Here is a 72,089-nt window from a genome sequence, read left to right on the forward strand (position 1 = left end):
CATTAAAAAATTTCAAAAATTCTAAAAAATTTTTGCAAACGTCCCAATGTTGCGGAAGTAAAGTAATTTCGGGAATATTTTGCGAAATAAACATACATAATAAATCATTGTAATCAAAAGTTTGATGAAGCAACTCGTAGGTAGAATTCCAACGAGTCGAAATATCTTTTGTAAACCTTTTTGCCCTTCTCCCATGTTGTTTACAAAATTTTTCCCATGCTTTCGTAAAATAGACACGACTCCATAAAAATTTAATTGCACCTTTTATTGGGCGCGAGAGAAGTTTCAAGAGTTCGTAAATCATCTTGTACACATAAATTTAAAATATGGCAAGCATATCTAATGTGAAAAAATTGTCCGCCAAAAGAGGGTTTACAAATATTTTCTAAATCGGGAAGGAAAGCAGTATTTGGGGCGGCATTATCAAAACCAATTGAAAATACTTTATTTATCAAATTATATTCTTCTAAAACTTGCCTAACTATTCTATAAATATTATGAGCCGAATGCTTTTCATCAAAACTCAAAATACAATAAGTCTTTTTTGAATGGTCCAGTTGTCACCTATCCAATGACATGTGACACCCATATAAGAATGAATTTGCCAAGGATCACTCTAAATATCGCTACCTAAATGCACACGTTCATTGAATTCCGCAAAATATTTTGCCAAAGATTTTTTTGTTTTTTTATAAAGATGCAAAAGTTCGCGTTTAAGAGTAGTTTTCGAAATAGTTGGTGCTTGCGGAAGTAACGCAGTATTTATCAAATATTTCAAATTAAAATTTTCACCAATAGTAAACGGAGCATGATCAAGGGCAACATATTCAGCTAATGTTTGTTTATAAAGTGCATCGGTGTAACGGAATAAAGGCTGAGTACTAAGATTGGCATATTCGGAAATTTGTTGTTGCCTAGTGTCGATCCCCACTTGTGTTGAATGTTTTTTTGTCGGATGTCAACGTAATGTTCCGTAGCCGTTTCCTTTGGTAAATTTGTATGTTCGCGAACAATATCTACAATTTATATTATACTTACCTTCGTTTTCATCATATGCCTTGTTGATGTGCAGCCACGAGTCGGATGTACTCTCTCGGTTCTTCCGTTCCGGCTCATTTGCCGTCGACGTTTTTTCAACACCGGTAGAAGGATAAAGACTTTCTTGTGTTGAGACGTGCTCGACGTTCGAAATGGGAACAACGTTGATATTATCGTCGTCGTCTTTCAAATATGTATACTCACGAGAATCATATCTAGAAATAGGATACTCGGAATCTCCCATCGCCATCTTGGCATTCCCGGTATTTCTGCTTTCACTTGCCATTTTTGAGCAAATTAATCGGAAATCTGATTGAGAGAATTGAGGCGGGATTGAGAGAATTGAGCAGATTGAGAGAATTTGAGAGAATTGAGAGAATTTGAGAGAATCGTTGAGAGGATTTGTGAGAAAAATGAAAGGGGATGATAGATATTTATAGAAAAGGGGAGGGTTATTTAAATTTTTAAAAAAATTTGGGGCAGTAAAATTTGCAATGGCCCGAAACGGCCCTTGAGGGCTGGTTCCGGTTCCGGGTCGGAACCGTGGGCCTAGTCAATGGGCCGGTTCCGGGCCGGTCGACGGGTCAATTCCCAGTCGGTTCCAAATGGCCACGTCTAGGCTGGATGGTTAAAAAAAAAAAAAAAACAACTCGTATTGACCTTCTCCCCAATTTTTCGTGTTACAGTACTAGCTCAATGTCTCGGTTGGAGGCCTAATAGCATGGGAGGTTAACGGACTTGGTTGGCTGTAGACAAGCAAGTGATCCTCTACGTTTCCCTTTCATTCTCGAAATCTCAAGAGTATAATCTCAAGCGATGACATACTCTCTATCCATCCTGCAGAACTAAGTGCAATAGCATTTATCTGAACCTCAGGCAGTAATTACTAGGACTCCGGAAGCTACTTCCGGTTCGTTTGATCGCGTCGAAGACCCATTTGTCCTTGGTTTTCAGAACTACACAAACCGTGCAACCACATTTTACTACCAAACCGAGATGCCCTAAGCTCAATATAATTTAATCACACAAGCATATTTGAGCAATCTGGCATTGTCCCTTAGATTTTATTTGATTCATAACAGTATGTTTTTCACAAACTAAAACATCATGTGATTGACGTCAACCCACCTTATGAGAATTCCAACATGCTCTCACTTGGACAACAATTAGCGCATGTTGAGACTGCGCATGATAACCATTCAGTTTCGAAAAATTGATTGTGATTAAAATAACTTTTTCTAATTCTGTTCATGGATGAGTTTTAGAGAATCATAATGCGTTTGATAACTGCCAAAAATTTACGTTCCTGGAATAGAAACGCGTTTGATAACTACACAAAATTTCTGTTTTGAAAAATTGTTTCTTTTCTTAATTTTTTTTCATTTAATTCAAATAACTATGTAGTTACTTTGTAAAATTTCATCCTAAATTGAAGACAATTTCCAATGCATACTAAAATAATTTAAAATACATTATTTTTTTTAACATGTCATAAATGAAACATAAATTTTAATACATAATGTTTAAAGTTCGATTGAAGCGTGGGACAGCTTCCATATTAGAACTCACTTTTTGTTTATATATTGTGTTGTCCAAAATACATACAAACAAAGCGATCGAATAACCAAATTATCCATCGATAATTAAAAAAAAAATCATCCTCCTTGATACAAAGTACAAGTCCTTCATTATCATTTTACTGCTTTTGTCCTAAATCCAAGTAGGTGTTTGGCTCCAGCTCCACGTGCAGATGATCACATTTTGTGACGCATCACTACAAGTATATATGTTATCATTCGCATGTTGGATGCCCTCATCTTCTGCGATATTTTTTGCAGAAGAGTGAAATCTAGGAAATTTAGGCTAAATTTATGAAAATGAGGTGAAAATAGCCTAATCTAAGCTTCTTCTATTGTTAGGGATTTTCTTAATTTTTTGTGATTTTTTAAAAATTTTCCAATTTTTTAGAATTTTTTTATTTTTTATTTTATTTTTATTAGGTTGAGGAAAAAATGATGAGAGAACTGAAAGGGAAAAGTGAGAAATGTGAGACTTCATTCTATTTTGTGATTCTCAAAAGTTATTCTCTTTTCTAGAATCAAATTTTTTTTTTTGTTTTGGATTTTGCTCTAAAATTGATTTTGACTCTCTCAAACCGATTCTGTTCCTCCGAAACCGACTCTGGGAATAGAATCAGAATTAGAATAATTTACGTTACCAAACAAGGTTTTCATCTTTGTTTTTGTTTTAGGGAATTGAATCAGATAACCATAATGGTTCTCATGCAGGCCCTAAAAAGGTTTAGTTTCTGCCAAACGACTCCTAGGCTATAAAAACAGTGTGCATCTGGCCACCTAAAGACAACATCTCGAATGTTAAAGATATCTAGAATCTTGTACATATCTCTAACATCAGAAAAACAACCTCGACCATGACTATAAATGCTAAGCAATATTGCCCTCTTCGGCCAATGTAGCAGTATAAATGAAAGTAGCGTTACTTCATATGATCTTGATTAATGCTCGTTTCCAGTGTAGCCCCCCTTGGATTTATCTGCCATATTTCAGAGAAGTTAAGAAAACCCAGCTAGCATTTATGCCCCATCTGCCTCTTTTAGCATTAAGCTTTCGATGATTCCATATTGGAGTCATCCTCAAGTCTTTCCTTCGGACAAAACCCTCGTTTCCCAAGATAGAACCCAATCTTGAGTCTTTGCTAAAACACTCATACCATGATGTTTAAGTATTCTCGAACTGGGGGACTTCGAGGATAATCTTATGTAACACGAGCAATTTCACTTATCTCAACATGCGAAGCACTTTGGTGCTCAAACACACATTGATTCACGTAAAATCTCCCACCAGGATTGTTCGAAAAAAACGAGACCACGAACAGGACTTCTCATCCCTACATAAATCTTTGACTTTGTATGATTTTCAAGACTCGTCCACAAACATGTTTTCCTTCAAACTTCTTGCAAGTTTGAATCTAAGTGTCTTATAGGAGCACACTTGACACTGGCTCAAAACCTCCATAAGAATGGGGTACTATTTTAAAACGACGCACCATGTTTTATAGAGCACGTACGTGACATTATTGCACTTGGCATTAAATATTATCCTCTTAAGCTACGTTTAGTCATTTGGATTTTTAGTTATGATAGGATTGAATAGGATAGCATAAGAAATCCATGAATATTTTCATATCTTATTTGGTAAACTACAGATTTAAGGTCGGATAATTTTATTTCATATCATATTTATGATTCGGTAGAAACTGGATATCATTATAAAGGACATAAAAAACAAGGAATATGAGTTTGTCAATTCAATTTAATAGCATATGATTCTCGAAAGAATTACATTGTCGTATGGAAGCAAAGCAAAGAGTACATATGAGTTTGTCAATTCAATTTAAAAAGCTCCGAAACGCTAGAGCTAAAACACAGTGCATGGAGCATACGCATATCCATTCACACATACCTGCAATAGATTTGCACCCATAGCCATTGCACCACATGTTACATCAGCCCCTCAAGACTTGCAGAGCCTTCGGAAAGGTAGATTTCCAACAATGGTAAGAGGTGCAAGGTACAGCTTATTTCTCAAATCAATGAGTTTTTTTTTTTTTTTTCACGTGGGTTCAGTTTGCGATTACTATCATCCTCTGTCGTCATATTATCAGTCGAGTCTTTTTGTTCGGATAGTGTGTGCCTTTCTGTAGAGTCCCTCTGCAGGATATCAGTTCCTGTTGCAACAAAGTCCATAAGTTCCAGAGTCACGGAAGAACAGAAGGCCCAATAAAAATTCATCGTGACGCAGAAAAAACTACCATTGTCGCCATTGCCATGGAGCTCTTCTCTTTAAGAACACTTTTCTGCTTTTTGAGGGGTCGGAGTTCATCAGCAACGGTAACATTGACGGCGAAAACACTATTTCCTTTCGGATCTTCCCGTGGATGGTCCAAAGTTAGGCAGGCTTTAGATTTAGGGATTTGCAATTTGTTCTTCCACAGTTGTTTCTGTACATCTTCCCCAAGTCTTACACTTGATGGTTGTCACCACTGGAGAGGCAGCCCGCCGCTGCAAGAGAGGCAATTGGGCACGGTGGAGAGGCGGCCGGGTGTGGAAGAGAGGCGTGGTTGTGAGAAAAACTATGTTCTCTGTTGGGATTTGCGTAACATGCATAGGCATATAAAACATATAAAGTATGTAGCGGAAATAAATAAAAAACCTATACACGTATCTCCGGAGGCGTAGTTCGTGCGTTTCAATCGAAAAACATGTGCAACGAAGGGGTTTAACGGATTACCTCTTGAAGCGTGCTTGAAACGAAACAGGTTTAAATGTTCTTCGATCCGAGCCCCACAAGTGTCGGGCCTCTAGTTCAGACACACCACCACTCGCAACGATGAACGGAAGAACGAACGCGAGAATCACCACTTGAATTGTGCTAGCAATATTGTGGAATCAATTCTCCGCAACTCTAAAAATTTCTGGTCTTTCGTATGAAAAGTGAGAGAGTATTTTTAATCTCTCTCTTTCCTCTTCACACGCACATGCGAGAATACTCCTTTTCTCAAAACAGCCCACTAGAATGGCACACACACTAAGAGCGTAAAAACTGTTTTTACGCTCGCGCACGAAGAAAAAAACGGAAACGGCACACACGATCTGATCGTGTGTGCAACGTGCACCACGTCCCACGGTCAACAACTATTTGTTGACCGTGTGAGACGTGCACATGGCCAGCAAATGTGCTGGCCGTGTGTTACGTGCACAAAAGTTTTATTAGTTTATTTATTATTATTAAAAACAATATATATGAAATATCATACATATATATATAAAGACAAAAACAATATATATATATAAATATATATATACCAGCATGTGTGCAATTTCGGGCACATCAATATGTGTCGATTTAGGACGTGCGTGTGCATCATATGCACATAACCCATGACCAAAAATAAAAAATTAAATTAAATCATATTTAATCTAATTTCAGTCCGACTAATTCAATAGTCGTGATTGCAAACATATTTGCAATATCATCTTTCCGTTCAATGTCATCATGAATTGGTTATGGTGTGTGACATTCCTAGGTTCATCACTGAGCTAGTAGTAAGACATGCACTAACACATTAGAACATCCAAGAGAATTGATTGTCCCGATCAATTTCCAGGTCCTACAAGCCATGAGTGACATCTAGCAATATGTCATGGCTACCTAGACAGTGTGAATGCTTTAAGAACATAATGAACCTGTCGCCTTTGACTACAGTGTAATTCAATCCCTCTGTCTTACTATATCCCGATCGAACAAAGACCATGGAATATTTGTCAAGTCACCGATTCGATCATATGCACAAATCTAATCGACATGCATTCAAACGAGACATGAACATTTCGTTCTCGGTTATAATCCCGGCCGAGGATTTCAATGCATTGTCATAATTAAATTGCATAGGATATCATACCTTGCATGTGACAAGGAGGCAGATTCCATTTTGCGCACACGTGTGACTTCGTATGTGCATGAACTGCGACCATCAAGAACAGAGACGGATCGATGAACCATCAATATGCGTCCTCGTGAACCATAGTCATCCAACACACAAGTCAACACTATGCCTCAGGTCTAAGGATTATTTACACAAGACCAAAGCATGAACAATTAGACATTGACCACGCTAAAAGCTTCCATGTCGCTAATTGTTCAATGTGTGTCACGTTCGGTGAACTTGTCTGATACAAGCACCTGTGTTCTAACTCGGGCATCGCAATACCCAATGACTTGTGACTCGTCATTCCCTTAAGCATCCAATGCTCAATGGTGAAGTTAAGAACGCACCGGTCTCAACAGGATCATTGATATCCATTCAATGATCCATCAACCGGGAACAGTTTAAAGATTCGGTTTAGCTGTGAATTTGTCACACATATTCTCAACGTCTCAAGAATAGGTCCAGCCACAACTGATCTTGTGGAATTTATTCATATAAGTAAATAATTGGACAAATGAATAAATACGTCTTTGCCATTAATTAAATAATAAATTGAAAATACAACCGAAATCCCTAACATGTAACTATTACATAGTCGCTTTAGGGCATATCTCTAACATTCTCCTCGTGTGTTGCTCTCTTGAGCATGTTATTTTTGCTCTTATAGATAAGAGAAATCATATATGGCTCTATCCCACCCCTCTCCTATGATTATTTTATTCTGATTATATCCTCCTTATATCAAATTTGTCATATTTTGGACATCTGTCAAACATAGAATAGGATAAAACATAGAATAGGGTAAAACATATCATATCTTGACTTTTGTCTGGACAACCAAATGCAGCCTTACTTTCTGACTTGCTATATTTTTAGCAATGTGTATAGTTTCCTAACCAACCTCATTGAGCGAAATTGGCCAAATCAGATAAAACACACATTCCCATATCTAAGGATAGATTAAGTATCTTGCTCCATTTCAAATTTTGCCATCAAAAGAGAAGAAGACAATTGATCCAAAAAGGCCTAAATCTATTTTTTGGCGACCAATTTAATCTATACTTTTCAATTTTGCCAGTTTGGTTTTAAAACTTTGATGATTTAACAATGTAGTCCTTCCGGCTAATCTTGGGGGGAAATCGTTAACCTAGAGGCCTGTGCCAATGCTGATGTGGACTTTTTTTTTTTTTTTTACATTTTATAATAAAAATGTGGGACTTTTTCTTTTTTTTCCTTTATTTTTTTCTTTCTTGGCCAACAAAGTTGCGGGGCATGGCGATCGTCGATAGTGGCCAAATGTGGGGTCGCGGCCCTTGTCTAGATCTTTGCAAGGGCTAACGCTCTTGCTCATGGCCGTCGCCGGGGCCCCGGCAACCCTATCTGATGCAATTGAAAAAATGAAAAGGAAAAGGAAAAAATATTAAAGAATAAAAAAATTGCAAAAATCTTTCATGTTAGAGCCGATCGTGTCATATAGGATGGCCGACATTGACTGTACCGTCACGTCAATGATTTTCATTCAAAATTGATTGGAAATAATACATTTGGAAATAGTCAAAAGAGTTAGAACTCAATTAGAAAAATTAAAATGTTTAGCACTGAATTGGTTATCATACAATAAGTCTAAGACCAATTAAATAACTATCCCATGATTAAGATAGCCTAAAAGTCACATTGACTGCGTTCCTTAATAAGAGAGAATCCTATTACATCATTACATACTACCAGTTAGAAGTAAATTTATCTTTCCATAAGGCTGACATAAATTGACACTAGTATTTGAAGTCCTGGCACCCCTTCGATTAGAATAGGCCCCTAAGAGTGCGTTCATTTTGTGAAAAATAAAGGATTTAGAAAACTTTGTTCAAAAAGTTATCGCTTGCTCACTCAAAATAATTAATCAATGATCGTTTTTTCAAAAATATTTTTCAAATTCTTTATTTTCTGCGATACGGACACCCCTTAAGTTAATGTATTTCACGGCTTTTTATCCCATCGTTTATGGTAAAAGGTCAAGTGTCATTGTGAATGAGGCACTTTAGCAGCCGAATTCTCACATAAATGGTTATGCAGTTAAGGTCATCAGCCCCCTTGTTTAGAATTTCCAAGAAACGAAATAGATTAAATTTGCTGACATGGAAGACACACACTTTCCCAAGGTGGTGGTGGCGATTCCGGACCTTGGATGATGTGGTGGTCGGGCTTGCCTTGTGAGACTTGCCCGACACGAGCGACCACATGGTTATCACGAGAAAGCAAATCGCCAACATTGCCGCAACCCAAGGCCGTCTTCTCGCCTCATGAGGCAAGACTCACGAGACGGTTACCGTCCGTGGTGGCCGCTATCCCTCCTCCTCCTCGAAAAGAGAATTCCAATCTCAAAGCTAGAGAAAGCCTCATGCATGTCGTCGCCCCATGAGTTATCGATTTTGTCTTAGTGATATGGTTGTCACCTCATGTGTCATCACCATTGCTTCTTGAGCTATCGGTTTCCATCTCCACTCTTACCTCTATCACGAATCCAAGATTAGACATGTAGAGGTAACCAATGGCGGTCCTCCTAAGGTGACCACCGAGAGGTGGTCATATGCCTCAGACGACGGCACCTGCCGCCAAGATGGTAACCATCTTCGAGGCTTCGAGTGGCGACCCACCGTTGGTTGCCATGATCCTCCCTGTCTCTCTCAATTGCTCTTTTTTTTAACGATTTACTTAGCCTTTGGTTTTTTAATCTACGTGCTTGTTTATTTCGTTGAGACGTCGATCTATAAGATGTTTGGATCAATGATTCCGAGGTCAAATTTATAATTAGAAATTGTGGAAGGAATGCCAAAACAAACTTTTTCATTTATTACATGCGAGAAGAAATTTCGATTCTTCAATGGCAAGAAGGGGTTCACAAGCGCCTCTTTTTGCTCCTCCCGTTTATACAAACCGCTATTTCGGTTGATGTGTCACCAAGTAAGAAATCGAGCGAATTACATGGAATCCAACTTTCAATTCGGCATTCAGGCATCCAGCTCTGCAACTCTGAGGAGTCATTTGAATGGAAGGACGATCTAAGTTGACTTCTTTCGAAAATATATGGGCCATTTTGAACTTAAAAATAAAAAGGAGGAGTAAAGAGTCAATTTTGAATTATGAGAAAAAGTATGGGCCCTACATCATCTCATCCCGTTTCCCGAAAATATATGGGCCATTCGAAATGCCCCAACTGAAAAAAAGCCTCCACGTCCGACAAATTTTGGGGAGGAATCGTCGATAGATTCTCAAGTACAGGCGGCGTGACTCAAATTGTAAGAAGGACAAAAACCATGACGGGTCTTTTGGTAATTCTACCAAACCCGAAGCCGAAGAACGAACTGCCCCGTGCACGGGGCTGGAAGCTTGAGCTGCTTCGTTGCTTTTGATTGGGCCACGTCAAACTGTCGAGTGTCGACGGAGCAGAAGAGCTGATTAACACAAATCATTGGGGGTTCCAGCGAAGAAGACAGTCCAACTTCGTCCAAATCCCTCATCCTCGTCCTCGTTTTAAGACCTAATTCCTCAATTTCAGGTGGAGAGCGAGAGCGAGAAAGAGAGAGAGAGAGATGGAGGTGGAATTGGAGCCGAGAGTGAAGCCGCTGGGGTACAAAGTGAAGGCAACTTCGAGGGAATCGCCGTCGCAGAAGGCGGTCCACATACTCGACCCGGACCTCCGCACTCACTGGTCCACCGGCACCAACACTAAGGAGTGGATCTTACTCGAACTCGATGTACTCTCTCTCTCTCTCTCTCTCTCTCTCTCTACTAGGCATGCATTTTACACCTTCATGCTTTTCTGCTGAGAATGTGCGCCGTGCTCGTGTTGTTGCCGGTGGCGGACCCGGAATTTGAACTTGGGAGGGGGAAAGCTAAGACCTTTGACAAAAAAATCTACTTTGCGGACGAGATGCGCGAATTTTACATGAACAATTTAGTGGATATAGCAAATGGTAGTGAGATAATGCCCAGCAGCTGGTAGCAAATTGGGGCGAGATACACAAATTTGGTGAATTTCGCATTGCTGATCTTTCGGGCTGTTACTTTGGATCCTCCTCTATTTAGTTTCCTGGCTATTCTCTGGTTTTGGAAATGAGGTATAGGAACAAATGGCGGAGCTGGCGAATTCTCAAAGCTAACTCTTTAGATACCCCGGTGTTTATCAAACGCTGGTAGTATTGCACTCGTTAGGAGTACTCTTTCAAGTCTTTTATTGATCGTACGTCACTCGGTTATTCCTCGCTTTGGATCAAGAAGATTGGAAAGCATTCTGTTAAGGTTTTAGGGGGAGAATTCGAACATAACCTGGTGAAGTGCCTGACAGATGTGCAATAAGGGAAGACTCTTACAATTTTTCAGAGAGCTCTCTTTTGCAGATGGCAGAGACGCCTCATGTTAGAGGGGGGGCAGTTTTTTATGGACTATAATAGCTGCCCATTGTGGTACTTCCCATAATGATTATATCTACTAAGCAGTAGCACTGGAACTAGCCTTTGGAATTGGATAGGCAGGAACTTGGACTATTTTGTTCTGACAGCATGGGGAATCAACCTACTGTTGGAAGGATAAATGGTATGTATAGTTCTTAAACTCTGCAAAAGATTGGGCATTGGAACACTTATTTGACTTCTTTGATTAAGTGCATAGTTCTCAGTTGTGCTCTGAGCTTAGAGATAGGGCAATGTTGCGACACAACACAAATGGTATGATTTCAGTGAAACCTGGTCATAGGAGGTCTCGTTCTATTAGCACTGACAGATGCTGTATTTGATTCTCTTGGAAAATCTACTGAAATCTAAGGTGCTTGCTCGAGTTGGTTTTTTTAAGGGGGGAATGTGCTTGGAAGGAGATTCTAACTTCTTTAATTTAACAAAAGTGGGGTTTGGTGCCTGCTAGAAGGTCTTGTCTCTGCAGAGGGAATGCTGAGACTGTGAATCATCTTCTTTTTGGGCATTTGCACGCTATGGACCACTCATCCCTGGCACTCATGCGGTTCGTTTGGGTGGTGGCTGGTTCTGTGTTAGGAAAATACTTCGAGCTTCTTCTGTTTTACTGGCTTCCAAAGAAGGAAAAAATACTTTGGTTACAATTATGTCTTCCATATTTGGTTCATTTGGGGTAGAAGGGGTTTGAGAATGAAAAGCCCCCAAAGGGTTGTGAAGGATAGATGGTTCTCCACACTTTTTGTTGGTCTTGCATCGGCAAGTCATTTGATACAGTTTTTCTAGAGTAGTTAGATCTTTTATGCTTTTTACTTGTGTATATATATGGGTTGGCCGCTGCCCCCTACCCTTACCAAACTGTTGACTTATTTATTAGAAGAAGAAAAACAAGAATGGGCCTTTCCATTTTAGTTCCTACACCTTGCAAATAAAAGACAGGCTTCCAGTGCCTCCTTCAAGAGACCAACTAATCTCTTCCTCCCTTCAACTGGTTCTTACAATGCAACTGAATTCATTTTCTGTTTCTCACATTTTCGTATCATGTGAGAGTCCAGCAAGAAATGAGAACAGAAAAAGGTTTCCATAAGTTAGAACAAATCCTGGAAACGGTGACATTGTATCAATATAAAAGGTTCACTTTCTTTTTTGAATGAGGAAATGTACATGATATAGATAATTATCAGAATCTGGCAAGGAGTGGTCTTTCTCTCTCTCTCTCTCTCTCTCTCTCTCTCTCTCCAGTTATACTCATTTTGATCTTTGATGTTCACTTTCAGGAACCTTGTCTTTTGTCACATGTAAGGATCTATAATAAGTCTGTTCTCGAATGGGAGATTGCAGCTGGCTTAAGATACAAGGTTACATGCTTTGACTTACATTAGTGTTGAACTTCTTTTAAGTCATTGATGCTGTTTCTGAAAAGCTAATTAACTGACTTTTGAGGTGTCTTTGAATTATTTTGGTATTTACATGGTTTCTTTAGTTCTCCCCTCTTTGATTAGTTCAATAGGGTTCTTTGTTCTAGTTATCTTAATTTATAATGAGTCATCTGATCTGCACAATGCACATGATATATTGTTAGACATATTCTTGTATAATTTGGTTATGATATTAGGCCCTTTAAGTTGGATGGTTCTATATTTAATTTCTAGAGAACACTTAGTCACATCTAATTTCTACCTTTTCCTGATTAAAACTTGAAAAACTATCCTCTAATCTAGTAGTTGTGTCTGTTAAGGTGGATTTATTGGTCCGAGTATATCTACATCTTCTCATGTATGATTTGTGGATATACCAAACATTGGCATTTGATTATACTGTTTATATATATAAATTTTTGATGGTTTCTAGCTATTTAATAGCTCAAAGAAACGTTGTAATTCTTGATAGCCATTTAAGAAACGAAGGCCACACATACATGTCATACATTTATAGTGTAGAAAGTATGGCACAACAGATGGTGCCAAATTTCGGGGGGACATCGTGCCATAAATACATAATATTTAATTATAGAAAAAAAAATACTCCCGAGTCCTAAACATCAATGGCTAGCTCATAACGTGGAAAAATATTAACCGGAACATCTTAAGCATGACCATCCCTAGATTGCTTTTTTATTGGGACTTCCTTTTTGGTAATGACATTCATTGTGAACATCTTACTTGGAGGTGTAGCTTCTTGATGATTTTTGAAAGCCATTTTGAAATAAACAATTTCACCTTTTGCTGTTTGAAATAAGTACATCTTTTAATTTGGAGTTGTGTAGCATCCCATTTTGAAAATGCTTTCAGCTCTCATTCTTGAGTTGTTGAGAGAGATGGATATCCCATGAGACTCTGCGGTAATTGGTTTGGTAACAATCTTCTGCAGATGCCTTCACATTTCTAGGAATACTGAAAAACATTAATATAGCAAATTTTGAAGTTTCATGGAAACATGTCTAGCTGTTTCATACTCTAGTGGTGAAGTTTGGTCATGAAGGGGTTTCCACTCCTCTTCACCTCCAAACTGCTGTGTTATGTTGTTCTGGTTGTGTTAAAATGCGACATGCTGTGCAGCCACCACAAGCTGATCCTTCTTGAACTTCCATGATAGATTGTTTACCTATTAAAGCTCATTGAGGAGGAACAGAGGCTCAATTACCAGCCCCCTAAGAAAAGGTGGCTTAGCCGCTTTTCGATTCACCAAATGAGATCTAGGAGTTTTGCATTGTAACCCTCAAAAGTTTACTTTGAATAGCTACCAATATTTCAACTAATGCCCAAATTATTAGAAATATGGTTCCTAAATGAAGGAGGAGATTAAAAAGTATGCTTTTAATCAAGGCCAAGCATGCTCCTTTTGAAAGGAAGCAATGTATGTTTTTTCTTGGAATTCTGATGGGATATGTTATTCTTCTTTTTCTTGGTCATTATGAATCATGTGAGTATACTCAAACGTAGTACATATTGAATATTCTGGGACTATTACTTAGGCATCAATTTTGCTAATCAGAGTCGTCGGTTCAAGGCATCACGAATTGGAATTCTAGTTTACGCTGGGTGAAGTAATTATCAATTAGAAGTCTAGTTTGGACAAGTGTGCATGGGTAGAGGCTTGTAAACTTAATTCCAAATCAAACAGAAATGTGCAAAAGAAGAACCAAAGTCAGTGAGTAATTAATGTCCTTTGGAGGTTGGTAGAAACAATCACGTATTAGTTGCATGAAAGAAATAGTTGTGTATGTACTATGGGGCTATTGGAGTTTATTAGAGGTGGCAAAATAGGTCAAGAACCCATATATTAACCCACTTTTAAGTGAATGGATCATAAATGGGTCACTTAACAACTCAGTGGGTCATAAATGGGTCACTTAACAACTCGGTGGGTCTTAAATGAGTTTTAAATGGGCCCTAAATGGGTTACCTTACTATCTTAAATGAGTCCTAATAAGATTTTCTAATTTTTTTTTTGTTTTCTGATTTTTCTATTTTCTTTTTGCTTTTTGCTTTTTTCTTTTATTATAAAAATTCGCTGCCGCCGCCTTCCTCTTGCCGCCACCTTTCGCTCGCCACCGTCCTCCAGCTGCCACCGCCCGGTTGTTGCCGCCTTTGGCTCGCCACCTTCCACCCGCCGCGACTGCCAGTCATGGCGAGATTTAACTCGAAGAAGAAATGTCTGAACGCTCCTCTTATAGTGCTGTTCTGAGGCACTTTCGATGAAAGACATGGAGACAATCTCGCGCGATCATGAAGAAGGGCTTGGGCATATTCATGCCATTCAACAGCTCAAAGGCAGTCCACTTCATCTCTTCATCGATTTTTTTCATCCCTGATTCAGCACTCTACTTCCTTGCTGCGAGAACATTCTTTTTCCTTTACTACTGAAAACGGTACAGTGATATTATTTGATGAGAAGAACGACATATATATATATATATATATCAACTAGGGTAAACTCCCAAAACCCACAAACCCACAAAGACCATTCTGTCCTTTACTCTTTAACACTCCCCCTCAAGCTGGAGCATGGATATCAAGTATGCCCAGCTTGTTACGGGTATATTCAACCCTACTACTCCCTAGAGATTTGGTGAAAATATCAGCCAGTTGTTCACCAGTCCTAATGTAATTAGTAGAGATAACTCTAGCTTGAAGTTTCTCATGAACAAGGTGACAATCAACTTCAATATGCTTGGTACGCTCATGGAATACTGGATTGGAGGCAATATGGACAGCCGCTTGATTATCGCACCACAACTCCATTGGTGCAAGATTTTTGAATCCGAGTTCAACTAATAGCCGACGCATCCGCATTAACTCACAATTAGCTTGAGCCATAGCTTTGTATTCTAATTCCGCACTTGATCTAGCAACAACACTTTGCTTCTTCTTGTCCCAAGATACTAGGTTTCCTCCCACAAAGGTGCAATAACCCGATGTAGATCTTCTATCTATAGGAGATCCCGCCCAATCAACATCTAAGAATGCTTCCACCCTTACGTGACCACGATCCCTATAAATGAGACCACGACCTGGGGTTTTCTTCAAATATCTCGTAATTCTGATTACGGCATCCCAATGTGAGCTACGGGGGGAAGGCATAAACCGACTCACAACACTCATCGGAAAGGAAATATCGGGTCGAGTGATAGTTAGATAATTTAGGTTTCCAACAAGCCTTCGATACCTTTCTAGATCATCTAACAGTTCACCATCCTCTACCATCAATTTCAAGTCCACTTTCATTGGTATATCTAGTGGTTTAGCTCCTAACATATTTGTCTCAGTAAGCACATCTAGAACATACTTCTGTTTTGAGATATGAATACCTTTTTTCGCCCATGCCACTTCGATACCCAAGAAATATCTAAGTGATCCCAAATCCCTTGTATGAAACTGTTGTTGCAGATACGGTTTTAACTCTTTAATTCCTATAGAATCATCTCCAGTTATGACAATATCATCCACATAAACTATAAGAAATATCCGACCGCCTTCGGAAACTCGCTAAAACATCGAATGATCTCCAGTACATCTACACGGTCCAAACCGGAGTACCGCCTCGTAAAACTTCCCGAACTATGCTCCGGGAGATTGTTTCAAGCCATATAAATATCTTTTTAAGCGACAAACATGGCCGGACTCCCCCTGAGCAACAAACCCATGTGGTTGCTTTATATACGGCTCGTCTTGTAAATCTCCATGAAGAAAGACATTCTTAATATCAAGCTGAAACAAAGGCCAACTAGCAGTAGCGATCGAAGAAAGTAAGAGTGGAACAAAGGTCATCTTAGCCACCGGGGAAAAAGGTATCACCATAATCGACTCCACAAACCTATGCATACCCTTTAGCAACCAATCTGGCCTTGAGACGAGCAAGAGACCCATCGGGATTAACCTTGACGGTAAATACCCACTTACATCCAATGGCCGTCTTCCTTGTAGGTAAAGGGACAAGATTCCATGTTTGGTTTTGGTCCAGTCCCAATAATTCCTCTTCCATAGCTTTCCTCCAGCTTGGACTAGATAATGCTTCAACAACAATTTTAGGAATAGGATGTGTATCAATGGTTATTAGACTAGCCCGACATGAGGCGGATAAACCAAAATAGGATACAAACAGTGCAATAGGGTGTTTCATACAACTACAAACTCCTTTGCTATGCGCAATAGGAATATCAAGATCAGTATGTGGTTGACTTACCTCGGGTTTGGAAGACAAAGAAGACGAGATAGGCTGAGATACATCTACGTGGGGCGCCACATGCCGATGAGGACATCTACCGTAAACATACTGTATAGGTGGAGGAGGAGTTGGAGGTTCCGAAGTGGGTGTTGATTCCTAACATATGTCAAATGAATCATCATCCACTAAAGGAGGCTCCATTGGATTATCAGAATAGACAGTAGACTAAAAAATGAGACATTTGCTGTGTAAAATACTTATGCAAAGAGGGACAAGAGCACCGATAACCTTCTGTGTACAAGAGTACCCCACAAATATATGAGGTTCCGAAGTGGGTGAGGAATTGCACCGATCATCGTCTAGAAAGTTTTGGACGATGATCGCGAATATAATGTACACAACCAAATATACGAGGTGGCAAATGAAATAAGGGGTTAGAAGGAAAAAGAAGAGAGTGAGGAATTGCACCCTTAAGAATAGAGGGCGACATGCGATTGATAAGATAACATGCTGTTGTAACAGCGTCACCCCAAAAGGATTTATCTATCTTCATTTCAAACATCAAAGAACGAGTAACTTCTAACAAGTGACGATTCTTTCTTTTAGCGACACCATTTTGTTGTGGTGTATCCGAACAAGAGGATTGATGGAGAATGCCCCGTTGAGACATGAATTCGGAGAAAGTCTTAGAAAAGTACTCTTTGGCATTATCACTCCGAAGAATACAAACAGAGGTAGAAAATTGAGTATGTACTTCGTGAACAAATGCACAAAAAATAGAGAATAACTCGGAACGACTTTTCATTAGATATAGCCAAGTGGCTCTTAAATAGTCATCTACAAAGGTAACGAAGTACTTAAAACCCAACTTTGAAGTAATAGGACATGGACCCCAAACATCAAAATGAACTAACACAAATGGCCGAGATGCCTATTTATTGACTCTTGAACTATAACTAATACGATGCAATTTCCCAAACCGACACGACTCACACTCAATACGAGATAAAGGAAACGGGAATCTAACTTCTTCAAATTTCCTAAAGAGGGATGTCCCAAGCGACAATGAATTTGATGTGGAGAAACCGCCGAACAAGTAACACTGGTAGCATTATCAAACATATAGTCCCCTCGACATATGTCCTTTACCCATCGTCTTCTGTCTTCAAATCCTTAAAAACATAGGAATCGGGATAGAATGTTACGGAATAGTTATATTCTTTGGTAAGATGACCGACGGACATAAGGTTTAAATGGAAAATTTGGGAGGTACATGACGGAAGATAAAGATACGGAGGATGTCAGGGGAACTGTGCCTATCCCTTTTATTGTGGATAGAGAGCCATTGGCTAATGTAACATTGGGCATAGACTCATGAAAGGTATAAAATATACCCGAAGTTCCAATCATATGATTCGTAGCACCTGAATCAATGATTCGGGAGTGAGGGGTAGATGAGTGACACGCTGTTGCATTACCCGTCCGAGCAAAAATAGCTGTGGAGGAGGAAACGGGCCGAGAAATCTGGAACCGATTGTACCTAGCAAGTTCCTCTTCTGACATTCTAATCAATGTTCCTCCCTTAGAGGACTCGGAAGGAATAACGGACTCGGATGCATTAGCTACATTTGTTTGCACCAAATGAGGGGGTCTTCCATGAAGTTTATAGCAAAAACGCTAAATATGTCCGGGTATATCACAATAATGACATGTTCGTGCAAGTCTAGTATTATCGCTTGTGTCACCAGAGGTGCTACTATATGATTGTGATTGGCCTCTACCGAACCCACGACCACTACCACCACTACTAAAGTCACGACCACTCCGACCACCACAACGTCCTCAATCGCCACCTCGGTTCCCTTGGACTGCCAAGGCAGAGCTATCACCCGTGGGGAATATATCTTTAGATGATTCACGTAAAACCCTTAAGACCCGAGAAAAGGTCTCCATCGGTGAGGCCACGGTGTTTCCTTCGAGAATTTGTGAACGAATTGCCTCAAACTCTGGTTCTAGTGCTCCCAAAAAACCCATAACAGCTAATTGTTCTCATTGTTCCTACATCTTCTTACCATCAAAGGTAATTGGCAAAGATGATTAAGTTTCTCATACATTTGTTTAAAATCAGCAAAGAATTGAGTAAGAGGCCGACCTTTTCTATCGGTTCTAAAGAAATCCTGGGAAACTTCATAGATCCTTATTAGATTATTTTCTCCGTAATAGGGAACATTCAAGTAATTCCATAACTCCTTAACCGTAGTGACATGTGTAACCAAGGCAGCCACATGAGATTCCATAGAATTCCACATTTGTCCAAGAATTCTAGCATCCATTGTATCTCATTTAGTATCAGCAGTAGTTCGTTCACCTATCATATGGTGATTTTGCTCTCTCCCAGTCAATACTACCATCACAATTCTCTTCCATTGCTGGAAGTTGGCGACCCTAGCTAATTTCTCCTCCGTCAAACGACTAGAGGATGCAGATACGACTTCAGTTAATACTCCTTTGTTTTTATTTGCCATAGTCGGACACTTCCACTAAACGAGGAACAAAACTCCACAAACTATCACAGCACCACTGATCACCAACTAAATCAGCCCCTTCACCTCACACAAATCAGAAACCAACAGCTTTGGAATCAAACCATACACCTCAAATAAATCTATGCAAATCCGACCCAATCAACACCTACAGCCACACACAACATTTAACCCAATCAGCTAGTCAAACCAACAACAATACTCTGCAACCACGATCAGCCAATCGGTACACCCAATCAATACGCATGACATTACACCCAATCAGCCAACTCAACATACATGATAGTACTCCATAACACGATCAGCAGCCAAACTCACCAAAAGAAAATTTCACAATCCTCTGTACATCAGATTCACAGAAACCTTACATCAGCAGTCGTGCCTTTGTGTGCACTTCAATCAGCAAAATCCGGCGCCACGGTCCAAAATCAGGTGCTACAGAGTAGTGCGAAGGGGTCACACTTCAATCAGCGACCCCCTAGGGTTGTGCGATCACCAAAGAAGAGTCGCAAGAAGAGTCACACTTCAAACAGCAACCCCAGGAAGACTCGCGCCTCGACCAGCAATGTCAGTACACGCCGGAAATGGATCGCTGAGCCAGGATCACTTTAGGGCGACACCGGAAATAGGGTTGTTGGGCGTCTAGCGATGTCGGAAGTAGGGTCGCCGGGCCTTGGTGACTACAGAAAGTGTCGGGTCTGGTGTTTGAGGATCCTTAGCAGATGATCGTCGATGATGAAAGTTAATTTTAGGGTTTAGATCTTAATTTCTGTGCTCCGATACCATGAAAACGATACTCAATGATATTATTTGATGGGAAGAACGACATATATATATCTATACAAACTAGGGTAAACTCCCAAAACCCACAAACCCACAAAGACCATTTTGCCCTTTACTCTTTAACAACTACTTTCTGTTCCATTGAACATATTTTGGTCAGAAAGACGACAATTAGCATTTTCACTTTGGGCAGGAAAAAATGAAATAAATCTACTCCATCCACATGCATCCTGGTTTTCTAGAAAAAAATGAAATAAATCTGGCGAGTGAGCTGGAGGCGGCGGTGGCGGCGATGACGGGTGGTCAAGTGAGCGGGCGGTAGTGGAAGCGACGATGGGTGGGTGGGCCTCGGAGAGCGGCGGTGGCGATGGGCGGGCAGCGGCAAGCGGCGCCGGTTGCTTGTCCTCGTCCGTTGGTAGGGGGATTTAATATTGAAGTGTTTTACAAATATGGGTTGGATTGGGTATGGGTTGGGTCGGGGTCGGGTCGGGTCAAGAAATATGTATTGCACGTAAGTGGGTTATAAATGAGTTAATGGGTCAATTTGGGTTGGACCATTTATGACTTGACCCAACTCACCCATTTGACACCTCTAGCATTTATAAAGGTTTGCGATGATTGATGTAGGCTAGAATCACCCCGATTGACATATTTACATTTCTCCTCTGCATATTGTGGAGATTGCGGTTGTTTCATCAAATAATAAATTATTATGAAATAGTGCCCTTCATTGAATAGCTCATGATAATTAGACAATAATATAGAAAATCAATATATGCATATAGAGAGTATTAAAATATGAACATAGAATAAATGCTGGTTTCTGATGAAACATATTTCTATTTCCAGTGTGACATGATATATTTGTGGGCAATAATTTTCTTTCCAGCAACGTTTTCTTTTCTAGTCTGGGAATTTTTGTCAGGTGTTTGTAGAAGATGAATTTTGAATGGTAGTCTGATCGGTTATGAATTTGTACCAGCCGGAGACATTTGCAAAAGTGCGTCCTCGGTGTGAAGCGCCACGTAGGGAAATGACGTACCTTACAAATTATACACCATGCCGCTATGTTCGGATATCATGTTTGAGGGGAAATCCAATTGCGATATTTTTTATTCAGGTAAATGACATGATATAATTAGTGTTATTTGGTGGTAAAATTTCAGCTGACTGTGTAAGTAGTTTTTTTTGTTTCTACTTGACTGAAACATTGTTCATCGCAGTTTCTAAGGGAGAGTCTAGTGTACAATTTCTTTATGTTAAGGGTAGATGGTTACAGATTTTGAGTTTCTGGGTTAGTGAAAAACCACTTTTCAATTTGGATGGTTTATTGGACTTCATAAATTCTCTTCCTCTGTAATTTTGTGTAAGGGCGGATCCCCTTGAGACCCTATGAAATTATGTGGTCTAGCATTCAACCAATTGTTTAGCGATGTTCATGTCATGAAATTGAAGAAATTTCAAATGGTTGTAGCTGTGACACCCTTAATCTTAAGTGCTTTGTGGGTTACTCTATGCTATCATCATGTATTATTACTTTATTATCAACTAAAGGGCTAAGGTCCTGTGAAATTGGGCTAATGCGGTGAGATCTTGGAGTTCTCAGTACTCTGAATTCCTTTGCGATGGTCTTTTGATTGAGCTTGTCATGTAACTTACCGGTTATTAGCAACACAGACCAAAAAGGAAGACAAGTTTGTTCAACATTATTTCCTTTGACGCTTAGTGCCATGGGTTTCTAGGATTGATTTTTCAAAGAGCTGTCACCCCGCTGATCACTATGTCACTATGTCTGGGGAAAAATTTAGAGGGCAAGGAATAGAGGAGGAGATAGTGAGGAGATGAAAGTCGGAAGGAGAGAGAATCTAAAGGTATATTGTTGTTTGGAAGAAGGGAAAGAAATTGGAAGGAAAGTTGTTTGGGAGTTAGTTAATAAAAATTTATTACCATTTTGCCTTTCTAATGGGTCATTTTTGTTTCGTTACAAGGATAATTTCAGAGTTTCAATTACATTAGTCCCACTTTTTTTCCAAAATGAGAAGGAAGAGATTGTTGGACCAAGGAAATTTTTTTTATCACTTTACAATATTCTTTTGTAGTTCCAAACTAGGCAGTGTACTTTTCTTCTCCCCTTATCTTCCTCTCTTTATTCTTTCCTTCCATAATCCCCCTTCCAATCAGAAGCATCAGAGTTAAGACCAAAAACAACATAAAACATGAACCTGTTAGTACATAGTCAAGTTCAATGGAGCTACTTAAAGTCTGCCATATCCACAAAATCTGACAGGGGAAAAGCTACTGAAAGAAAAACAGAGGATCCCACAATTTCCATCATATATGCGGTAGTATGTGCTTCATACACAGTGGTGTATGGTCGTATCCGCCTGAATCCAGAAAAAGACTGGTGGACTGCTTACTGAGGAAGTGAAAAGGAAAATCTCCCTCTAACATAGTAACACGTCCAGGAAAAGTCAGCATTGTTTCTCACTCTGAAGAAGATGTTAAAACAGTTTAGAATGAAAAGCCTAATAAGCGAATCTTCAAGGTCTAGTTGTGGAGATCCATGAGGTGCTTGCCCTTTCGAAATTTGCTTGATTTAATTACGATTGGATATTAAGATTCAGAATCAGATATTTATTTATTTAATAGATTTTTTTGTTCCAGATCTTGAACTGCTACTTCTTATATGGTGTCTTTTTATTATTATGGTCTCTCCTTACTGTTTGTTATCCTTAAATACGCTTGAAAGTCTAATGAACAGGTTAGTATCCATTTCATGAATGTTTATTTATTATCTAATTATCCTTATTTGGCAGCTAATTGGAGTTCCAGTGCCTGGTCTTGAACCAGAATTCCAACCAGTTGTCAGTCACTTGTTGCCACATATCGTAGCCCACAAGCAAGATGCTCCCGATGTGCACCTTCAGGTTGATGACATATTCTGCCACCTAATCTTCACTTGATGTCTTGATTTGAATTGTTTCATTTTATATCTGATGCTTGTTGATCTGTAGCTGCTTCAATACATGACATGCAGATTGCTTCCTTTCCTTCCCCAACTTGAGGTGATTTAGTGGTCTCATATGTTATTATAGATCATCTCCTTTTTATCCTGATCTTGGATAACATGGAGTTTTAATTCCAGGGAGACCTGGGCAGCTTTTCTGATGCTCCTGAACCTAGCATGCGTTTTCTGGCTATGGTTGCGGGTCCATTTTACCCTATACTTCACATTGTCAATGAACGGTTAGTTCACTTGAAGTTACCTGTCTTACCAGTTTGATGTATACTTCTATGAGGATCACCAATGAATCAAATTAGTGATAAAGAGTTTTCTTTTGAATAATTTATAAGGTATTAAAGGGAGGCCTCTGAGGATATGGACAAATACACTAGGAAGTGGTGTAGAAGGATTGTTGTAGGTGGCATTGCTTAACTTGAAATGGCATTTCTTGTTGTTGTTAATGTTGCTGCAGCTGCAGCTCTCAATAATTGGCATGAGGAGTGCTTACTATGATGAACTAATTTGCAAGAAAGATATACAATTTTAAGTGGAAGCCTTTCTATCTAGGAAACTGACCATGATCATTCATGAAAGCACCATTTGTTTTCTAATTTTTGGGTGTCTATTTGTATATATAGAAAGGCATGATGGGCAAATGAGACATCTAAAGGGCCTATGATCACATGTCTTGTAGTATTTTGCTGCATGTCTCGGCGAAAATGGGATCTGGCAGTGATGGTGTTATCAATTTGGATTCAAGAATGCATTTCCTCTGCTTCTTTTATGGTGTTGATGAATGAGAAAGCTAATCTTTATTTATATTCTAAAGTTTTATTTTCTAAGGCAATGGGGTTCACTTCCTCATTTCTTTTATTTATTGGAATGGAGGTCTCGAATAAAATGCTTGCTAGAGGAGTTGATTCAGGTTTGTTAAAATATTCGGACTATTAATATCTCTCACCTCTGATTCACTCTATGGTTTTCTCTGGCTCAAGTGAGGAGGATCTTTTGAATCTTAGAACTTTGCTCTGCTTTGTAGCTGTATCAGTTTTGAAGTTTAACTTATCAAAAGTGGCCTAATAACGGTATGCCTGGCTTGGTGATGGATGTCGAAGAAGGGCGGATGCGGGCAAAACTACTTGGTCGCAGAGTAAAGGACTTTACAGGTTACATATTTAGGGATTCCTTTGGGGGCTAAATTGAATCACTCGGCTTTATATAATCCAGTAATTCAGAAGATGAGAGGATGTTACCTGGTTGGAAGAGGAAATATCTATCCAAGGGGGAGAAAATTACTTTATTCAAGAGTACAGTGTCAAACCTACCCCACTTTTGTCTTTATTCCTCCTCTTTCAGTGGCAAAAAGAACCAAAAGAATGGAGACGTTGCAAAAATTCTTGTGGGGAAGTTCGGAAAGACAAGAAAATTGCACCTAGTAAATTGGGCAATGGTTAAACAACATTTTGTTCAAGGAGGGCTGCAAGAAAAGTCTCTTCAAAGGATCTCCTTGGAAAACGGCTGTGGAGATAATGTTAACAGGCCAACTAGGGTGAGAATTGCTGACTATTACATATGAATCATCAACTTTGGATGGGTGACTTGACGGAACAATGAAACTTATGGCATTGGAGTTTGGAGATGGATAAGGAAAAAATGGCCAAATTTTATGCATATTATTGAGTTCAAAGTGGGAAATGGCCTTCTCCATCTCCTTCTGGTATGACATGTTGGGGCACGAACCTTCCTTTAAGACAGCTTTTTTGGATTTGTTCAGAATAAGCTTCCTGCAGGAACGCTTGTAGTTTGTTCTGTTTCCTTTCTGATGGGGTGTTATCTGCTATCTGCAATGCTTCTCAGAAGATGGCCTAATGATGGGGAGATCAGCTATTTTTCAGATTGCTAAACTGGGGCAGGGAGAGATTATTGAAGGATGGAGATTTACTAATAAATGCTTCTACCGTGCATTTACTCAACATCTCCAAATAGGATGGAGTTTTCCCAGCTGATTTAATATGGAAAGCAAAAGTCCCCTGTAGAGTTCCCTTTTTTATTTGGGAGGCTAAGTGATGGAATGTCTTGACCATTGACAATGTGCAATGGAGAAACTTGGTGAATAGGTGTTTTTACATAAATATCCTAGTGAATCTGTTTGTCACCTTCATCTCAACTGGAATAGGGTGAGGTGATTTTGGCATTCCATGTTGGCAATGCGGTGTATATCTCGGGTTGAATAAACTGGCGTTAAAGAGGAAATGTGGGTTTGGAGATGGCTGCTTTTTCGCCAAGTTATGGGGAAGGGCGTAATGCTTCAACCATCCCTCCAGCTATTTTTTCGGATAATTTGGAGGGAGGGAAATCTGAGGGCTTTGAAAACAAAGGGTCTAGTACTAATTGTGTAAAATAGATGGGTAAAAAGTTATTTAGTTTCTGGTCCGCACAAAAATCACCAAAGTGGCACCTTTTCTTCGCTGGATTTGATAGACTGTGTCTTGTATCTAGCTTTGTACAAGGTCCTTACCCACTTGGTACCCTTATAATGAAAATTGTCTCTAACATTTAAAGTACTTATAGTTCGTTGATGTGGCAAATGAAACTACCCACCAAATGGATATACAATTGCATGATGCTATGGTTTTCTTAAAACACAAAGACTGATGCATGAGAATGCCATACAGGTGATATAATCATCCACCAAAATTTTATTATATGAAAACTGGTCTATAAAGCTACATGGACGTAACAGAAGGCATGGCAAGAAGACTGAGGTGAATTCTAGAGATGGGCAACTTAGATACATGTTAATCAGGTTTCAAACCAACCCAATTGAAGATACGCAACCATAGAAATCCTGTTCTGAGAAGCCGGATATTTTGTATTTTGCTGCTTTAAAATTATCTGTATTCTGTGGATCTGTGATTTTACTAGGGTATGCTAAGGTTGCATGTGTAATTTTATCTGCTATAGATGAATTATGAGCTAAGCTGTGGAGGGTGATATTGTGATGCAGTGAAACGACGAAGTCTTCATCAAATGTCTCGGATTCTGAAGTTTCTAAAAACAATCAAACATCGTCAGTGATTGCCGTCTCCTCAAATTTTGAGGTACTCTTTCCTTTTCCTTGACTATTTCTGGTTTGCAGCCTCGTAACCTCACCAATTGCTTTCCTGAAAGGCTGTCTCTTATCACCCTGTTTCCCCTGGCGAGGTCCTGTCCCTGTCCACTCCTATATTTATCAGTGAATCATGGAGGGAGTGATCTCTTTTCTGGTTTTGCTTTCTTAGGCGGCTTCGTGATTTTCATATTTTTTTTGTCATTGGCAAGGTTGTGTTCCTTTGGTGAGGTGAATAATGATCCGCTTATTGATACATATGGATAGATAGCCTACTAGAGTCACTACGTTACATAACTCTTGAACTGCAATTAGGATAATGGTGACAAATTAGTGATATGTAGGGGTGTAATTTTGTTCATTTCGTAATCGCATGGACCTGTTTGACATAAATAAATAGACTGGTAGTATGTGGGTTGAACATGCATAACCCCTAGTGACCTAGTCCAACCTCTTCAATCAAATGTGTTATGCCAACTTAATGGCGTACCATAACTTATTTAGTTTCTATAAGGTTAGTCTTTTGTATTCTTTTACTAATGGAGACGTAAAGAGTGAATATAGTGCTAATTAACAAGTTATTATAGCTGGAAAGTTTTATTTTTGGTAAATTAGGATTACTGCTAATTCTTTTTGAAAATTAAATCAAATAAGGACCTAGTCCATAGCTTTATAGATTTTTTCTGTAATTATTGTGTTTGACAAGTTGTCATATTATTTTGACAAAAAAAAAAGTAATAACATTACGTGTGTCAATTTCATAAATAAAGACAATAAAAACTAAACTGTGTCAAGAAGCTATAAGGTTTGTTTGGGTCTTCGTGGGGTTGGACTGACCCAATGTGACCTATTTAATTAAACAGGTTATGTGAGTCATATTTGATTTACCTATTTAATAAGTGGATTGTGTTCATGTGGAGTTTTCAACAGATTGATTAGATATGAACTGTGTTTGGGTTGACCTATTTAATGATACCCCCTTAAGTTGACAAAACAGACGCAATCCGTGGACACAAGTTGACACCTTTATTGATATGTAATGTCCACCTGTCACAACAATTATAATTGTTGTATGTTAAATTATATGTTTTAGCTGAAAACTTTGGGCATTCATTTTTCTCCTGCTTTGTGAGCTAAGATCCCCATTTTTTTGGTTATTTTTCAAATTCAAAGGTAGGATATGCTTTTCCTTTTGCTTTCCTTTTTTGGAAAACACTTTCATCATCTTATGGTACTGATTGCGGGCAACATAATTTCTCTTTTGACTTCACGTGTGTAGCCTCGGCGACTTCGGAGTGCATCACCATTATTTACATCCAGCTCTACTGTTTTCCGGTCAGATGCAGTTTTTGTGCTTCTTAGAAAGGCCTACAAAGATTCTGACTTAGGAACTGTCTGCAAAGCAGTAATAACATCATTCTTTGCTCCTACTTATTTTCAAGATTTGGTCCTAACCTAGACCTGTTCTAATTTGTTTGATTTTCTTGTTCAAATTTTGCAGGCTTCTGTCATTCTGCAAAAGTTCATTGAGCCTGCTGTAGGACAAGAGACATTTAACCCTTCATGTGATGAAGCACCGGGTTTGGATGATAACACAATGCCTGCATTGGGCAATCCTTTTTCCGTGACTGATTTCTGTAGCTTATTTGGAGAGGATTTCCAGATGCCTGATGATCAATCAGATTCTAGCTACCTGAGCATTTTGGATATATGGGCAGTGGAAGAAGGAATTATGCATGTGCTTTATGCCTGTGCGTCACAGGTCAATTGTGTTTTAGGCATCCAATGCTCCTCTTTTCATGACGTCCATTATTTGTTGTGCTTTTAGTCCATGGATCTAATCATCATTTTTATGTACTTTCTATACTTCGCAGCCCCAGCTTTGCAGAAAACTAGCGGAGAACCCTGTAGAGATTTGGTCAGCTTTACCACTTATCCAAGCACTGTTGCCAGGTTGAGCATTGTCAATCAGAATTGCTTTTGGAGGATATTGCATTGTCAATGTTGTAGTCTTGAAGATATTTGTAACCGTAGATTTGCAGTTATTGCGGAATGCTGTGTGAATAGACATAGTACAATTTAGTTGTTTTTTTCGAACTTCTCCAATTTTCAAGAAGTAATGTTGAATTCTTTAAATACCAAAATGTTTTCATTAGGGTTGGTTGCACGTTCCTTTCACCTAGAAATCAGTGAATATTTTCTCATTCTTTCTTTTGTGGCAAATTTGCCCTTAATGCTAGTTTTTTCTTTCAAAGTCTGTTACCTGGGTTCAATGTTAATATTAATGGGTAAATTTTCTTTTTGTTAGCAACTTTTTTTGAAATATTTCAGAAGCACAAAAGGAAAACATGGGTTTCTACTTGAACAAATAGCATGGCCCTGTTAACATATGCTTGCGTAATCTGAATCTACTTTATTAAGATTGCTATACCAACTTTCAAGCCAAAAGGAAAAATAAATAAAGAACTCATATGTCAACTGAATCAAGCTTTCTGAGTTCACTGTCTTAGAGGATGCCGCAGTAAAATAATTCAAGTGGTAACTATGGAAGGAATTTGATTGGTCGGCATGAGAATAAGAGTAAATTAGCTCCAGCTTGCAGCAGTGCAAGCAAGGATTTACAGGCACTTCCGTACTTTCATAGCATGGTCTAGTGCATTTTTCAATTTCTCAGCCCTTTCGTATGATCAGAATGCCCTTTTTGTTTTTTTGACAAAAAACAGTGTCTGGAAGGAAACTTTGACGAATTGAAAGATTGGGTGGCTTATCTCTGAAATTGAAGTGTTAAGTGTGTCATTCGAATTCCCTAGGGTGGGGTGTAGTTGCAATTAACTCACATATCTTGTTGTTTATGCATTCCCATGAACCTTCATACATTATTTGTCAACTTCTTTTTACACAATCTCTGGATACGTTTGATTGATTAGCTTTATATGTAATACAGCCCTTCGTCCCTCCGTGAGCAGTTCTGATCATTATAGTGAGAGTTTTTCCCAGTGGAGACAACCTCATGTCCAGCGAGCCTTGTCTCAGGTTGCATCTGGCAAAGGTTTCTTCATTTTTTGAAAAATTGTTTTCTGTTACATCTGCTGACCCCACTAATTGTATATGCAGATTGTCATGATGACATCTTCATCATTGTACCGTCCATTACTCCATGCCACTGCCGGATATCTTTCATCATTTTCGCAGTCACATGTTTGTGCTTGTAGTACATGTCCAATGCTGTTGTATATGAATCTCGTACTTTTTAGTGATAAGGGTTTCTCAACTCACTTCTGTTTCAACCATTGTGACTGACTCTTGGATAGGTCAAGGCTGCTTGTGTTTTGATTGATCTCTGTTCAAGTGTCTTAGCTCCATGGATGCCTCAAATAATTGCAAAGGTTGGTTGCAAGTAGATTTCCTTCGGTGTTTATTAATTTATCCACTCTTACTACCATTTTAACTCATTGACGCAGGTTGATCTTTGCATGGAACTTCTAGAGGACCTCTTAGGCATAATACAGGTTTGACATTTTGTTGTTCTTTCTTCAGTGGTATGACTATTCATTCTATTTTTCCTTTCTTGTGGGTTAACTTTTATTTTTGTTACCCTTGTCTTGATCCTGGGACTTCTTTTGCTCACTCGTTTTTGTTTCTGGAGAAGCGAGAGTTGATTTATAAGGCCCAAAGGCCATATAAATTTACAAATCCTCAGAGCAAACTCAAAACCCCAATTATGACAAAGCCTTTTTTCTGTTTTAGAGTTCAAGGGAAGCTTGTGGATACTTTGCCCTCAATATGTGACTTTCTATTGGGATGATTCCCTTGGAGACGTAGGAGCAATCGATACTTGTATAATTTTTAAGAGAAGAAGTTCATATACCTATAGTGGCATTTAGAGGAATTCCTTTAAGCATACACCACTTTCAGATTATTATTTAGCTTTTCTCGAAAAAGGTATATACCCCTCAGATTGGTGTATCACCTAGGCAAACTGACTCTGAATTCGGATGGTGATAACGTGAGGATTTCAAAATAAAGTCTTCTTTCTACTATGTTCTGGAAATTCATTGACTTGATTCGACAATTCAGTTCTTTTCTGTCTTCTTTCCTCATTATTTTGAAAAACTTCTCAAGATGAAGAGAGTAAGAATGGAAATAAGAGAGGGAGGATTCATTTGAAAACCGAAGGCTTAACCCTAACATTAGTTCCTTCACTATTTATATCTCAAGAAGAATCTGTACAAGTACCATAATTCGCTTCTACTCATGTGTGTGCATTGACTTAAGCACCTAATGGTTAACCTACAGCATACAAGCCTTAACTTACCCCATCCCTTTGTATCCAAATATTGTCACATTATACAATCCTTAACCTACAGCATACAAGCCTTATGACACATTCTACCTGACTTCACTTACATTCACATTCTCATTAGCTGCGTATCCAAATATTGTCATTCAGGCTTCTTAATTGTCAGTCATTGAGTTAAAGAAATTTTACGAAACCGTCCTCTTTGTTTTTCTTTGATTACACTTTGTATCCTCTTGCTTTAAATCCTGTACTTGGCACTTTCTTCTTTCTATAATCTTCTTAGTGATGTTGGAGTCCCAGGCGTGAATTGTAGGGTTTTTGAAACCATAGGATGCAATGGACAGGGTTTAAAAAAAACAAGGGTGCAAAGTGTGAGTAGAAAAAAAGTTGAGACTGGTTTTTGATGACGGAACTGCTTTCATGATTTCATCATTTAATTGAACAATCCTAGGTGCACTAGAAGTGCAACTACAACTTCTCTGTAAAGTGTGAATTTCTCCATTTATCAGTCCAAGGGTAACTGATATTTTCCAATTTTGAGATATGGACATACTTGTAAGTCTATAACTATTTATGTAGCATATATGTGTGCATCTATATTCAAGTATTGTTTCATCAACAATCTCGCACGAATGCAAATGTTGAACCACTTGGATGGAATTTTCACTAGGAGCTTCAAAGGTGTAAAGGAAGGGGAAAAGTGAACATGAAGTCATATGTCAGAGAGAAGTCTAGAGTGGATTTGTCAGCCATGATTGCCTAGGCTCAGGAGATGATTCCAATATTATCAGCATGACTTGGGACAAGTAGGAGATCTATGCTGGAAATGTTGTTGGTCTTGTGCACATGAAAGGCACTTGCTCTTGTACAACTTCCCTCCAGTTTTAGCAGCTTAGAGAGGCATCCTTTTGGACTAAATTAAGAGCTCTTATAAACAGATAATAAAAGGAGCAGCGGATCAACATTTAAGTTATCCCTTTCTATGAGCTACGAAAAACATGTAGAATGACATGTGAAGCATTTTATATGTTTTCGAATGATAATGGAGCTATATGAATGACCAAGTGCTTTTCTCTTTGCTTTGTAGATTTTAGAGCCCTTAACTACTATTCCATCCCTTTATCTACCTGCTTAAGCTTTTAGATAAACTGATGGAAGACTCACAACTTCTACCTTGTATCGGGTAGGAGTTCGGTGTTCAAATCCCTCAAAGGTCCCTCATCTACCTGCTACAACAGTCTATGTCCATGCTGTAAGTCTTGGCCAATTCCCAAATCATGTTTGGGAAGAGTGTTAATAAAATAAACCTTCATTTATCACCTTAAGCTTCTAGATAAGTAGGCATCGCTATCTGTTAGACATTACAATTTGCCTTTTATTCTAGTTTTGTGTGAATTCTTTCAACTGAGAGAAACGGCAAATACATCGATGAATGATGGCCTTTTAAGGGTTGTTTAATTTGGTTGTTCTGTCTGTCAGGCTTTGAATTTTTACAGTTTGCATCTTCCTGTTTTAACTGCAGCTTTCTTTGAGAGTTGTATCTTAAGGTTTTTTCATTATTGCATGATTAGGCTTCTCGTCATTCTCTTGCCCCTGCACGAACTGCCCTCAAATACTTTCTTCTTGGTTTGTCTGGGCACCTGGATGATATATTGGGGAAATACAAGGTATGTTACTGTTTATATGACCGTTCATACGTTGGATGTGCTACCTTGTGTTCCAAATGACGAGAATCAAGATTCACAATAACTTGCGCGCAAACTCTATCATGCTCGGCTTCTTTTATTGGATCAGAGATTAGTTGCCCTAGCTTTCTCTGCTTTTTCACTTCTCAAAGTTCTCTGGTTTTGATTGGATACTGTGTGGAAGTGAGATTTTCTTTCGGCTTCTTTCAGGAAGTCAAGCATAGAATTCTCTTCCTTATAGAGATGCTAGAGCCTTTCCTTGATCCCGCCATAAGCACATTCAAGAGCACAATAGCTTTTGGAGACGTTTTTCCGAATTTTGTTGAAAAGCAGGAAAGCAATTGTGAGACTGCCCTCAACATCATCCGCACAGCTGTATGGAAGCCAGCCATACTTCCTTCTTTGGAATCTGAATGGAGAACTGGATCAGTTGCTCCTAGGTAATTTTCTCCCAATATCACATCAGTTGAAATTAAGTTATCTGCAGGATGATTAGCCAGGATAATCTTGAGATCTCCACTCCTGTTCTGCATTTGTTTTATAATATCATGGTTCGAAGCATGATGACTTGGTCTTGCTGTAATCATGAACATATGGTCAATATATTTTTAATTGATTCCCAGGGAGGAGGAAAAAACGAATCCTTTTTCATTCATAATGAAGTTCAAGTGGTAATCGTGCTCTTTTCTTTGTTGTATAGTAAAAGTAGAATGTTTTTGTCAACACTCTTTAGAGAATGGACCTGGGTGAAGCAAAAAATGTTTATGCATGAGATCAGGATCTGATATACTAAAGTCATGGAGATAGTCTACTTCCATGTTGTTGTAAAGGCTACATACTGACCTTTTGCTGGACAAGAAATGATGGAGCTTTTGTGCACTATGATGCCTTTTTCCTGGGCTTGTTGAATTAGATAGTGAACCCCAGAGCATGGAATAACAGTTCATGTGTATGTGCAGTGTGCTTCTTTCAATATTGGAACCTCACATGCAGTTACCACCCGACATTGACCTTTGCAAGTCTCCTGCGTCTGTTAATGAGGTGGAAGCATCTTCCTCTTCTTTAGCCTCTGCTGTCCGACGTGGTGGAGCTTCCTTAAAGCCAAGTAGCCTGGAGGACCATGATGGGAAGGTAGAGGTATCTGATGCAATTTCTAAGGTGGATGCCATTGAAGATGCAACCATGCTTTTTGTCCCTGATGAACTGCGGAACATTGCATTACTAACTGTGCCCATCACTCATGATCTGAATACCTCAGATGCTAAGCTAGAAGATACCAGCTCAGAACAAAAGCATACATTGGACAAAAGCTTAACTGACCAGTCCAAGAATGGGTTTGTTTTAGATGCAGATTTGAATTTGGAGTATTCCAACTTGCAAGCAGATTATTTTCAACTTGTCAATTATGGGGATTGTGAGCTCAGAGCTTCGGAATTTCAACGTTTGGCTTTGGATTTGCACTCACAGCATGAGGTTACTGCAGAGGGTCATGACGCTGCTATAGATGCTTTGCTTTTGGCTGCTGAGTGTTATATCAATCCCTTTTTCATGTCTTCCAGATACAGCATGAAGGTTGTCAGTGAATTAACCAGCAGCAACATCAAGGTTCCTGCACTTTCTACATTTCCAGACATGAGGAAGCAATCTGGTGATATCAATACTTTTGAAAGTATAGCTTACCTTGAAAAGAAAAGAGACAAGATGGTGCTGCAGTTGCTACTTAAAGCTGCGGAATTGGACAGGAACTATCAGCGGGAAGTGTCAGATGATGGACCTGCATACCATACCGAATTATCTGATGAGCCAGTTGTCGAGTTATCTCCTGAAGATGTAGAATCTGCTGATGCCATCACCTTGGCTAGACAAAACCAGGGTTTGCTGTGTAATTTTCTGATCCAGAGATTGCAAAGAGAGCAACATTCAATGCAAGAGATTTTAATGGAAGGTCTTCTGTTCTTGTTACACTCATCCACCAAGCTCTGTTGTGACCCTGGTCTTGTGATCAATATCATCTTAGGTTCTACTGAGTACTTTAATAGTATGTTGACCTCCTTCTATATTCAGTTAAAGGGAGGTAATCTACATTTGGATGCTGAAAGAGTGTACGAGCTTCAACGGCGCTGGATATTGCTTAAGAAATTGGTAATTGCCACAAGTGGTGGGACTGAAGGTTCAGAGTTCAGAATTAGCATCAATAATACCAACTGTGGAAATTTGCTTCCACCTTCAGCGTGGATGCAAAAGATATCGACATTTTCAATTTGTGCTTCTCCTCTTGTCCGATTCCTTGGTTGGATGGCAGTATCACGCAATGCAAAACAATATGTGAAAGACCATCTTTTTCTTGTCTCAGATTTAACTGAGCTGACGTATTTATTATCCATCTTCTTCGATGATTTGTCCATGGGAGATAAAGTTTTTAAGAGAGAGGATGATGAGATAGGTATTGAGCAATTAGGAGCCAAACCAGAGAACGCACCAGGTAAAGGGTTTGAACAATATGTTCAACAAAATGGAAATCAGTCTTTTTATGTCATTTACCCTGATCTCTGTAGACTTCTTCCTAATATGAAAAGGCAATTTGAATCTTTTGGAGAAATCATTTTGGAGGCTGTTGGCTTGCAACTCAGGTCTCTTCCTTCCAGTGTACTACCTGATGTTTTGTGCTGGTTCTCTGATCTTTGTTCGAAGCCATTTTCTCTGGAATTAAATGCTTCTCAACTTAGTCCAAATGAAATAAAAGGTTTTGCTGCAACAAATGCAAAAGCAATTATCCTTTACATACTTGAAGCCCTCGTAGGTGAGCATATGGAAGCTATGGTAGCTGAGACACCTAGACTGGTACATATGTTGGTTTCTCTTTGCAGAGCCTCGTACTGTGATGTGCTTTTGTTAGATTCAGTAATGTCTCTTTTGAAGCCAATTATTTCATATTCTCTAAAGAAAGTGTCTGATGAGTCTGCGTTAGTTGATAATTCGTGCCTCAGTTTTGAATCACTGTGTTTTGATGAGCTTTTCAAGGCCATTGGGGAGAGAAGCAACGGGGAAGTTGACTCTTCTGTGAAATCACATGGAAGAGCTTTGACTATTTTCACACTGGCATCTGTCTTTCCTGATCTCTCTTTCCAGCATAGGAGAGACATATTGCAGTCTTTACTCTTGTGGGTTAATTTTACTTCTTTTGAGCCCACATCTTCCTACCAGGACTACATTTGCGCTTTCCAATGTGTTGTGGACAACTGCAAGCTACTGTTGCGTCAAGCATTACGGTTCTATGGCGTTATGGCAGTCAAGTTATCTTCAGATTATGGTATTAATGCATTCTACGATGCTGACAGGAAATCAATTGGCTGGTTTCTCAATGACATTTTGCATGAGTCACTTACATCTGAGGTTACAGATACTTGTAGCACTAGTGGTAAACTTAAGTCCTTGTCTGTGGAGGAAATAAAAGAGTTCGTGGAGGACATGGACCGTCTGATTAACAAACTTAGTCCAACACTGGAGCAATGTTGGATGCTTCATCGACGACTTACCAAGAAGTTGGTTGTTTCATCAGCAGAAACCTCTACATACTTGAGGTGCTTATCTGCAATTCTACAAAACATTCATTTATATGATGATGGCAAAAGTGGCGACTCTCCCACCTCAGTTGTGTCTTCAAATGAGCTTCCAATGCATTGGAGGGTCGGTCTAGAGGGCCTTGGTGAATTTATTTTGGTTCTCCTAGAAAGACATTGCTGGACTGTTGCATCTGTGATGGTTGACTGCCTACTTGCAGTACCACTTCTTTTGCCCATTCAAGATATTGTGGGAACCCTATGTGTAGCAATCACAAGGTTTTCTTGCCATGCTCCTAAACTTTCTTGGCGTTTACAATCTGATAAATGGTTGACGACGTTGTTTGGTAGAGGATTCCATAACTTTGGTGGAAAGGAGGCTGCAGTGGTGGATCTATTTTGTAGGTTGCTTGGCCATAATGAACCTGAGCAAAGGCTGATAGCACTTAAGCACTTAGGAAAGATTGTTGGTCAAGACATTGATGGAATCTCAGTCATTGGTTATTCAGGATATCAGGATAAGTTAGTTTCTCCTGTTTCAAGAACTGATACTTTTGAGTCGGTTCTCCCTCTTCTGGTTTCAAGTACGTGGGATCATGTTGCTCTTATCGGATCATCAGATACATCATTGCTTCTGAGGACACGTGCAATGGCACTACTAGTAGATTATATTCCCTTTGCTGGTCGTCAGCAGTTACAATGTTTTCTTGCATCTGCTGATGCTGTTCTAAATGGCCTAGGGAAACTTCCACATCCAATGCTTGAGAGCCCTTTCTTACAACTCTCTCTAGCACTCGTTGCAGGCGCTTGCCTGTACTCTTCAGAGGAAGATATTTCTTTGATTCCTGATAACCTATGGATTGAGATTGAGAATTTGGGATCTTCAAAGACTGGTATGAAAGAAGTTTTCTTTGTTGCTGTTTATTTTAGCCTCTTGAAGTCATTCCAGCTTCTGCCACCTTTCCCCCTGGAAAGAAAGAAAAGAAAAGAGAAAGAAACGACAGATTGATCACTTATGAAAAGAAGCAAAAACAATCTTGGAATGAACCTTCTGTTTTTGGGTGTGTGCGTGTTTTCGTTTTGTTTTCAAATGATCTGGGAACTCTCTATGTGTTGCAGAAGGAAGGATTGGATATCTTGAGAAGCAAATTTGCCTAGCCTTATGTAGGTTGAGAGATAAAGGGGTTGAGGAGAAAGAGGTAAGTGGAAGATGATTTTTGTAATCCTTTTCTCTCGTATTTTGACTTTAAATAATGTACGAATGCAGCATTGTCACTCCTTTGAATCAGATCATGGTACTGTCAGTTAGGAAAGAACTATCAGCTTGGTTGGCACTGATGTTTTGTGAAAATAAGTAAAAAGAATTCTGGTTTTGATCCCAGCTTTCATTTTCTGCATTATAGTAGGCCTCCCTAATGAAGTCAAATAGGTGCAATCAAGGATAGGCTACCACTCTCTATCTTTTGGTTTGATGATTTGGTTTCTTTCATTCCAACTTGGTTTGGTGTCTACTTGCTTCTTTTCTCTTTTTATTCCTTTCCTGCACTTCAATGACCTTATCAATGTTGGAAGTGGAGCATGAGCATTGCTTTTGTCTTTTATTCATTTGAATATTGTTATAATTCCCGACATCCTGTCATCAAATTTCTTCCATCGCAATATAGCGCATTTACGATTTTTTTTTAATTGATTCCTCCTCATTTAGTCTGTACTTCCTCGTCAATCATCCTTCATTTGATCAAAGCACTCTCTTAGTTCCATGTCTAACTGTTGGTCATGGATCAAGTTCAACTTAGGTTTCTATGCTTCTTGAACTGATTCATTGACATGAAGCTGAAAATTCTGATTGCAATTTAATCTGTAAAACATTCTCACATGATCCACCACAGAAAAAAAGATACATCGGAATGGCTACCGACTTTATTCAAGCACAGGATCCACAATTAACCACCCATTCGCCGTCACTTTGTTGATCTTTCTTGCAGTTTTTAGATTATCCCTTCTGACATGTATTTTATATAGAGGAGGTACCTCCTTGGTGCTCTTTAATGAACTATCTACCACAGATATCTTTTATAAACTTTCGAATTGAGTCATAATTATCATTTTCTGTGGAGCTCATTACCTAATTAGAGGCTGTATTAGGTGCAGGATGGTTCAAAAGAATGTTGTCTGACTGCTTTCATGTAGGCCGAATTTTACATATTCAATAGCTTATATTTAGTTTTCCTGAACCATGCTTCATTGTAAAAGGTCCTGAGAGAAGCTCTTTCCGCCGGTGGTTTCAAGCAACTTGACCCTGATTTCAGCAGCGCACGCGAGGAAATTCTTCAGGTAGTAAGTATTTCTGGCATTTACATATTAATGTCATATTGTATAAAATAGCTGATCTACTTTAAAGTCGTATGTCTTCCTCTTGTGGTTATTCTAAGGCATTCCAACGACCAATCTTTAGTCTACAGGAGGTAGTGAACTGAATTTATAGGTAAATAAAATCATATATAGCACCAATGGGTGCAAACTCAAGTGCAAAGCTCAAGAAACCAAAAAAGAGCCTAATGGCAAGACAAAGCATTTACAGTGTTGTCAATGCATTGTCAACCACATGCATGTTCCACTCTAACAAAAGTGTAAAACTTTGAGCTGATTGTCAATAATTACAAAAATGGAAGACCATTCTCCTTCAAATACTTCCTTGTTCCTGGAAACATTGAAAGGTTTGGAAACCGATCTTTTAGTGTCATTTCTCCGCACACTGTGTCGAGCCAAAAAGAATTTCCAATTCCCATTGCCCAGTTTAGTGCAGCTTGAAGAGAAAACTCACTCCAGTCCTCTCTAATCCACCTCCAAATGCCAGTGTCGTGTTTTCTTTTGGAGATCCAACCTGCTTTAAGTTTGCATCCGGACATCCGTGCCTACGTCTGTAAAAATAGCTGTGGACATTGTATTTGATAGTATTTGTCGGATCATCAAGAAGTTTTGAACTCAAGTTGGGACCTTTAGCGTTTCTTAGACTGTAGTGTCAGCTAACATAGATCTCATGTATGATAGTTGTTTCGAGAACCTGTGTTTTTTCAACTTTTGTTGAAATTCAAGTTATTAACTTGTACGCATTTTGTGAGTCAAGGATTCCTCGAAAAAGCAATGTTGTGGATGGATAGAGGAGATAGGACCAGTCTTGAAAACATATGGTGTTGTAAGCTGTAGATGGTTCTTTGTATGTTGCCATTAACAATCATGTAGCACACTATTGCTAGTTTGGTCAACAGTGAGAAATTAAAGTTTATGCCTAGTTTGTTTTTCGTTCGGTTTGAATTGGCAGTTTATGGGTGATTTGTTATGACAAAAGGATTCATCTATTTCTTGGCATTTACTTTTATCTTCTGAACCGTCACTAGTTGTTTGCGTAACTTTATAGATTAGCTTAGTGCCACTGGGTTTTAGGTCTTATTTGTAGTTCAACCAAGAAAATGTTATGCATTCAAGAAAGATGCTGAGCCATGTCTATTAACTTAGCTCATAAAATTAGGTTAATTTTTATGACTTTGCTGATTGACCTGTGAACGATTTATCTTCATAATGTTGACATGTATGATAAGAATTTGAAACTGATAAAGAGGTGAAAGACTTATATTTTTACCATTTTGATAGACAGGATTGTGAGTCAAAAGGATTTACTGGGTGAATCTAGCACTTTCTGCATATGATGTTTGAGTTAATTTTCCGCTAAAAATGACGCCCCAATTATGAAGTAGCTCTAGTTCTTTCACTAAAAGAAAGTTCGTGATTGGTCATAAAATGGTAAGAGGGAGTTTTAGGCTTGTTTCTCAGAAAATGCACGATTTGGAAAGTATTTTCCTAAAATTGATAACTTGTATCACTTCAAATAATTAACCAATGAAATATGTTTTAATTATTGACAAAACAATTTAAGTCTAAAGATTTTCGTGGACAATGAAAATATTTTTCCTTCACTTGTTTTGTATGTGGTATAAACTATTAATTTCAGGAAAACGTTTTCCAAGACATTCATTTTCCACGAAGCAAACGGAGCCTTGAACTTTTCATCTTTCCCTATTCCTCTGTTATTCAGCCTGATTCATTTGTAATTTTATTTGGCCTTCATTTCAACATTTTTTTAAGTTCGCTAAAACATAGGAAGAAGCGGTAGATGTTGAACATTTAGGACTTATTTCAATATATAGTATTATTGCTTCGTCATGCTTTTCCTTTCAGAAACTCTTTATGCACTGTCTTATTTCAGGTACTCACTAAGCTGACTTCTGCTCAGTCATACATAGAAGCATTCTCTGGAAAACTACTTGAAGAAGTTCGGGTGAGTCTAGGATTCAATGTGATCCATGGCTCACATTTAGGACTCTGTTGTTCTCTCTCTGTTTCCTTTTTGAAATAAAATGTATTGCAGGAGCAAGAAGAAGCTGAAATGGAGTTGGAAGTTCTTCAAAATGAGAATCGTACGGAAGATCAATTTAGAGATTCCAAAGAGAGCACTCGATATAATTCTTCAGCTGGTGATCTTATGTCCTAGTCCTCTTTATCATGTGGAATTTGTGTTTCCAGTACTTATGCTTTCTTTTTCAGATTTGATGAAGGATGAGAATCATCTTCAGCAAATCAAGAACTCTATTCATTCAATGTAAGTTTCATTTCCATGTTTAGCCAATCAATTCAACTCCTACGTCAGATTGAGGATCTTTTTGTGATCGAAGTATGCATAAGGACAGCAAGTATTAGTACTCTTGCGTAATACACTTAAATTATCGTGACTTGGACATCCATTTCAAATGCATATGCCAATTCTTGCACTCCATGGTATTTTTGACCACTTTTTTCTTCCCAAAATTGGTGCATTTTGCATGTGCTGGCGGTACTTAAAGTGTTCAAGTTTAGTGCCATAGGTCCTCATGATACAACAAAGAGCTCCATTGCTATGATGGACCATGAGTGTACCTCATTTATGTTGAAATTGGTAAAGAACTTGCTTTGAATGCTAATTCGTTACGAGTAGATATATTTTTAACGCTCATACCTAGGGTTTCTTAAGGATCACTCTCGAAATTGCATAAGACAATTCTGAAGTGGACAAGTGCTTAGACTTGAATCTCGTTCATTGACTCCTCAAAAGGAAGGGCTTGCTAGAGGCTCTTTGAAAATGCTACCCATAGTAAAGATGAAAAACCCTGGAGTACTGCTTTAAATTTGATAGTAATCCTTAGGAGAAGAGTCATAATCCTGTGAAAATGTTCATCTTAACCAAATTGAGTGATGATGTCAATGTTTTGATAACTATAGAATTATTTTACTTGTGGGCTGCATCAAGTAGTATGCAAATGCTCTTTGCTGCAAGTGCAATCCATAGTTTCTCTAGTACCCCACAATGAGACACCTATTTTTTTTTTTTTTTTTTGGTCAAAAAGAGAAACCTAGTTGAAACAGTCTACTTTTGACATCGTGGGGAGAGGAAGAACTCTTCGAAAAGTTCACTGAAAAGGGAGAACACGTGGCCAGTCATGATTTTAGAATAGATGTAGTACTAGAAGAAAATGATGTGAAGTCAATGGAGAATCATCTCTTGGTAGCTGGTTAATCATAATCAAACCATTTGGAAAATGTAACAATGTTTCAGGCTGCTCTTCATCTATTACGTAACTGATTTTCAACTATACGTAGTTTAATTGTGTCGATATAATGCCGCAGAAGCAAAAGCACTTGCCATTTGTCAGTTATTGGGAGCATCCTGAAAACATCTAGTTCAAAATATGGCTTTCAAGTTAAGTTCTGAACTAGTAGATGTGCCAAAGGGAGTGGCTATGCAATATGCAAAAAGGAAAAGACTCGTAGAATGGCACAGGCAAATGGCAATATTCCCCATTTTCATTTATCCATGAGCAGAGGATTTATACAAGTCCGCAGAATCATTTGAAAACAAAGACTTGGAACTGATTTTATATGTGACGGCCATTTTTTACACCAAGAATATCAATGAACCCGATTATTGCCTTGCTCACCAGCTAAGCATTTACTGACAAATTGGAAGGCTGCTTAAGCATGCAATACAGCACGCTCTCTTGATGCAAGCTTAGTAGCAATTCTTGATTAGCCAGCAGCTTTAATTTCATTTGGCAGTGAGAAGTCAAGGCTGCGAGAAGAAATAATAGCTCGCCGGCAAAAGAAACTCCTTATGAGACACACTCGCAAGAAGTTTCTGGAAGAGGCTGCTGTACGAGAAGCAGAGTTACTGCAGGAGCTTGATAGGTTCTTTTTCCCCCTTATATTGTTGCCTCTAGTGATTTTGACCTTGCTCAATACTAAAATCTGAATGATATCATGTTTGTATAAATTACTGATGGCCTTTCTCAGGGAAAAGACAGCTGAGGTAGAAAAAGAGATTGAGAGACAACGGATGCTTGAAATTGAGCGTGCAAGAACCAGGGAGTTGCGTTACAACCTTGATCTGGAAAAGGAGAAGCAGGCACAGGCAAGAAAATCTTTCCCTACAGCTCAAGCATGCCATATGTCTTTCTATAGGTTTAGGCAATTAACGTTAACGATGATCAATACATTTATTACCCATGCAAATTTGGTATGATATGGTAAATGACAAGTCTATGCATACGTTTTGTTTAGAGAAAGAGTTCATGTTGCCCGACCAGGGATTTACAGGTAAGCTTGTTCAGTGTATCGAAAACATCTGATCCATGCTCGTCACATCCTTCAATAGACAAATCCTTCTACTAATCTGTTCAACTAGCATATAGCTTTCTGTTAATTATTTTTCCTGGTATTACAAAGTTTTGGGTTCTCTTTGAAAACTGTCGGAGTCTCAGGTCTCTAGAGTGACCCTGTATTAAGTGAGGTTGGTGAATGACACCCTAAATATGCTCATGTTGGTTTTTGCTGAGAGAATTTTAAGCTGAGAAAAACTTCAAATTGCACATTAACTTTATTTGTTTGTCCTTCAAAGTGTTCCGTTGAACTTCATCAATATCTTATTATTTGGACAAAATGGAATAATTACAAGATAGACAATGAAACGTACCCAAAAGTGGAGAGGTGTGCGTGGGTTGAGATGATCTCAAGTTGAATAAATTCAAGCTCCTCTGTCTAGAAATCTTACACATGCCTTTCTAATTTCTAATTTTTTATTTTTTTGGTCAACTGTGAAGTACTTTTGAAACTGCAAACTCAACCTAAATGGCATGCAAACCTACCAGTGTATTCACTTAGCTAATGTGAACGATCCACTTCATATCAAAGATTTTCCATTAGTGAAAGATGGAAATCCATTTGAAATAGCAACCCTATGATTAATATGCTCTGTGAAATACCCCACTAATATCATGGACCAGGTAAGATGCAGTTTAAAGCTCGGGCAGATGGCCCAAACATGGAATTATTTGCACTTGATGTCAATAATTCTTTTCTGCTTAATTTACACACAAGTTCGGTCCTTAACCACTAAGTCAACCAAACTCTCGTAATTTTAGTTGAGTACTGGCTGATTTTTTCTGCTGATTCACAATAAGCCAATCAAACTCCAGTGGTTTTATTGCGGTACTTACTAATTCTATTCACAAATGAATGGCTTTGAATGAGAGATTCTGGAAAATTGAAATGTATTGTGCAGATAATGACACACAAATATGTTATATCTGGAGAGATAATAACATGTGGTATCTTTAATTAAGAAGCCTGTCAGCTCTTGTTAGTGTCTAGTGCCCTTAACCATTATTTATGAGATTACATAGTTGCGTATAAAATAATTTTGGCAATTTTCAATTGTCAGTTGTTTGTCTTCTTAAAAATGTTTGGACACTTCATAGATCTTATGGCAGTTGCAGTTCTGCGAAGTCACAAATTATTTTCAATTCTCTCATGATTTGATGACTATGGTATTTGGTATGATTGAATAAAGGCAATCCTTGGTCGGATAGTTTCTTTATTGATTCCTATTGGGGTTGTACAGTTAACACACTATAGTCATGAATGACTAGAAACTTATTGTTCATTTTTTTTAAAAAAAATTCTGAAGCTTTTTGTCTTCCCTTTTCTTTTTGTATACACAGGAACATATCTATGGAAGAGTGTTTATCTAAAAAAAACATTGTTTAAAGAGAATTATTAGGAGAGGGAGCATGACAAGCTCTCAATGGTATGCTGAAAAACTAATTGAAGAACTGTCTAGAGACCCATTATAGTTTGGATCATTTGTAATGTAAATTGACTCCTTCCATCAATAATTAGGTTCCAATCGATCAAATGGCTCCATGAAATTTAGTTATCATGTAAGACAGTATTTCATATTTTTGAGATGCTTTTTAATTGACTCCTCATACTTGGAAACCTTTCTAATTCATTTTTAGAAAGTACATGGAAACAGACTCAAAGTAGGGGTGTGCAGGCTTTGGTAGGTGACATCAGTAACTGAAATTAAAATTTAGACAAATAATCTATGGAAAAGCAGGTTATTTGTTTGATGCTGTAGTTAAATTTTCTTCTTATTTATGGTAAATGGTTAATTTTGTATTGTCTCTAATTATGCTGTTGGTAGACTAGTCTTCAAATTTTATGACATGAGAAACCTAGTACTTTTCTTTCCCAACCTCAGAGTAGTGTCCTGGCAAAGTTTGTAGTCTCCTGGCATTCATCTTATTTGGAGGTGCTAGATGGTTCGTCTCTTTGATGTTAAGTTTGCCTGGCATCCATCTTCTACTTATTCCTATTTCTGGGGGCAGATGAACCTGCGAGTTAGTGCTGCTTTCGAAACACTAAACTAGGAAGTTGTTCTGTTTCCTAGTGAGATGGTATCATCAAATTATACTGACGTAGTGGTGAGCCTTGCACCAAAAGATCATACCATTTTCTTAATTATGTTAACTTGATGTATTTTTGAACCAATATGATTTGCCCTAGTGCTTCCATGTCAAATAAAAACAAAGGAATCATATTTTTTCTTGGTTTTGTGAGTGTTATTCACTAATAATTATGGCGCTGCTTGTAGAGAGAACTTCAGCATGAATTGGAGCAGATCGAATCAGGAGTACGATCTTCAAGGCGTGAATTTCCATCCTCTGCTCAGTCCAGGTATCAATTTGTTGCTTCACTTGTGAACAATAAAGAGGATTGTCATTTTCTATCCACCTGTTGAAAATTCTAAATACCAGTGCTTTGATCAAATTTAAAGGGAGTATAATGTTGCAAGTTTCTTTCTTGCTGCTCGTACACTAACTCAGTCAATCAAATGGGATTACAGATATTTGTCTATAGTTTAATCACTCAGATTTATTACAACAAACAACCACCACCAGTCCTTATCTCATTAAATGGAATCAGTTCAATGGATCCTCATAGGCCACCAAGCACTATCCTTTTTGCGAGCTTTACAGCATGTTTGGCAAAGTGAGTGCATAATTAGAGGTGTCAGTTTGTGTTCATCATAGCCCTTCTTTCGGGCCTGGTGTTTATTTAAGCATTTGCTGGTCATGTTTGGTTACTCTGTTCCGTCTTTCTTTATCCCTTTCCTATGATGCCTTTCAATTCTTTCATCTTGAATGGATTTGCTTGAAATAAATATCTGGCTTTTGATAGTTTTGTGATTTTAGTGTTCCCCTTGATGAAATCTGCAGTCGCTCACGGGATAGATTTCGTGAGAGGGATAATGGAAGGCCGGTTAATGAAGGAAGCACCAGAGCAGGTGGCGGGAGTTTGCAGCCTGAAAATGCTGGCGGTAGCTCATCTCTGGGAACAATGCCAACGGTAGTGTTGTCTGGACCTCGTCCATTTTCTGGGCAGCCACCCACAATTTTGCAGTCACGTGACCGAGCCGATGACACTGGCAGTAGTTATGATGAGAATTTCGATGGAAGCAGGGACTCGGGTGACACGGGTAGTATTGGGGATGGGGAGTTGGTGTCGGCATTTGACGGGCAACCTGGTTTATATGGATCTGCCCAAAGGCATGGCTCCAGAGGGAGCAAATCGAGGCAGGTGGTAGAAAGAAGAGAACGCGATGGCAGACGCGAAGGAAAATGGGAAAGAAAACATTGATTAATTCTATTTTGTTTTTCTTTACTAGGGTAGTGTAGTGAAAGCTTTGGGTAATGTATCAAAGATACATGAAGTATGTTCACTGTCTGGGAAGGACAGATCGGGGGCGGCGGAATGTACAGATGTTTACAAGAAGAAACATGCTTATCGAAGGCTTTTTGCTAGAGTGGTGAAGGTTAAGTCTGTTCCCATTTGCAACCTCTCCGGAACCGGGGTTGATCTTTAGGCCGTCTGTGAGGTAAATTTGTGGTCTTGACTTGATTCATTCTCTTATTTATGATGTATCCAATTTGAAAACTCTTTTGGTTGGTAATCTTAAAAGCCAAACGGGTTTACATTTAGGTTGAGCTAGTGAGTCGAGAATGCATCTCCTCTCTAGTTCAGACTTGCTTGAGGTTCCCATTGCGTAATGTTGCATTCTGCTATATTGCTTCCAACTTTTGCAAGTAAATTATCGTCGTTTGACTGGTGAAGGAAGTTGCTCCATTGACCAATTGTCCTCAATATGAAAAGTAATGCAATTTCGTCCTTGGAATAAGGAAAAAGGTCCCCATGGATCGATATAGTAGAGTGAAAGCTGACAAGTTGTAACGTTTGTGATCGACATCTATGAAATATACCCAGTTGTCATTTGCGAAAAACAGTACGAGCAGGAGAAAGTTCCATTTGAGATTTTGAATACAGAATAATAAGGGAAGGAGTTATTTAACTAAAGTCAAAACTAAGTTGGATCCAACTGAAAATTGCACTTAATCTTTCTACTTTTGTAATTTTGGATCATTGCTTATCATAATTTGAACTCATCAAATATCTTGCTCTTTGTATATCATGAAATAGACTTAGATTCTGCGAAAAAAAAAAATCATTGTGAAGTGGCGGTATGCGAAGTGTCACTTTTGGACAGAATTGGAGGTCTTGCAATGTTGGAGCACAGCCTAGCGATCGTCCCCATCTGTCTCGCTCTCTCTATCTAGACCTGTCGAATTGCCGTGGTCTGATGCTATAAACCTCGGATATGAGGCTTGCGACCTTGGATCTAGAGTTGCCGGCCTCAGGGATACTAGAGCTGGGGTCGCCTTAGGGTGGGGCTCGCGCTCGGCATCAGCTGTTGCCAAAGGTAGAGGTGGCCATCGCGAGCTCACGTTCATCGAAACTAGAGTACGTGGCTAACTTGGAGGTCGCCTAAGGCTGGGCCTCGTCCTCAAGTCTGTCATCGAGATTGGTGGATGACCGCCAGAAACACTGAGAAACGTTGCCCCTGCATGGAGGGAAAGTTAAACAAAACGACAAGGTCGGAGAAAGTGATAAAGGAAATACGGCATCACTGTCTTTTCGCTTGATCACAATCTTTTCAATCTCAACCCTCACTTTTCGATCATCACCAACATCACTGTTGCTGTCCCTTTGACGCGACCACTCTGTCGGTTCTTGATCTATGATCATCACCATATGATCATTAGGAACATCATCCTCTCCCTCTGAATCATTTCCCGCTTGATCAGCAGCATTATTACTTTGCAAGCCAAAAAAGTCCTCCCAATTCCTGTGAAGTTGAAAAAATCCGTACTGAATGAGAACGTCATTGGGACTGTCTTCATCTTTCTTCAACTCGTCGCCGTCGTGGTTCGTATCTTGGAAATCTTCTGTTCGTTCCATCGGATCGAGAGAGAGAAGAGAATTCCCTTGGCTCTCTTGGGTACAAACGCTTGTGTAGCTTCGGTGGAAACCTCGATATTTGAGTGGTGATTTCTCTCGTAAACTCTTGAATATCAAGTTCTTAAAAAGCAGTTGAAAAACGGTAATTCGTTTTTTCTCAATTCTGTTCCCATAGACATTCAAGAAATCTAAACAAGTTAAATGTGCGTATCTTAAAAAACACTTCTTTACTTGTTTCCTTTTGTCATGAAAACCGAACACATTTTCCACAAATTAATCGATAAAGCTATATATCTTAGCTTATGCATATAATGCTGAAAAATAACGATACGAATCCTATGCTAGCCCTCTCCATGGAGTATATATCGACACTCAAATCAAACTACGTAAATTACTAGTGTTCCTCATTATTCCTCATTTATATCTCTGGTAATTTTCGCGTTGATTTAATTCCTAGATCCCGTTAGTTTTCGCATTAATTTCACAATAGTACAGAACATCAATATATCAAGCACGATATGGACACCTTACTTTCATTTATTTGAATTCTACAAAATGAAGGGGGGCTCTCAAGCCGGAGAAGAGCAATGATCAAGTGTTAACACATACTTGAAAATCGTTCACAGAGCAAATTCGAAAAAGTCTAATGCAATCTATAATGGCTCGGTTATTAAACTTGTACTTCAAACCATCACAGTGGCAATGGATTGACTAGCACAGAAGTCACATACTCTTTCATCTTGTTTTCAGCATGAGAGTAGTGATCTTTTTCATCAATAAACACAGCACGAGTGGCTCGTGTAAGATTGAGAACTCGCGCAAGGACCAGCATGGGAACGGCGGTTGGACGGCCCAACTCTTTGTTAATGTCCTTCCATGCATCGACCACTTGTTTACGCAGCTCCTCCTTAGCCTCTTCCTCCGTGACTCCAAATTGTTTCATGAAACACTCCACCGAAGATGCTGCGTGACCTCTCTCTTGCTCGAACTGTAAACATATTTCTCATGGGAATCATTTGCTTCCTCCTATTGATAAAATTTACTAGACAAAAATGTAGATAAAGTAACGTTGTTCACCGATATAGCTTTTCTATACCTTGTGTCCGGCAATGTCATCCATGAGCCGACAGGTTAATGCCGAAGCTCTCACCATCTTGTTGTCGCTGGCTAATAACCAGTCAAAAGCATCGCTTGTTACGACATCTCCCATTCCCATAAACGACATCACTGATGCTAGTTCTAGACCAATGGATGCCCCTGCAATGGGCATGTACTCCTCCATCGTGGGTACGTGGCTTTGGTGGAACCATTTGGCTTCAGCGAGGTACGCTCTCACTTGTCTTTTCATCTGAGAATTCATTCTCAAACGTAAAAGCTGCCTCAATACTCGAACTTTAATGCATTGGGAGGACTTAGATATAGAAATTGCATTTGATTGATGTAACGTCGAGTGGCTTACTGCTTCTTTTGCATAGAAGAGGCGGTACGATCGTCCTTTTCTGATCACCCCGTGGCCAATTTCATCATAAAAATCAAGAATTATCTTGGAACACGCTTGCATGTACTCTGGCAATCCATCTTTGGCATCAAAATCCCACCTAAGTTCAAGTTCAGAAAAATACCACACCTTGACACGTTATCTTTTGATACAAATTAGAATAAGTCAATTTAGTCCATCGGTAAACTGAGAAAAGCATCAGAGTGCCAACTGCACCTTTCAATTGCTTCTGTGAAGAGTTCTAATTCTTCCAACGTGCCATAGACGTCGTAGATGTCGTCGATAATGGAAAGAATGCACATCGCTTTGGCTAGTATTTCTCGAGCAACTTGGTACTCCGGCTCAAAATAAGCTCCTGACATCCAAAAATACATCTCGACAAGCCTGTTTCTAGCAAATGGGAACTTCCTCTCTACATCTGAATCCTTCCACCACCTACAGTTTACCAACAAATCCTATGTAAGGGAAGCGCATAATTGATAAAATGTTGAGAAAGTATTTAAGACCCATGATCCAAAGAGTTCAACACTCCTTGTCACTTAAAAATGATTTTTGGTCGAGGATAAATTGAAATCACACAAGCCAATCTACGGAGATTCGGCGTTCTGAAAACATATAGCTACTTTGGACTTGCTATCGCTAAGTCAAGTTAACCTTGTAAGGTTGCCGAGTTCCTTCCAGTGTTGATCTTGTGGTCGGCTATGTTCGTATATATAACAAAAGTGCAATACGGAATGAAGATACAAAATCGAAAGTACTAACCAGATTCAAAAGCAAGCGCAGAAATCAGAATATTGATCCGAGCCCAACGAATTTCGCTGTGTCCTTAAGACAAATTTGTCCCCTCAATTTGGTACCCGAGGACGTTGGACAATTGTCTCCCAGGATAGAACGGATCGTGTCCCTTTGAATCAGCACTTATTCAAAGGGCTTCGGCAAACTTAACTTTGTGGAGCGGGATCGCACTGAATGGAAAATGAGGGTGCGGATTTCGGGAAAAATGAAGTTACTAAAAAATGAAACTGCTTCGAAGACTATTTATATTGAAAGTTTGAGAAAAAATGAAGAGGCACGAAGCTTGAGTCCGGATGATGTTTAACATAACCGAATATAACTTCTTCTTGAACTGACATAATTCTTCAAAAGATTTCCGAACGAACGTATCCGTTCGTTTAAGGACGAATGTCCAACGGTTGTGTTAAGTGTCTATTCGGTAAAATAAACAAATGGGCAAATAAAAAAAATAAATGGAATAAGAGAACCCAGGCCCGGGCCCAAACCGAACCGAACCGAGTCGAGCTAGCCCGACGGATGGCGGCGGCGGCGCGCGCGTGTGGGCCGAAATCCATTTGCGTAGGTCCCCCCTCCTCCACAAAAGTGGGGTGCCCCTTGGGGCCCAAATCCATTTGTGAGGTTCCACTTAATAAACACATCTCTCATCTATCTCTCATCCTATGTGGGACTCCCACATTTCCTTCTCATTCACTCTAGAGGGATAAATTCCCCAACAATCCCCCACATGAATGAGATATTCGGACATCACGACTCTTCGTATATGCATGAAATGCAATGTGCGATTATTCCTTGAGAAATAGTTACATCGGGATAAGTAGTCCGAAACTTTGAACTTTCCCTAGTGAAACCTATCGGACTTACTCGGTCAATCAGTAGACTTGATGTCTTTGAACCGTCGACCTTTCGTGTAAGCCTAGACAATAAAAATCACATAACTTTCTCTCGAACAAAGTTAGTTCTCACTGTTGTGTTCGTTTTGGCCATGAACACCGCCTGGTCTCATGAGTGTTTTAGAGAATTCGGCCTTTTCAATTCTCACAGAAGCGGCCCTCACTTCACACTTACATAGGTGATTTCTGAATATATAGTATATCACATACTCAATTCGGAATCATTAAAAGCTTTTCGCTTAACCTTCACATATTAGTACTGTCTTCATCTAGGAATGAGTAATAAATTACATTACTCTACACAGTCTTCATAACTTGGTTGTCCCTTTGAACCTAGATCTTGGAATCTCCAATCAACAAGGTAGGGTATCCACTATGATGACTTATTTATAGGCCTTAAACCCATTCCTTTCGATGTTTTCACAACTATTTCTCTAGTTAGGCCTTTTGTAAATGAATCCGCAACATTATCTTTTGACTTCACATAGTCAATGGTGATAATTCCACTAGAAAGAAGTTGTCTTACAGTGTCATGTCGTCGACGTATGTGTCGAGACTTACCGTTATACATGACATTCATTGCCCTTCCTATTGCCGCTTGATTGTCACAATGTATGCATACAGCAGTAATCGGTTTAGGCCAATTAGGAATATCTTCCAAGAAGTTTCGAAGCCACTCTGCTTCTTCACCGGCTTTATCAAAAGTTATAAATTCTGATTCCATAGTTGATCTAGCAATACAAGTTTGTTTGGATGATTTCCATCACACTTCTGCCCCACCAAGTGTGAATACATATCCACTTGTCGATTTTGTGTCTTTAGTGCCGGTTATCCAATTTGCATCATAGTATCCCTCAAGTACCGCTGGATACTCTGTATAATGCAAAGCATAATCTTGAGTATGCTTCAAGTAGCCCAATACACGCTTCATAGCTTTCCAATGATTTTCATTTGGACTAATTGTAAATCGGCTTAGCTTGCTTACCGCGCAAGCTATGTCTGGTCTAGTGCGATTCATGACATACATTAAACTGCCTAGTATACTTGCATACTCATTTTGAGCCTTGCTTTCACCGGTATTCTTTGAAAGATGTAGATTAATATCTATCGGAGTCTTTACCGGTACGATGTCTAGATTCTTGCACTTTTCAAGAATATTTTTTATATAGAGAGACTGTGATAGTGCTAATCCTTGCGATGTTTTGAGGATTTTAATTCCTAAAATAACATCTGCAACCCCCATGTCTTTCATATCAAATTTGCTTGTGAGCATGCGTTTGGTCGTCTTGACGACCTTATTATCGCTGCCCATTATAAGCATGTCGTCTACATAGAGACATAAAATGACAAAGCTATTATGAGTGCTCTTAACATATACACATTTATCGCACTCATTAATCTTGAAACCATTCGACAACATAACTTGGTCGAATTTAGAATGCCATTGTTTTGGTGCTTGTTTCAAGCCATATAGTGACTTGATAAGCCGACATACTTTATTCTCTTGTCCCGGAACAATGAACCCTTCAGGTTGTTGTAAATATATTTCTTCTTCCGGATCCCCATTTAGAAAAGCTCTTTCGACATCCATTTGATGAATTTCAAGTCTATACAAGGTCGCTATAGCAATTAACATCCATATAGATGTAATTCTCGTGACAGGTGAATAAGTGTCAAAATAATACGGACCTTCACGTTTATCGTAACCTTTTACGACAAGCCTACCCTTATACTTATCAATAGTACGATCTGCTTTCATTTTCCTCTTAAATATCCACTTACATTGTAGTGGTTTATTGCCAGGAGGAAGGTCAACCAATTCCCAAGTATGGTTTGACAAGATGGATTCAACTTTACTATTGATAGCTTCTTTCCAGAGCGAGGCTTTTGGAGATGTCACAGCTTCCTTATATGTCCGAGGTTCATTCTCTAGCAAATAAGTCAAAAACTCAAGTCCAAAAGACGTAGAAGTCTTTTGCCTTTTACTACGTCTAGGTTCATCCTCCATTGGATCACTTCTAGATATAGTATCTCGAGACCTCTTATTATTTTCAATTGACTCATATACTATGTTATACGGTAATATATTTTCAAAGAACGAAGCGTCCCTTGATTCAATGATCGTATTAACATATATATCTGGGATCTCTGATTTGTGAACAAGAAAACGACATGCATTGCTATTTTGAGCATATCCGATAAAAATACAATCATCGGTCTTTGGTCATATTTTAACCTTTTTAGGCTTAGGAACTGCAACTTTAGCCAAACACCCTCACACTTTAAGATAATTCGGGTTAGGCATTACGCCTTTTCATTTCTCATAGAGAGTTTGTTTTGTCTTATTGTGGGGTACTCTATTTAAAATAAAATTTGCTGTCAAGACAGCTTCCCCCCACAAATTCTGTAGTAAACCATAGCTGTTTAACAATGTATTCATTATTTCCTTTAAGGATCGATTTTTTCTTTCCGCAACACCATTCGATTGCGAGTTATAAGGGGCAGTAGTTTAGTGAACGATACCGAACTCAGTACAAATTTCCTCAAAAGGAAATTCATATTCACCTCCTCTATCACTTCTTAACACTTTTATTTTCCCATTCAAGCGATTTTCAACTTCAGATTTATAAGTTCTAAAAGCATTCACAGCTTTATCCTTACTACTAAGTAGATAGATATAGCAATATCTCGAGCAGTCATCTATGAACGTGATAAAGTATTTCTTACCACCTCTAGAAGGTATTGCTTTCATATCACAAATATCCGTGTGTATTAGATCTAAAGGTTTTGTAACTCTTTTATCTAGAGAATGGAAAGGAGGCTTAGAAAACTTAGATTCAACACACACTTGTCACTTTTCACTTGGACAATCAAACTTCGGCAATAGTCCCATACTAATTAATTTCTTTATCGACTTATAGTTAACGTATCCTAGTCTAGCATGCCAAATATTAGGAGACTCCAGCACATAAGTAGAAGCGACTTTATTCATATCATCTTTGGTTACAACGGTCATTACATTCAACTTGAACAAACCATCACTCGGATAACCCTTTCCTACATACATCTCATTTTTGGAGAGTACAAACTTATCGGATACAAAAACCAACTTGAAGCCATTCTTACTAAGGAGAGATCCGGACACTAAATTCTTGCGAACATATGGCACATGCGTAACATTATTTAGTGTCACAATCTTTCCAGATGTCATCTTCAGAGCAATCTTTCCGACACCTTCAACCTTAGAAGTTGATGAATTACCCATATAAAGTTTTTCATCACCCCCCACGGTTGTGTAGGACGAGAACATCGATCCGTTCGCACGGATATGACGAGTTGCTCCAGTATCAAACCACCACTCCTTGGGGTTTCCCACCATATTACACTCGGATATCATAGCATTCAGATTGATATCGTCAACACCATTGGAAATCTCTTCCACCACATTTGCTTGAGTTTTCTGTCTTTTCTTGACTCTCCAATCTTTTGCTCGATGTCCGGATTTTCCACAGTTAAAGCATTTGCCAACAAACTTTTTCAGACCTTGGGTGAATCCTTCTCCGGACTTGCTAGGCATTTTCCTCTTCTTGTTGGGATTCGATCTTTCTTCAACAACATTGGCCCTTGAGACCTCCAGATTTTTTCCAACTTTCTTCTTAGAAGATCTATTATCTTCCTCTATCCTCAACCGAACAATCAAGTCTTCAAGTGACAATTCCTTTCTCTTATGTTTGAGATAATTTTTGAAATCTCTCCCGAACGGTGGCCGTTTTTCAATGAAGGCAGCCACTTGAAATGACTCACTTAGAGTCATTCCTTCAGCATGAATATCATGCATAATCACTTGAAGCTCTTGAACCCGACTTAATACGGTCTTTGAATCAACCATCTTGAAGTCCAGAAATTTACCGACAATGAATTTCTTTCATCCGGCATCTTCAGTTTTATATTTCTTGTCCAGACTATCCCATAACTCCTTAGCCTTTTTTAGTGGACTATAGACGTTATAGAGTGTATTATCCAGACCGTTGATGACATAATTGCGACACGGGAAATCGGAATGTTTCCATGCGTCTACTGCAGCAAACATTTCCTTGTCTACCTCTCCTTTATCCAACTTAGGAGCATCCTCATTGAGGAACCTTGCCAAGTTCAATGTCGTAAGATAGAACAACATTTTTTGTTGCCATCTCTTGAAATCTATACCATTGAACTTTTCTGGCTTTTCCCCGTGATTCGGAATAGGATTGCCCGGAGTCGAAGTCGAAGCCATTTCTATTATACAACAAATCACGGAATGATAATTATAAAACACAAACGAGTACTAACAAAATAAACAAGCAACAGTCTCGGCACAAAACAGAAAAATAATACCGTGATTATGTTAGTTGCTCGACAAGAAATGAACTAAGTGACAATGGACTATTAAATATGATAAGTGTACGAGAACAGAGATACACCGGAACGAAGATCAATCTAATCGAGAAACATACGTCGAAGAAAGAATGAAAAACAAATAGATTGATATTGAACGATGCAATAGAATTTTCGACAAAACACATGTGCAATAAGCCCGATTCAAAACTTCCATGATATAGTAATGGTGGACAGAATATTTCCAAAAAAAAATATCATACAACAAGCATGTACACGATACATTAACAGTTGAATAGAATACTTTCAATAAAAATATTATACGAACTAAGCACAATGATCGGGAATGAACGAAATGAATTTGTCTTAAGATTGTGGTCGGCTATGTTCGTATATATAACAAAAGTGCAATACAGAATGAAGATACAAAATCGAAAGTACTAACCACATTCAAAAGCAAGCCCAACAATCTGAATATTGATCCGAGCCCAACGAATTTCGTTGTGTCCTTAAGACAAATTTGTCCCCTCAATTTGGTACCCGAGGACGTTGGACAATTGTCTCCCAGGACGTAACGGATCGCGTCCCTTTGAATCGGCACTTATTCAAAGGGCTTCGGCGAACTTAACTTTGTGGAACAGGATCGCACATAATGGAAAATGAGAGTGCAGATTTCGGGAAAAATGAAGTTACTAAAAAATGAAACGCGCTCGAAGGCTATTTATATTGAAAGTTTGAGAAAAAACAAAGAGGCACGAAGCTTGAGTCCGGATGATGTTTAACATAACCAAATATAACTTCTTCTTGAACAGACATAATTCTTCAAAAGATTTCCGAACGAACGCATCTGTTCATTTAAGGACGAATGTCCAACGGTTGTGTTAAGTGTCTATTCGGTAAAATAAACAAATGGGCAAATAAAAAAAATAAATGGAATAAGAAAACCCGGGCCTGGGCCCGGGCGTGAACCGAACCGAACCGAACCGAGCCAAGCCGGCCGGCCGGACGGCGAGGGCGGCGCGCGCGTGTGGGCTGAAATCCATTTGCGTAGGTCCTCCCTCCTCCACAAAAGTGGCGTGCCCCTTGGGGCCCAAACCCATTTGTGAGGTTCCACTTAATAAACTCATCTCCCATCTATCTCTCATCCTATGTGGGACTCCCACATTTCCTTCTCATTCACTCTAGAGGGAGAAATTCCCCAACAGATCTTGCACCAAGTTGAAATCGAGTTTCGCCAAGGAGAGAAGGACTTTGTTATGTGAAGGATCCTATTGGTAGAGTGGAATGAAACGCCTCGCCTCTAGCCCGGGCATTCCCTTGTGGATTGGTTGATTTAGCGCATGACTCACTCGTTTTACCGGACTAGGGTGTAACTTTGGTTTTATCAATTGATTCAAGGTGAGTTATAGTAAAAGCAAATGCATCGTCCAAAATATTATCGCCATGATACGCCAAATGGCACGCTTCAAATGGACTTAGCGGTCCCTGCACGTCGGTCATGAGCGATTTGCTGAAATTCCCTTCCCCGTCCTTGAACTTGTTAAAGATTTCTGTATCGCCAAATGGAATAAGGAAAAGATGTTACCAAGAGATGCTACAAAAGATACCATGTTCTACATCATGATCAATCACAAAAGATGGAGAAATGACATATTAACCAAGAATTAGAAGAAAGGACGGACTACGTACGAAATTTGAAGAGAAAAAGGTTAAGCGAATGAACAAATCAAAGTTGCAAAAAATTGAATATGTCGGTGATATTATTTGTTCACTCTAATCAATCAAGTGTATTATCGAACTAGTGTCTACAATAGAAGTTTGCCAACCGATCCATTTATGAAGATGGGGGGCACCACATACCACATGAAACACCGTGACCTTGTTGTCGCAACAATCGAAAGAGAAGAGTGACCGTGTGCGGGTCGTCATCATTATCCCCAGAACGGAATTCGAAATAGTTTTTGTGGATTTGTTCCAGCTGCTCATCTATCTGAATTTCGAAATAGTAGGCAATTCCTAAGCGTTGGATCTAATCAATCAAGTTCAACTTCGGTGAAGGCTTGTCCATAGCACATTTCAGCATCTTCCTCACTTCTTCTTTCAATCTCTCCAGTCGTTCCTTTGTCATGCCACAAGAACTCTACAGCAAACACGAAAATTAGAGAAAAAGACATCTGTTATTAAAAATGCAAGAAATGTCTTAGATTGCCAAAGACTCAAAAATTTTCAGAAAGTAATCCAAGAAAGAGAACAACATTAATCGCTACCATAGAATTGGAGTCAGAAGCATATTTGAGGAAGTAATCCCCCCATATGCTGGGATGATAGTTTGCCGATCGACGTTCAACCCTAGTTGTGTTTTCAACGGGAAGAGGAGGAGGAGGAGTTGATCCATTCGGAAGAGACATTTTTTTTCCTTTTTGGCCTGAGTTCGGGTTTGGTACCAATGCAAATGAGAACCCACGGATGCTCTTGTGAGCGGGAATGCTTCAATTGGATTAGTATATATAGACAACGTTTACGTGGGAAATCACGGAGAATTACAAGAAATCCTTATTTTATTACGTCATTTTCGTGACGATCTAATTAAAATGGTCCACTTGAGATTACTATTAGTTTTTAAACGTATTTCTTGGGACAATGAATAAACGGATACACCACGAGCCCACACCTAAGCAAGCTAATTGATGGGATATGTACTGAAAAGAAAGAAAGATTAAAAGAGAATGGTATTTGTTCTCTAATAATGGTGTGATGAACAGTGTACATGAGAAGCCTTTATATAGGCTTAGAGGAGACAAGGAGCTTAGCATTCTTCCTATGTGGGACCAAAGAGAAAGAAGAGATGTAAGGGAAAACCTACAAAACTATACAACATGTTCTAACTCCCCCCCTCAAACTCAAGGTGGATCAAATAACGAGAGTTTGGAAAGAAGAAATTTAAATCGTTGTGATGTAAGAGCCTTCGTAAAACAATCGGCAAGTTGATTCTCGGTTCCAACAAAAGGAAGTGAAATAGTGCGAGCTTGGAGATGATGACGAGTCAGATGACAATCGATTCAATATGTTTGGTACGCTCATGAAATACTGGATTTGCACCGATATGAATGGCACTCTTGTTGTCACAATGCAAAGGAGTAGGATCCAGAAATGAAACACCCATATCGACAAGTAAGCGGTGAAGCCAAACAATCTCAACAGTAGTGTCGGCCATAGCACGATACTCGGACTCTGTAGAGGAGCGTGAGACAATATATGTATCTTGGATCGCCAAGAAATAAGTGAATCGCCAAGAAAAATGCAATAACCAGTGATAGATTTACGATCGGTGACATTGGAAGCCCAATCAGCATCAGAATAGGCACGCAACTTGAGAGTAGAAGAAGATGGTAGAAATAAGGAGCGCGATAAAGTGCCTCGAAGATAGCGCAGAATCCTTAGAACACCCGCATAATGAGTTGTTCGAGGAGCAGCAACAAACCGACCGACAACATGAACAGCATAGGCGATGTCGGGTTGGGAGATAGTAAGATAAATAAAGCTGCCAACCAAGGTCCGATAGCGGGTGACATCGAAAAGAGGTTCTCCATCGTCCGGGCAAAACTTCTGATTTAGCTCAATAGGAGTGGCAGCAGTGCGTGAATCCGATAGAGCAGCCCTGGACGGAATATCAGCGGTATATTTCTGCTGAGAAATGAGAATACCTCGTGAACTGCGAGCAATCTCAAGCCCAAGAAAATAGCGTAGTGGTCCTAGATCCTTCATGGAAAAATGTTGCTAAAGGTGCCGCTTGGTATGCTCAATATGGTCACGATGATCTCCGGTGATGACCATACCATCAACATAAAGAAGAAGAATAGTGCAGCCTGAAGAAGAGGTATAAACAAATATAGCATGATCAGCCTCACTTTGAGTGAAACCAGCAGACTGAATAGCATCACCGAACTTCTCAAACCAAGCACGAGGGGCCTATTTGAGACCATAAGGAGCCCGTCGCAAGCGGCAAACCTTTCCCGAGGTATGAGCAAGACCGGGCGGAGGTTGCATAAAGATATCTTCCTGAAGATCACCGTGAAGAAAAGCATTCTTCACATCAAGCTGAAAGAGAGGCCAATTGCGAATTGAAGCAACGGTTAATAAAGCACGGACATATGTCATCTTTGCTACGGGAGCAAAGGTCTCCTCGTAGTCGATACCATACTCTTGCGAGAAACCTCGAGCAACCGGACGAGCTTTGTAACGCTCAATACCGCCATCAGAACGAGTCTTAATCTTATATATCCATCGGCAAGATACGAGGGAGCGACCCGGAGGAAGAGGCACAAGCTCCCAAGTACCAGTACTCTCCAAAGCCGAGAGTTCCTCGGACATAGCCTGGCGCCATTCTACATGCTGAATCGCCTCGCGATAACTATTAGCTTCTTGTACAGCATGAATAGCAGCTAAAAAGGAACCAAACTCAGTAGAATAAGAAGTAGCAGCAACATATCGGGCAGGTGGACGACGATCTCGAGGAGGATTACGGCGTGGCTCTAGTTGTGCAGAATCGTTGAGGCGAGATACAGCAGGAGGTCCAAGACAAGGGATAGGTGAAGATGGAGAAGGTGGCAATATATCTAGATCCGATGTAGAAGAGGGACTAGAAGGGTCGGGTAGAGGATCAACGGGAAAATCCATAAATGGAACAGGAGAGGAAACATGAGGTGTAGTATTTGTCAGAAAGAAAGGGATGTGTTCATGAAACGTAACATCACGAGAAATACGTACACGTCGCGCATTTGGGTCATAATAGCGATAACCTTTGTGCTCGGTGCTATAACCCAAGAATGCACATGGGATAGAGCGAGCGGCAAGCTTTGTACGTTCAGTGAGTGGAAGAATGACAAAACAAGTACATCCAAAAACTCGAAGATGATTATAGCTAGGAGGTCGAGAGTAGAGACGCTGAAACGGGGTGTCTTGATGGAGAACAGATGAGGGTAGGCGATTAATTAGATGAACGGTCGTGAGAAGAGCCTCAACCCGGAACTCGGTAGGAACGGATGTGCCAAGTAAGAGAGCTCGAGTGGTCTCTAGAATATGACGGTGCTTGCGTTCAGCAACTCCATTTTGAGCTGGAACCCCAGGACAAGATAAGCGAGGAAGTGTACCATCATTAGCTAAGAGGGAACGAAAGACACCAGAGAGATATTCTCCCCCCGAATCCGAACGGAAAACTTTGATTTTGTATTAAATTGTGTGGAAACCACGGAAGTAAAAGACCGATAGATGGAAAAGAAATCACTACATTGACGCATAAGATAGACCCATGTATAACGAGAATAATCATCAATAAAAGATACATAATATTTGAAACCACTCTTGGAAGAGAGCGGGGCGGGACCCCAAACATCGGAATGAACAAGATCGAAAATCGCACTAGTTCTAGAGTTACTAACGGGAAAAGGCTTAGCAGATTGCTTGGCCAAAGGGCAGATAGAACATGGAGGAAGACTACTAGAAGAAATAGGACCCAAAGCACCTTGTTGGTGAAGGACGGTGAGACGAGAAGACGGAATATGTCCAAGACGCTGATGCCACCGAGCAAGATCGAGGGTAGCCAACACAAGATGAGGAAGAGAGGAAGTTGGAAGATGGAGATGTTGCATAATATAAAGTCCATCCCGTCTATCGCCCTTGCCAATCATCTTGCCACTCAAACGATCATGCACAAAGCAAGAGTTATTTGTAAAGCTTACAGTACATCCAGCATCGGTGAGTTGTCCAACGGATAATAAATTGAGAGCCAAAGAGGGAACATGTAACACATCGGGAACATTGAAATCTTCAGAGATGGTAAGAGTACCCTATCGGGTAGCTAGTAGAGGAGAACCATTAGCAGTAAAGAAATGTGCTGGTTGCTTGAGCTCGGAGAGTTTAGTGAGAAAAACAGCGGAAGTAGACATATGTCTAGCAGCTCCCGAGTCAAGTACCCAAGTAGTAGAAATATCACCCGAAGGTGGAGTAGCTGCAGCGGTGCTTCTAGCAGATGAGAGAGTTGTAGAAGTACCAAAATCGGGAAAAGACCTGGGTAGAGAAGGACTCAATCGGGCAAGTTGGGCCTCAAGAGCAACAATACGGTCATCCGTAGAGGGAGAAACTAGAGTAATAGGTTGAGAGATTGGAGATGCGGTAGTGACTCGTGGTGATGCAGAAAGGCGTGAAGCATTCCTCTTCTTCCAACAATGTGACTCGTCATGACCAAGACGATGACAATACATACATGAAAGGCGACGAGGACCACGAATAGGCGAAGGACGTGGTGGAGCAGCCAAAACTATAGGCGGAACACATGGTGGAGCAGCCAAAATAGCAGTTGAATCGGAAAATGCCGAGGAGGAAAGAAGACCAAGACGAGTTTCCTCGGATCGTAATTCTTTGACAGCATCAAGGAGGGATGGTCTTGGAGAGCGGTGAAGAAGTTGGCTACGAACACCTTCATAGGGAGAGCCGAGCTTCATAAGAAAAGAATGTAGATGGTGCCTATCTTGAGTTTGAAGACGAGTAGATGGACACCGAGTACGGTTCAGGCATGATGGGCAGAGAATAGGAGCAAGAATATCCAGTTGACTCCAAAGTGAGTGCATATAATTGTAGAAATCTCGAATAGAGCGAGACCCTTGCGTAGCATTGTAAACTTCTTGCTCCAACGGATAAACTCGAATGTCCATTGTCCGGGTGAACATTTCGGCAAGCTGATCCCATAAACTTTTTGCCTCAACAACATTAGAAAATTGTGGGCGAAGAGCGGGATCAATGGAACCAAAAATGATAGCCCATGCCTTCCGATCAGCAACTTTCCATGCTCGAATTTCAGCGGCACGTTTCGCAACTTCATCGGATGAGTCACTTTGAAGAGCACCGGGACAAGGACAAAGTCCCTCAACATGCTCAAATAGGTCGCGGTAAACAAGTGCTGCCATTGCCGATGGTTTCCAAAGAGAATAGTTTGAACCATTGAGTTTGACGTCAATACGATCACTAGAATCACCCATGACGACAGAAAAAGAAATCACTAGCAAAGCTAGAAATATGGATTGAGGTGGAAAAATTGATCGAAAGGATCGAGAAAGAAGAAGCGCGGATTAGAACGAGCAAGGATGATGGCCCAAAAGCCCTAAACTCATTATCTTAATTTCTAATGCGGAAGATCCAATTTATGGCAACCGCAGAGCATACTTTAAAAAATAATGAGCTCATTGTCTTATTTTCTAATGCGGAAGAACCAATTGATGGCAACCGCAGAGCATACTCTTCAAGACAATGAACTTGGCTCTGATACCATGAAAAGAAAGAAAGATTAAAAGAGAATAGTATTTGTTCTCTAATAATGGTGTGATGAACAGTGTACATGAGAAGCCTTTATATAGGCTTAGTGGAGAAAAGGAGCTTAGCATTCTTCCTATGTGGGACCAAAGAGAAAGAAGAGATGTAAGGGAAAACCTACAAAACTATACAACATGTTCTAACATGTACATTGGGACTACCATAACTTGGGTACGGCGTTCACTTGAGTGCCGTAACTTTTTTTCGCTCACTTAAATGCCAAAACTTTTTTTTCGCTCACCTAAGTGCCACAAATTTGAAAAAACGATCACTTTAAGTGCCATTGCCAATTTGCCTTGCCGGAAATCCTACGTGGAGGCCGGAAAATCTGATGTGACATCGCTAGAGCAAATTTTTTGAATTTTTTAATATACATGTGGATTTTTATTGTATTTTTTTTATTGTTATTTTTTAAAAGAAATTGTTTTGCTTTTTTTTTCTTTTTTCCGTTTTCCTCCTCTTGATAGGCAAGGGTCATTGTGAAGTCCCTCGCCGGCCACAGCGGTCATTGTGAAGTCCCTCGCCCTTGGGGCTAGCCGACCGTGCTAGCTATGGTCCTTACGGTGACCCTCGCCGGCCATTGGTAAATTCATTTTTCTAAAATATTAAATAAAAAAATTTCATAAAATATTAAAAAAAATCCATGTGTCACTAAAAATAAATAAAAAAAAAAAGTCCATGTAAGACGATTTGCTGAAAACGGCATTCAAGTGAACGATTTTGCTCCAACATGACATTCAAGTGAGCGAAAAAAAAGTTACGGTACTCAAGTGAATGCCGTACAAAAGTGCTAGCTAGGGTGCTTACGATGACCCTCGCCAGTCATTGGGAAATTCAATTTTTTAAAATATTAAATAATAAAAATATCAAAATCAAAAAATTCATAAAATATTAAAAAAATCCATGTGTCACTAAAAAATAAGTAAAAATAAAAAGTCCATGTAAGACGATTTGCTAAAAACGGCATTCAAGTGAACGATTTTGCTCCAACATGGCACTCAAGTGAGCGAAAAAAATGTTACAACACTCAAGTGAATGCCGTACAAAAGTGCTAACTCGGGTCCTTACGGTGACCCTCGCCGGCTATTGGGAAATTCATTTTTTTAAAATATTAAATAATAAAAATAACAAAATAAAAAATTCATAAAAAATTAAAAAAATCCATGTGTCACTAAAAAATAAATAAAAATAAAAAGTCCATATAAGATGATTTGTTGAAAATGGCACTCAAGTGAACGATTTTGCTCCAACATGATACTCAAGTGAGCGAAAAAAAGTCCCGACACTCAGAGATACTAGAGCTGGGGTCGCCATAGGGTGGGGCTTGCGCTCGGCATCTGTTGTTGCCAAAAGGAGAGGTGGCAATCGCGAGCTCGCGTTCATCGAAACTAGAGTACGTGGCCAACTGGGAGGTCGCCTAAGGCTGGGCCTCGTCCTCATGTCTGTCATCGAGATTGGTGGGAGACAAGGTCAGAGATAGTGATAAAGGAAATACGGCATCACTGTTTTCGCTTGATCAGTCTTTTCAATCTCAACCCTCACTTTTCGATCATCACCAACATCACTGTCGCTGTCCCTTTGACGCGATCACTCTGTCGGTTCTTGATCTATGACCATCACCATATGATCATTAGGAACATCATCCTCTCCCTCTGAATCATTTCCCGCTTGATCAGCAGCATTATTGCTTTGCAAGGCAAAAAATTCCTCCCAATTCCTGTAAAGTTGAAAAAACCCGCACTGAATAAGAACGTGATTGGGACAGTCTTAATCTTTCTTCAACCTCGTCGCCGTCGTGGTTCGCATTTTGGAAATCTTCTATTCGTTCCATCAGATCGAGAGAGAGAAGAGAATTCTCTTGGCCCTCTTGGGTACAAAAGCTTGTGTAGCTTCGGTGGAAACCTCGATATTTGAGTGGTGATTTCTCTGGTAAACTCTTGAATATCAAGTTCTTAAAAAGCAGTTGAAAAACGGTAATTCGTTTTTCTCAATTTTGTTCCCATAGACATTCAAGAAATCTAAACAAGTTAAATGTGCGTATCTTCAAGAACACTTCTTTACATGTTTCCTTTTGTCATGAAAACCGAACACATTTTCCACAAATTTATCGATAAAGCTATATATCTTAGCTTATGCTAGCTCTCTCCATGGAGTGTATAGCGACACTCAAATCGAACTAAGTAAATTACTAGTGTTTCTCATTATTCCTCATTTATATCTCTGGTGATTTCGCGTTGATTTAATTCCTAGATCTCGTTAGTTTTCGCATTAATTTCACAACAGTACAGAACATCAGTATATCAAACACGATATGGACTCCTTCATTTCATTTATTCGTATTCTACAAAATGAAGGGGGGCTCTCAAGCCGGAGAAGAGCAATGATCAAGTGTTAACACATTCTTGAAAATCGTACACAGAGCAAATTCGAAAAAGTCTAATGCAATCTATAATGGCTCGGTTATTAAACTTGTACTTCAAACCATCACAGTGGCAATGGATTGACTAGCACAGAAGTCACATACTCTTTCATCTTGTTTTCAGCATGAGAGTAGTGATCTTTTTCATCAATAAACACAGCACGAGTGGCTCGTGTAAGATTGAGAACTCGCGCAAGGACCAGCATGGGAACGGCGGTTGGACGGCCCAACTCTTTGTTAATGTCCTTCCATGCATCGACCACTTGTTTACGCAGCTCCTCCTTAGCCTCTTCCTCCGTGACTCCAAATTGTTTCATGAAACACTCCACCGAAGATGCTGCGTGACCTCTCTCTTGCTCGAACTGTAAACATATTTCTCATGGGAATCATTTGCTTCCTCCTATTGATAAAATTTACTAGACAAAAATGTAGATAAAGTAACGTTGTTCACCGATATAGCTTTTCTATACCTTGTGTCCGGCAATGTCATCCATGAGCCGACAGGTTAATGCCGAAGCTCTCACCATCTTGTTGTCGCTGGCTAATAACCAGTCAAAAGCATCGCTTGTTACGACATCTCCCATTCCCATAAACGACATCACTGATGCTAGTTCTAGACCAATGGATGCCCCTGCAATGGGCATGTACTCCTCCATCGTGGGTACGTGGCTTTGGTGGAACCATTTGGCTTCAGGGAGGTACGCTCTCACTTGTCTTTTCATCTGAGAATTCATTCTCAAACGTAAAAGCTGCCTCAATACTCGAACTTTAATGCATTGGGAGGACTTAGATATAGAAATTGCATTTGATTGATGTAACGTCGAGTGGCTTACTGCTTCTTTTGCATAGAAGAGGCGGTACGATCGTCCTTTTCTGATCACCCCGTGGCCAATTTCATCATAAAAATCAAGAATTATCTTGGAACACGCTTGCATGTACTCTGGCAATCCATCTTTGGCATCAAAATCCCACCTAAGTTCAAGTTCAGAAAAATACCACACCTTGACACGTTATCTTTTGATACAAATTAGAATAAGTCAATTTAGTCCATCGGTAAACTGAGAAAAGCATCAGAGTGCCAACTGCACCTTTCAATTGCTTCTGTGAAGAGTTCTAATTCTTCCAACGTGCCATAGACATCGTAGATGTCGTCGATAATGGAAAGAATGCACATCGCTTTGGCTAGTATTTCTCGAGCAACTTGGTACTCCGGCTCAAAATAAGCTCCTGACATCCAAAAATACATCTCGACAAGCCTGTTTCTAGCAAATGGGAACTTCCTCTCTACATCCGAATCCTTCCACCACCTACAGTTTACCAACAAATCCTATGTAAGGGAAGCGCATAATTGATAAAATGTTGAGAAAGTATTTAAGACCCATGATCCAAAGAGTTCAACACTCCTTGTCACTTAAAAATGATTTTTGGTCGAGGATAAATTGAAATCACACGAGCCAATCTACGGAGATTCGGCGTTCTGAAAACATATAGCTACTTTGGACTTGCTATCGCTAAGTCAAGTTAACCTTGTAAGGTTGCCGAGTTCCTTCCAGTGTTGATCTTGTGGTCGGCTATGTTCGTATATATAACAAAAGTGCAATACATAATGAAGATACAAAATCGAAAGTACTAACCAGATTCAAAAGCAAGCGCAGAAATCAGAATATTGATCTGAGCCCAACGAATTTCGCTGTGTCCTTAAGACAAATTTGTCCCCTCAATTTGGTACCCGAGGACGTTGGACAATTGTCTCCTAGGATAGAACGGATCGCGTCCCTTTGAATCAGCACTTATTCAAAGGGCTTCGGCGAACTTAACTTTGTGGAGCAGGATCGCACCGAATGGAAAATGAGGGTGCAGATTTCGGGAAAAATGAAGTTACTAAAAAATGAAACTGCTTCGAAGACTATTTATATTGAAAGTTTGAGAAAAAATGAAGAGGCACGAAGCTTGAGTCCGGATGATGTTTAACATAACCGAATATAACTTCTTCTTGAACGGACATAATTCTTTAAAAGATTTCCGAATGAACGTATTTGTTCGTTTAAGGACGAATGTCCAACGGTTGTGTTAAGTGTCTATTCGGTAAAATAAACAAATGGGCAAATAAAAAAAATAAATGGAATAAGAGAACCCAGGCCCGGGCCCGAACGGAACCGAACCGAGCCGAGCGGGCCGGACGGACGGCGACGGCGGCGCGCGCGTGTGGGTCGAAATCCATTTGCGTAGGTCTCCCCTCCTCCACAAAAGTGGGGTGCCCCTTGGGGCCCAAACCCATTTGTGAGATTCCACTTAATAAACACATCTCTCATCTATCTCTCATCCTATGTGGGACTCCCACATTTCCTTCTCATTCACTCTAGAGGGATAAATTCCCCAACAATCCCCCACATGAATGAGATATTCGGACATCACAACTCTTCGTATATGCATGAAATGCAATGTGCGATTATTCCTTGAGAAATAGTTACATCGGGATAAGTAGTCCGAAACTTTGAACTTTCCCTAGTGAAACCTATCGGACTTACTCGGTCAATCAGTAGACTTGATGTCTTTGAACTGTCGACCTTTGGTGTAAGCCTAGACAATAAAAATCACATAACTTTCTCTCGAACAAAGTTAGTTCTCACCGTTGTGTTCGTTTTGGCCATGAACACCGCCTGGTCTCATGAGTATTTTAGAGAATTCGGCCTTTTCAATTCTCACAGAAGCGGCCCTCACTTCACACTTACATAGGTGATTTCTGAATATATAGTATATCACATACTCAATTCAGAATCATTAAAAGCTTTTCGCTTAACCTTCACATATTAGTACTGTCTTCATCTAGGAATGAGTAATAAATTACAGTACTCTACACGGTCTTCATAACTTGGTTGTTCCTTTGAACCTAGATCTTGGGATCTCCAGTCAACAAGGTAGGGTATCCACTATGAGGACTTATTTATAGGCCTTAAACCCATTCCTTTCGATGTTTTCACAACTATTTCTCTAGTTAGGCCTTTTGTAAATGAATCCGCAACATTATCTTTTGACTTCACATAGTCAATGGTGATAATTCCACTAGAAAGAAGTTGTCTTACAGTGTCATGTCTTCGACGTATGTGTCGAGACTTACCGTTATACATGACATTCCTTGCCCTTCCTATTGCCGCTTGTCTGTCACAATGTATGCATACAGCAGGCACTTGTTTAGGCCAATTAGGAATATCTTCCAAGAAGTTTCGAAGCCACTATGCTTCTTCACCGGCTTTATCCAAAGCTATAAATTCTGATTCCATAGTTGATCTAGCAATACAAGTTTGTTTGGATGATTTCCATCACATCGCTGCCCCACCAAGTGTGAATACATATCCACTTGTCGATTTTGTGTCTTTAGTGCCGGTTATCCAATTTGCATCACAGTATCCCTCAAGTACCGCTGGATACTCTGTATAATGCAAAGCATAATCTTGAGTATGCTTCAAGTAGCCCAATACATGCTTCATAGCTTTCCAATGATTTTCTTTTGGACTAATTGTAAATCGGCTTAGCTTGCTTACCGCGCAAGCTATGTTCGGACTAGTGCGATTCATGACATACATTAAACTGCCTAGTATACTTGCATACTCATTTTGAGCCTTGCTTTCACCGGTATTCTTTGAAAGATGTAGATTAATATCTATCGGAGTCTTTACTGGTACGATGTCTAGATTCTTGCACTTTTCAAGAATATTTTTTATATAGAGAGACTGTGATAGTGCTAATCCTTCAGATGTTTTGAGGATTTTAATTCCTAAAATAACATCTGCAACCCCCATGTCTTTCATATCAAATTTGCTTGTGAGCATGCGTTTGGTCGTCTTGACGACCTTACTATCGCTGCCCATTATAAGCATGTCATCTACATAGAGACATAAAATGACAAAGCCATTATGAGTGCTCTTAACATATACACATTTATCGCGCTCATTAATCTTGAAACCATTCGACAACAAAACTTGGTCGAATTTAGAATGCCATTGTTTTGGTGCTTGTTTCAAGCCATATAATGACTTGATAAGCCGACATACTTTATTCTCTTGTCCCGGAACAATGAACCCTTCAGGTTGTTGTAAATATATTTCTTTTTCCAAATCCCCATTTAGAAAAGCTCTTTCGATATCCATTTGATGAATTTCAAGTCTTTACAAGGCTGCTATAGCAATTAACATCCATATAGATGTAATTCTCGTGACAGGTGAATAAGTGTCAAAATAATCCAGACCTTCACGTTGTCCGTAACCTTTTACGACAAGCCTAGCCTTATACTTATCAATAGTACGATCCGCTTTCATTTTCCTCTTAAATATCCACTTACATTGTAATGGTTTATTGCCAGGAGGAATGTCAACCAATTCCCAAGTATGGTTTGACAAGATGGATTCAACTTTACTATTGATAGCTTCTTTCCAGAGCGAGGCTTCTGGAGATGTCACGACTTCCTTATATGTCCGAGGTTCATTCTCTAGCAAATAAGTCAGAAACTCCGGTCCAAAAGACGTAGAAGTCCTTTGCCTTTTACTACGTCTAGGTTCATCCTCCATTGGATCACTTCTAGATGTAGTATCTCGAGACCTCTTATTATTTTCAATTGACTCATATACTATGTTATACGGTAATATATTTTCAAAGAACGAAGCGTCCCTTGATTCAATGATCGTATTAACATATATATCCGGGATCTCTGATTTGTGAACAAGAAAACGACATGCATTGCTATTTTGAGCATATCCGATAAAAATACAATCATCGGTCTTTGGTCATATTTTAACCTTTTTAGGCTTAGGAACCGCAACCTTAGCCAAACACCCCCACACTTTAAGATAATTCAGGCTAGGCATTCTGCCTTTCCATTTCTCATAGGGAGTTTGTTTTGTCTTTTTGTGGGGTACTCTATTTAAAATAAAATTTGTTGTCAAGACAGCTTCCCCCCACAAATTCTGCGGTAAACCAGAGCTGTTTAACAATGTATTCATTGTTTCCTTTAAGGATGGATTTTTTCTTTTCGCAACACCATTCGATTGCGGTGTATAAGGGGCAGTAGTTTAGTGAACGATACCGAACTCAGTACAAATTTCCTCAAAAGGAAATTCATATTCACCTCCTCTATCACTTCTTAACACTTTTATTTTCTTATTCAACTGATTTTCAACTTCAGATTTATAAGTTCTAAAAGCATTCACAGCTTCATCCTTAGTACTAAGTAGATAGATATAGCAATATCTCGAACAGTCATCTATGAACGTGATAAAGTATTTCTTACCACCTCTAGAAGGTATTGCTTTCATATCACAAATATCTGTGTGTATTAGATCTAAAGGTTCAGTAACTCTATTATCTATAGAATGGAAAGGAGGCTTAGAAAACTTAGATTCAACACACACTTGGCACTTTTCACTTGGACAATCAAACTTTGGCAATAGTCCCATACTAATTAATTTCTTTATCGACTTATAGTTAACGTATCCTAGTCTAGCATGCCAAATATTAGGAGACTCCAGCACATAAGTAGAAGCAACTTTATTCATATCATCTTTGGTTACAACAGTCATTACATTCAACTTGAACAAACCATCACTCGGATAACCATTTCCTACATACATCTCATTTTTGGAGAGTACAAACTTATCGGATACAAAAACCAACTTGAAGTCATTCTTACTAAGGAGAGATCCGGACACTAAATTCTTGCGAACATTTGGCACATGCAGAACATTATTTAGTGTCACAATCTTTCCAGATGTCATCTTCAGAGCAATCTTTCCGACACCTTCAACCTTAGAGGTTGATGAATTACCCATATAGAGTTTTTCATCACCCCTCACGGTTGTGTAAGACGAGAACATTGATCCGTTCGCACATATATGACGAGTTGCTCCAGTATCAATCCACCACTCCTTGGGGTTTCCCACCATATTACACTCGGATATCATAGCGATCAGATTGATATCGTCAACACCATTGGAAATCTCTTCCATCACATTTGCCTGAGTTTTCTGTCTTTTCTTGACTCTCCAATCTTTGGCTCGATGTCCAGATTTTCCACAGTTAAAGCATTTGCCAACAAACTTTTTCAGACCTTGGGCGAATCCCTCTCCGGACTTGCTAGGCATTTTCCTCTTCTTGTTGGGATTCGATCTTTCTTCAACAACATTGGCCCTTGAGACCTCCAGATTTTTTCCAACTTTCTTCTTAGAAGATCTATTATCTTCCTCTATCCTCAACCGAACAATCAAGTCTTCAAGTGACAATTCCTTTCTCTTATGTTTGAGATAATTTTTGAAATCTCTCCCGAACGGTGGCAGTTTTTCAATGAAGGCAGCCACTTGAAATGACTCACTTAGAGTCATTCCTTCAGCATGAATATCATGCATAATCACTTGAAGCTCTTGAACCCGACTTAATACGGTCTTTGAATCAACCATCTTGAAGTCCAGAAATTTACCGACAATGAATTTCTTCGGTCCGGCGTCTTCAATTTTATATTTCTTGTCCAGACTATCCCATAACTCCTTAGCCTTTTTTAGCGGACTATAGACGTTATAGAGTGTATTATCCAGACCGTTAAGGACATAATTGCGACACAGGAAATCAGAATGTTTCCATGCGTCTACTGCAGCAAACCTTTCCTTGTCTACCTCTCCTTCATCCAACTTAGGAGCATCCTCATTGAGGAACCTTGCCAAGTTCAATGTCGTAAGATAGAACAATATTTTTTGTTGCCATCTCTTGAAATCTATACCATTGAACTTTTCTGGCTTTTCTCCGTGATTCGGAATAGCATTGACCGGAGTCGAATTCGAAGCCATTTCTATTATACAACAAATCACGGAATGATAATTATAAAACACAAACGAGTACTAACAAAATTAACAAGCAACAGTCTCGGCACAAAACAGAAAAATAATACCGTGATTATGTTAGTTGCTCGACAAGAAATGAACTAAGTGACAATGGACTATTAAATATGATAAGTGAACGAGAACAGAGATACACCGGAACGAAGATCAATCTAATCGGGAAACATACGTCGAAGACAGAATGAAAAACAAATAGATTGATATTGAACGATGCAATAGAATTTTCGACAAAACACATGTGCAATAAGCCCGATTCAGAACTTCCATGATATAGTAATGGTGGACAGAATATTTCCAACAAAAAATATCATACAACAAGCATGTACACGATACATTAACAGTTGAACAGAATACTTTCAATAAAAATATTATACGAACTAAGCACAATGATCGGGAATGAACGAACGAATTTGTCTTAAGATTGTGGTCGGCTATGTTCGTATATATAACAAAAGTGCAATACAGAATGAAGACACAAAATCG

General features: G+C 39.3%; 1 protein-coding gene, 1 long non-coding RNA gene and 2 pseudogenes across 4 annotated transcripts in view; 2 read left to right on the forward strand and 2 right to left on the reverse strand.

The window, feature by feature from the left end:
- Nucleotides 1-10,015: 10,015 nt before the first annotated feature.
- On the forward strand, nucleotides 10,016-46,019 carry LOC115754908. Of its 3 annotated transcripts, none has more exons than XM_030694087.2 (26): nucleotides 10,016-10,301; nucleotides 12,287-12,367; nucleotides 20,985-21,122; nucleotides 22,819-22,929; nucleotides 23,017-23,067; nucleotides 23,148-23,248; nucleotides 26,014-26,107; nucleotides 27,395-27,520; nucleotides 27,617-27,877; nucleotides 27,990-28,068; nucleotides 29,060-29,148; nucleotides 29,230-29,313; nucleotides 29,427-29,501; nucleotides 29,577-29,624; nucleotides 31,987-32,082; nucleotides 32,311-32,540; nucleotides 33,060-36,553; nucleotides 36,780-36,859; nucleotides 37,914-37,994; nucleotides 39,925-39,996; nucleotides 40,087-40,192; nucleotides 40,263-40,317; nucleotides 41,808-41,936; nucleotides 42,042-42,159; nucleotides 44,683-44,765; nucleotides 45,284-46,019. In XM_030694087.2, the coding sequence occupies exons 1-26, from the start codon at nucleotides 10,137-10,139 to the stop codon at nucleotides 45,726-45,728; spliced, it is 6,492 nt and encodes a 2,163-aa protein (XP_030549947.1). In that variant the 5' UTR covers nucleotides 10,016-10,136; the 3' UTR covers nucleotides 45,729-46,019. The 3 variants fall into 3 exon arrangements, with proteins under 3 accessions (XP_030549947.1, XP_048141819.1, XP_048141820.1); XM_048285862.1 differs by having other exon boundaries at nucleotides 45,308-46,019; XM_048285863.1 differs by lacking the exon at nucleotides 12,287-12,367.
- A 1,997-nt stretch (nucleotides 46,020-48,016) lies between these two features.
- On the reverse strand, nucleotides 48,017-57,386 carry LOC125316725 (annotated as a pseudogene).
- An 815-nt stretch (nucleotides 57,387-58,201) lies between these two features.
- The window catches only part of LOC125316728, a 16,859-nt gene continuing 2,971 nt past the window's right edge, over nucleotides 58,202-72,089 (forward strand). The window contains exons 1-2 of the long non-coding RNA XR_007199813.1: nucleotides 58,202-58,330; nucleotides 71,683-71,693. This is a non-coding gene — a long non-coding RNA (uncharacterized LOC125316728). The remainder of the gene's footprint in view (nucleotides 58,331-71,682; nucleotides 71,694-72,089) is intronic.
- Nucleotides 64,732-72,089, reverse strand: part of LOC125316726 — a 9,437-nt pseudogene continuing 2,079 nt past the window's right edge.

This window comes from Rhodamnia argentea, chromosome 9 (assembly GCF_020921035.1).
Source record: "Rhodamnia argentea isolate NSW1041297 chromosome 9, ASM2092103v1, whole genome shotgun sequence".
NCBI lineage: Eukaryota > Viridiplantae > Streptophyta > Magnoliopsida > Myrtales > Myrtaceae > Rhodamnia > Rhodamnia argentea.

Coding starts and splice junctions, on each gene's coding strand:
- LOC115754908 (XM_030694087.2), top strand. CDS start 10,137: ATGGAGGTGGAATTGGAGCCGAGAGTGAAGCCGCTGGGGTACAAAGTG. Junction 23,068..23,147: donor CTTTCCTTCCCCAACTTGAG/GTGATTTAGTGG, acceptor TTTTAATTCCAG/GGAGACCTGGGCAGCTTTTC. Junction 44,766..45,283: donor CCATCCTCTGCTCAGTCCAG/GTATCAATTTGT, acceptor TTGTGATTTTAG/TGTTCCCCTTGATGAAATCT.